This window comes from Amphibalanus amphitrite, unplaced genomic scaffold, assembly GCF_019059575.1.
Source record: "Amphibalanus amphitrite isolate SeventyFive unplaced genomic scaffold, NRLGWU_Aamphi_draft 001685F_arrow, whole genome shotgun sequence".
Classification (NCBI taxonomy): domain Eukaryota; kingdom Metazoa; phylum Arthropoda; class Thecostraca; order Balanomorpha; family Balanidae; genus Amphibalanus; species Amphibalanus amphitrite.
In genome coordinates, this window is record NW_024883178.1 from 56,062 (window position 1) to 126,874 (window position 70,813).

The following is a 70,813-nucleotide window of genomic DNA, read 5'->3' on the forward strand; positions in this document are numbered from 1 at the left end:
ACCCCCCTCTACCCCCCCCCCCCTATTGACATTTTTAAATTTTTATTTTTTAGAAATGTAGATCACGTTGAGCGAAATCGAATGCCGTTTGAATTTTGAAAATCGGCCCGTTAGATCTCGAGATATCAAGGGGGGGGTCGTAAACAGCCCCCCCCCCCCTGCCACTAATAGGGGTAGCCAGGAGCCTGCCACTAATAGGGTTAAATATGATTTACTTCTGTTTGATGAAACATGTCGGGCTCCGCGATGAAAAGACTTAAACACATAGAAGCTCCAAAATGAAAATAAAGTAAATTTTCAAGAACTTTTCAAGGTAGATAAGAATAATGAGACGCTTTTATAGATGGCAGTTTTTTCGTATGGAGACAGCTTTTAGGATTTACAAAAGTGGAAAAAGTTACCCCGGCCGCGCCGGGGTCGGCTGAAAGTTACCCCGGCCACGGCCGGGGTGGCCGGGGCAGGTTCTCCACCCATGGTCGAAACGGCGCTTCCCTGTCACTACACGGGCACAGAAGTTGACTATCTTCTGTACACGGTCGCGCTGGGTGACTCCGCATGAGCCGTAGACGGATAGGCAGTATCGAACCACGGACAGGACGAGTGCCTCAACAATCACCTTCAGCGTCTGTTTTGGCATGACATGGCGCGCATGAGATAACCCTATCAATATGCCTGTACACTTCCTTGTGATGTATGTCACATGTGTCTCAAAGCTGAGGTGGCGATCAATGAACACACCGAGGTTTTTAACCTCTCTCGAGTCGGCTATAACATTGCCACAGAAGCGGACAACAACAGGCGGCAGCGTACGGAGTATCGCGGGTGTTCCCAGCACAACCATCTGTGTCTTCTTGGTGTTCAACTTCATCCCGTTGTGACAGAACCAGTTGTACACATAGCTGAGTGCGTGTTCCATGCTGCTGATGATTCGCTGGATGTCACGCTTGCTGCCGGATACTAATAGCTGCGTATCGTCGGCATATTGTACAGAGTGGTCGAAAAGAAGATGTCAATAGCTAAAGTTGCAGCTGCAAGGGTGACGATACATATAAGCTACATTCAAAGTTTCATTGTAGTCTGGCTAATCGTTCCTAAGCTTCATAAGCAGAACATACCCATGACTGAAACCCCACATAACTTCTGCTGTGGACTGTACACCCACCAAAGGCTGAAGTTCGGTCCTCTGGGTGGGGTGACAGCTGCATAAGCCACACATTCGAGTAGGGGAGAGTGGGGCAAAGCGGCCACCCGGGGCAAAGCGGCCACCCATCGTTTTAGCCCTTCATAGCTGGCGTCAGTTCCAATTTATGGTTTCCAATTATACTTCTCTTCACGGTCGTTCGAATGAGCCAGACCGGGGTTTCAGGCCTATCACCATTGTTCTGTGAAACACGGAAAAGCATTTCTTGCCAGGGTACCAACTATGTTTACAATTTTTAAATGTTATGTTATTCCATAACCGTTTGGAATTTTTATAAGCGTTCTTCTCCATGCATTGCATGGTTATCGTACATGTATTCTACCAATTTTAATGTTTTTTTTACCCCACTTATATCTAAGCTGGAATATTTTTGTCTCGGACGGTATGCGCGGGGCAAAGTGGCCGGGGCAAAGTGGCCACCCCCCCAATTGGCCATAAGTTGCTTCCATCTGGATAAAAAACATTATTTATATTCAAATGTGTCGTCATGCATTCATCTTGGCCACTTTTCAGTTGCATGAGTTACCAAATAATGCAATTAAATGTTTTTTTCATGAAAATCCCTTCTTTGTTTACCTACAGGTGGAAGATGATTAAGTAAACATCCGTCCTCGCTTAACCTTGTCACCATCAAATACCCTAGTCGTACACGAGGCAACTATTTTGTTTCTCATATCGGGACTTGAGAAGACGCCGGTGGCCGCTTTGCCCCAGGGTATGGGGCAAAGTGGCCAATATGCATAGGTTTAAAGTTTTGTCAATATCTTTCATATGTGAACGCCTTTGGAAATAAAACGCAGTTGAAATAAAAGGCAACTTAATAGGGATCACATTGGTATAGAAAGAATCTTTCCAAGTTTAAAAATCAAGCGTTGGCATCGTGAGAAGCGTTAGGGTGGCCACTTTGCCCCACTCTCCCCTATTCACAATCTCAAGCAAGACCCCCACTTCTAAACGGCCATCCTCCCGTGCTAGGCAAAACGACAGCCGAAGGGGCTCACCAGTTCACCATGACCTTAGAGTACCTGATGCTGGTGTGAGAGGTCAGAGGACCTCGCCACGGTCTGGGATTTTTTATTGGGTTAGGACTTTTCGGTCTGACGAGACCATTTCAGAGCCGGAAGGAGATGGGAATTAGGGGGAGGGGGAGGGGGGACATTTGGTCTGGGCGAGCACCCTGGTGAGTCGACGAGGCTGAGCCCGTCCAGAGGGCAGGCCGACCAGCACCCCAAGCACACACCAGTCACCGCACCCGGTTACGGGCGTGCTCTTATCGGGGGTTCCCGCATGGGATAAAGTTGCACGTCCAGCCCGGAACAAGGAGTTGAGGCGTGGAGGAGAGGGATTTGACTGTCCTGAGGATAGAAATGACGGAACGGTGTGTGGTATGAGAGGGTCCAGGAGGTTTGAATACTCAGTGTGGGCCTATATTGGTCTGACCTCTTTACTGATACAACCACCGTCCACCAGTCACAACTGTCAACAGAACCTACAGCTCTTATCCCACCTGCCCACGATCGGCTAAAGCGGCTTCATAAATTTCGACTAACCAGTTAAGAGCAATGAGCATGACTTCAAGCCAGAGAATGTCGACTCTGACTTCGGAGTCGAAGTACAAACGACTTCGGTGACTCCAGCTCCGACTCTGGCCAGAGCTGTCAAGTCAAGCTGACGAGCTGTCAAGCTCCGGCTCCGATCCCGCAGTCCTGCACTTGCACTACACAAAATTTCAAACTTCTAGGAAATAAGTTATACGGTTAAAGGACCACATTTTTTTTAGAGGGCTACTTGACTTTGTGACCAGACCTTAGTTAAGTGTTAAGGAGCGGACCTTAGTTAAGGAGCGGGTTGGATGCCACATTTCGAGTCGGGAGACGTCACTGCAGACTTCGAAACTCCAAAGTGACTTTATTAAGCGGAGTGCGTGGATTTATTAAGCGGATTAATAAACTATGGATATCTATGGAGAAAATCCGGGAACAGCTCAAGCCAGTAGCGGCGGAACACCTTCAATTAAGGGGGGGGGGGGCACTGCCGACTTTTGGTCCCATTCTTTCCATGCATCGCCCATAGGGCTAATGTTAAAATGCCAAAATTAAAAGGGTGCCCAAAATTAAGGGGTGCCCCGGTGCCCTCCCCGTTCCGCCGCCTATGGCTCAAGCGGCCAGAATAAGCGACTGGATTTATTATTCAAGGATTTATTAAGCAGATTCCACTGTACAGCATTAAAAATAAGTCCACTGCAGGCCTACGTTGCTAATGGGTAGGTACATCTAATAGTGCCTATTTGCTTAGTTTTGATATGGCCCGAGTTTTGATATGGCCGTGAGGAAAACAGTGGGGTCTAATACCGCCCGGTCGGTATTAGAACTGCCCTACCGGCCGATTACCTATTGACCGGCCCGAATTTATACGGGCCGGCCATACGGTCATTATTGATACGGGCCGGGCAGCATTAATACGGGCCGAGTTTTCAAACGGACCGTAACGTTAACCCTCGCACGACCAGGCCATTTCTCATAACACGAACGACCAGGGGGGGGGGGGTTGTTACGACCCCCCCCTGGCGTTTCGAAACGGAAGGTCGTAGAGCTTAGCGGAAAAAACCAACGGATTGCTCTCAACGAGATCTCGCGATTGGTGGTATATTTTTTGGTCCTAGGTCAACATTTGACCTACTTATGACCGGTCAAAGGTCAAATTTTCCGAAAAAATCAAACTTTTTCAAATTTCCGCGGCGATTGCGGCAAAACGGTGGGAGATATCGACTTGAAACCTTCACTATCGTGTTCCTTGATCAATTCTCTATCGTTTGGTATGTATTTCGTTTCCCTAGCTCTAAAAATGGCGCGTTGGGAGCGCCGGAAGTCGGCAAGGTCACAGTCGGCGGCAGAAATTCGAAAAATCAAAATTTAAATTTTTGAAATCAGATTGTATTTTTGGATTTGGGAGGTCCATTTGCTCCCTATAGAAGCTAATATTGCTGCATATTCCCATTGAGGTGACAAGAATTAGCAGAATAGTGGTTCGGGCGCTTTTCAAAAATAGTACCGGACGCTGTTCCTCTTGTGACGTCATAGCTCCGTGACCTGACCTGACCCGGTCAATTTTCTTGCACCACACGATAGCCAATGCTTGCCCCAACATGCATGAGAAGTTTCATCATGATCCATCAAACAATGTGGGTATCACCGGCAGAAAACCTAGGGATTCGGCGCACACGTTTGGTAACTGTCGGCCGGAGGCTGTACCTCTTATGACGTCATAACTCCGTGACCTGACATGACCCGATCAATTTTTTTTCGGCAAAAGATGCGCAAAGGTTGCCCCAGAGGGTATTGAAAATTTCAGCCCGCTACGACAAGCCGTTTAGCGTGCACTTCGAAAAAACCTCAGGGGGGGGGGGTTGATACAACCCCCCCCTAGGCGTTCTAGGGTTAAACATACCTAAGTGTTTAGTGTACTATAAAAAGCAAGACTGTAGAGGTTTTGCGTGTAGATCTTTTGCGCTGATGTTGATATTTTATTATACAGAATAATTATATTTTTAAAAACACTTTGGATTATGGGGCTGCGGATTCCGGCGAAGGGGGAGGGGGAGGCAGGGCATGTGCAATTTCAGACGGTGAAAATCCCAAGGTGTGCAAACTGCAAACACTAATTTTTGCACATCCACATTTCATTGCGGGCTCATGCGGGCTAATAAGGGCTCTCACAGGCGCTTGCTTGTCTCAGCCCGATGCTCGAGGGCCCCAGCCCGAGCCTGATGGCCCCGCACCGGAACTTTAAGTCCTAAACAGGTACAGTCCACAGCAGAAGTAATGTGTGGCTTCAGTCATGGGTATGTTCTGCTTCTGAAGCCTAGGAACGATTAGCCAGACTGCAACGAGACTTTAAATGTAGCTTACATGTATCTTCACCATTGCAGCTACAACTTTATCTATTGACGTCTTCTTTTCAATCAGTCCGCATTTAAAAATCGTCGGTCAGAGCCATCCGTTGAGATTGGTAAAACCACACATAACTTTAGCGGTGGGCTGTACGTGCGGGTGTTATCTTGCAGGTTATCTCAGGGCTCCATGGGCCAGTATCGAAAGACTCTCGCCGGCTCTTAAGGGCCCCAGCCCCCTTAGGTCTCTTGGGGCCGAAGTCTGAGGGCCCCGCACCGGTACATACCTAAAAGCCCAGTTATCCCAGCTGGCCCCACGCCAGTTTCTAAGGGCCCTCACCGGCTCTGGAGTGGTGAGGATGACCCGGATACCATTTACTGAAATGGATAGGTCATCTGAGGTCAAATATGGTAAAAAGTAGTTTTTCCACGATATAATGGTGCTTAAAACTAGTAAATAGTGTGGTACCAAACTGTCATGACATGTCGATCGCTAGGTGCAAAAAGACCTGCTTGGGTCAAGACAAGACCTGACCTTGACCTGGGTCGAATAGTGAAAGTGACCTACCGACTACCGAGGTCTATCAAATACATATTTCGAACCATCTCGACGGAAAAAGGATGGTACAAATTTTATGTCTAACGAGTTCAAAACGATTAAGCTAAAACGGTCGGAGCTTGGGCGGGGAAGCTACCCCGCCTGCCCCCCCCCCCCATCCCCGTGGCGACGATAATGATTGAAGCCCAGAGGCTTTGCCTGTAACCGTACCAAGTTGAATTATCGGGCTGCAAATGTAGGTACAGGTAATCGGTCGGCTGCCATTAACCCGCGCTGGGGGTGGGGAGGGGGGGGGGACTCTACAGAGAACTCCCCTCGCTTTTCTGCAACATCTTCTAAACCACTGGGCGTATCCATCCACACGAAACTTGCAGTACCTTGAACCTTCGGCTCCATCACTTTGACACCTCGTGTTCCAATGAAAATTTCTTCGCTTCTCATAGGTCAACCGGAAATAACGTCAGAGTGACGTCATGTTCGGCCAATTTCGATGCAAAACATTCAGCTACGGTAATCGCTCCCAAGAGCTTAGTTTCTTAACTAAATCATTTTTCTTAGATGAGAGAACTCAGAATACATACGGATCCGTAGGGTAAGGTGCCTAATTAGCGACCCCCTTAATTTGAACCGTCATTGCTCACGCTCTATGGGTGCCACTGTATTACTGGCTTGATCTTCGAAGAGATCGTACATTTTGCTATTAAAATCCATTTATTTTCTGCACCAATATCCACTAATTTATTTGCACTGAGCATTTTGGCAAACCATTGCAAAAACATTAATAGGGAACTCGTCCCGATTAGCGACCACGGTGAGGGTCGCTAATAAGTCTGTGGGTTTTCCCATAATAAAAATGGCAAAAAAAAGTGCGACGCATGAAAATTTGCAATATGGTTCCAAACAGGCAACTTATACGCAAAGCACTCAATCATTGGAACAGGAGCGTTTGTCCAACACCTTTATGAAGGTGAAAACTGATCACGTGATGCACCAAAGGCAAAAATAAGGCGAAAACCCATATATTGCGGGCTATCTCGCATGATATTCGAGGCCCGCCCTGGATTCGGCATCGGCACCCCTGCAGTCGGTGACGACAGTTGGTATCACCCGCCACACATCGCAAACTTCAGCAACACCTCATTTTAATTTCTGTCTGTTTCCTTTCTTTCCCTTCTTGAGCTATTTGCGACCGTGTTGGGCGCAAATAGGAAATATGGGTTGCGACACATCTTTGACTACACTACAGTGGCGTATACAGGGGAGGGCCATGGGGGCCATGGCCCCCCCTTTCCGCCCAGCCGCCTAAATGGCGCCCCAATTAGCGCCGACTAGGCTGATGCCGTTTTACAGACAGAACATGAATTAAAAAGTGATGTGCAGGCAGGGATCGTACTCAATATCTCTTTGGGGGTGCCTGGACACCTAAATGTTCTTCAGGGCACCCCCAAATACGACCTGAGCCCCCAAATGTTGAAGGGCGCCCCTCCGGATACCAGAATATTCCGAACCCCAGGGGTCGATGGCGCCCCTGAAGAGCCGCTGGCACCCACCTGAACGGAACAGTCGCCCCATTAAAGCTTGATGGCGCCCCTCTAGAGCACCCAGCGCCCCTCTTAAGTTCACAGCTGCCCCAATCGACCCATCCAAGATCGATGGCGTGCCCTGAAACCACTGGCGCCCCTCTAAAGCACCCGCATTCTTCTCAAGATCACAGTCGCCCTATCCGAGATCAATAGCGCCCTCAAGAGCCACTAGCGCCCCACCCCCCTTGAGACTGAAGTCGTCCCGCTTGAGACTTAAGTCGCCCCATTCAAGCCCAATTCAAGCCCATCCAGAGCGTCCGGCGCGCTTCTGAAGATCGCGCCCATCTGAACGAAGGTTACAGCTGCCCCATCTTAAGATCGTTGGCAACCCTCTGAAACCAATGGCGCCCTTCTAGACTACCCGGCACCCCTCTGAAAATCACATTCGCCCCATCCGAGACAACGCCCCTGGAGACTACAGTCGGCCCACCCAAGCTCAAGCCCCTCCAGGGCCTCCCTCCAGCGCCCTGCTGAAGGCAACAGTGGCCCCATCCATGCCCAATGGCGCTCCTCAACGCCGTTCTAAAGATCACAGTCGCCCCATCAATCCGAGGTCGCTGGCGCCCCTTAAGAGCCACTGGCGCCTACCTGAACCGCGAAACTGAATGGAGACTTCGGTCGCCCCGCCCCATTCAAGATTGATAGGCCCCCCCGAAACCACTGACGCATAGGCAATTATTGGACAATGGGGCTTTCTCATCGACACCAAGGGCCCTTTTCAAGATGCAGCAGCCAGGCTTAGATCATTTGTAAGGTTTGGTCGAACTTGTCGAAGGTCAGGTCACCAGCGACAACCGAAAATCAAATTTCGCCGAGGTTGACATTTTTCGACAAAGCGGCGCATGTCAGGATTCAGAAAGAGATTGAGCTACAGCGCCGCAGCAAAGCGCATATTCGATAGCTCTTTTTATGCTCTCTCTTATTGATTATCTCAGATTTGACATAAGGTAAACGTTTTAGCCTCAAAATATACTTTTCGCGGAGGACGTTTATCTGTAATACCTCTTGGCTCAGACCTGCACGAGATTAGTTTATCCAGCATCGTGTTCCATTTTTCGAGACAGACCAGTTAAATGAACTAGAATTTGACATTAAAAGGGCATTTGAGAATTTGACCTAAGGTAAAGGTCATCACCTAACCGGGAAAGGTCATACTGCATTTTAGTCGATCCATATTTTCGAGAAGGAAAATAAATAATTATATAGGGTGTTTCATTGGTCTATCATATCTCTATCAAAAGTTATTGTCCAAGATCTACTGGAGACCTTTCATGACCTGAGATGACCTCAGTAACATAAAAGTGGTCACATCACGAGTGACATTTATCGATTAAATGTGTCATATTTACCTGAATCCCGATGTTTGAGGTTGTTTTCGTTCAGAAGAAGAGCATTTCAATTGTCTCCCATTTATCTGCGCCGTGCTGGAAGGGTTCCGCCCCTTAGGTTTTTTTCGCGAATATCTCAAAAACGGCGTCGCGCAGCGCCGCTGTTTTTGGTACACCTGTTCATACATCTTTTCTACACAGCTTGTGAAAATTTCAGATCAGGGTCGTTCAAGGTCAGGTCACCAGGGCACGTCAAGTGGCTTTACCTCAAAAAAAGTTTAAAGGCCCGCTATAGCTACAACGACTGAGCGATCACTTTTGAAACTTTCAGAGATTGATAAGACTAACAATATGTATAAAATGCTCATCTCGGACTTTTTATTTCTGTGACCTAAGGTCAGGTCAATTTTGGGACCTCAAGTCAGTGGGAGAAAAGTGAAATGTGCCTCTTTTGGACGAATGTCGTTTAAAACCCTCCAAACATCGGTTCATAGGTAAACATGACACACTGAATCGGAAAAATGCACCTGTTAACCTTTTGTGTGCCCTTAAGGTCATCTCAGGTCATAAACGGTCACCAGCAGTTTTTTTGGCTGACTTTTGATAGAGACGTGCTAGAGCGGTGAAAACACGTCAGATGTGGTCAGCTCGACGATACGGATCGACTGATATGCAGCATGGCCCCATCCGGTCAGGTCATGACCTTGACGTGCGGTCAAATTTTCAAAATGACCTTTCAAGGTCAACGTATAGTTCATTCGACGCGTCTCGACGAGAGGAACACGTTCCGCGGCGCTGTAGCTCTATTGATTCCCGAGTTAGCCGTTGGCAGTTTCCAAAATTGTTGAAATGGACTAAATTTTACCTTTGATGACCTCTGGTGACCTGACCTTTGACCTGACCTAAAAATTGAAACTAAGTCTTTCCGACATTATTTTTGACGCTCTTTCGATTTCCCTTTACTGGGTGTCGCTACGTGGCCCAGGAGCCGAGTTAGAGGGGGGACTTGAAAACGCCCCCCCCCCCCCAGCACGACACGGAAAGCACAGGCCACCAGCACGGCGCGGGTTAACTAATAGATAATAGAGAGGTCGCAAAATTGACCTGGCCATCTCAATGTAGATATTTGGTCTGAGGATTACGCAAGGCGAATGTTCGGTGAGATCAGCAGGTTTCTATGGCGCTTTTAAGGTCGACCATGCACACTCACATCATCAAAAGTCGTCTTCTATACTACGCCGGCCGAAGACATTCTTAACCTTCGTGCCACTATATCCCTCGCCCGCACATGCCATTTTCCCATCCTAGAACGCACATGGGGGGGGGGGGGGGTGGTTGCCACCCCCCCCCGCGCCATTTCGTTCCTGTTGGAGATAGAGCTTAGCGGTAAAGACCAAAAAGATTCTTTGGGAACAGGCGAATCCAATGATACCCAGTTTTACCTTCTCAGGTCAGTCATTGACCTTCCAGGTCAGGTCAAACTAAAAAATGTTGCTGTTTTGGGTCACCGTTGGATATCAAGTGCGCTGCTTATCAAATACCGATGACGATGCTGTTTTCTGGTGCCAAGCCAACTAGAACCTCTTTGTCACACTACCCGACCAGAATTTTGCTGCTGAGGTCATTTCAGGTCAAGTTAGGTCAAGGTCAATTATATGTGTTTGTATGTCTGTGTGTGTCTGTGTGTATACTGATGTGTGCACCGATTGTTTTTGGGTCCATATTACATGAAATCATGATCTGAGAAGCTTTTACCAAAAATGCAGTCAAAAAAATTCACAAAAAGTCAATTCAGCTTGCCTAAAACTAAATTATCTTAGATGACCTAGGTTGACCTTGACCCTGACCTTGACCCCTGTACATCGTCGAACAACATGTTCCATGATAGGTGGGAGGTAAGACTGGCAAAAAAGACCGAAATCAGGGTGTCAAAAGCTCACAAGGCCCATGGCAAACGCAAGATGTTGAGAATTGGCCATTTGGGTCATGACATGACCTGAAAAACAAGGTCATATCTCCGAAACCAAAAATCACAAAAACTTGAAATTTTCAGTGGACATCAAGAAAGGATAGAGGAGCAGCTATACGAAAAATCAGCCTTCTAGCTCTAAAAATGTTGAGTGCAGAGCAGAAAGACTACCTGGGGGGGTGGCAACCACCCCCCCCCCCCATGTGCGGGCGAGGGATATGGGACAGTCTCACGCCTCACCCATCTGGCACTCATGCAGTCATGAGTGTCTGAGATTCTAAGCACGGCCACCCCGGTCGACCAGAGGCTGCAGTCCACATGTCACTTTGGATCAGTGAGTGAACTTGTATGTTTTTTTTGCAAAGATTTAAGATTGTGCCTATCGATCAACGTATATTTTACCGTTTCGAATTCGCATGGGTGTGTGTTTTGAGATAGCATGTCCGTAGCCTGAGCTCGTTTCCTATATCGTGCTAAATATGCATAAAGACCAAGGCTTTTGATAAAAAACACCGGGCTGCACATTGCAATAATTGGATTTTATGAAAAATCAGCGAAACCTGGTTCTTATACTCGTATTTTGCAACACCTAGTAAATCATGCATGAATATATGACGTTACATTTTAGACTGACCCCCTGTCACTAGCTCACAATGGCGCCCCTCTCAAGGGAAAAGTCGCCCCCTCGAGCACCATGGCCCCCCTTTCGCTGATTTCTGGCTACGCCACTGCATGCAGTGCACAGTAACGTGATTCACTACGGGAAAACGGCAATCAATTGGAAAAGGATTGTCGATTTAGAATAAAAAAGGTGCATTATCTTAATGTGCATCGCTTTTCATCAGATAGGGTCCAAATGCACACGTTTTGGATAAGAAACTGGCCATTTTTATCGCAACTCCCCTAAACCTTAAACTCCCCAAAACCTTACCCTACAGTGGGGGAAGCCGGGGGAAGCCCGGCATAATAAGCTCTTTTTGATTTTTATGACATACCTTGCGTGATGTATAAAATGTTGATACCCTGTTAGCTTGATAAGTTAACTGGCCGTGTTGTCCCAAAAACTTGGTTTTGTGGAAATAGTATAAAGCTGCGAAATTCGAGTTTTAAAACAGTATAAATTTTTCTAGGGTAAGCCCGGCATAGGGGTAAAGCCGGCCACATTTCCAGCGCTTTACAACGAGTTGATGAAACCGTTATGTGTCTTCCAAATATTGAAGGAAAGTGAAATATTAAGGTACTGTTTAGCTCTAGACATCTTAGAGTTTATGTCACGACTGGTATTTTAGCTAGCCTCTATCACATATAGAGCACAGGTCGATGAAAATCGTGATGCAAAATTGACAAAAAATGTGTATTTCAAAATTCCTTTGAACCATTTTGTATTTACCTAAATGCATCATATTGCATATCATACGACTCGGCTGATGAAGAAGAACACAACGACACCATTTTTGAAGCTCTAGCTTCATTGTCTGTCGCGTTATCTGCAAAAACGTAGTTTGACCCTAGTTGACCTCAAGTGACATGACTGTTCTTGTAGCATACAAACATAAACTTAGTCACTATTGATATAAACTGATGAAGGGTAACTAAAAACCGTTAAAATGGAGCGGATATCTCCCATATTTTACAGTAAAAACCAGGCAAGCAATCGCCCTTCATCCATACCTGATAGGTAGGTATAGGCACTGGAATAGAGCGACAGGCCGAAGAGCCTTTGTCTATGATAACATGTTTATTTTCGAAGTTTATCTTTGGGCAACCAAACCCAAACCTACTCAGTACATATCATCTCATGGAAAACAGTGGTTTAGTGGCATTGCTCTCGGTTGGGGGTAAGCTCGCCCACTCGCTCGGGGTTACCCCAATGTGCTAATTTTATTTTAGAACAGCGATGTTTGGAAAAAATGTCATACTTAAGCCAGCTTGACTCGTCACCCCTCACTACAAACACTTAAACGATCCTTTCATAACATTCGTATAATATTAGGGTCTAAGGGTTGTATGGTATAACATTAACAGTGCAACATATAGCATCCCAGTTTTTAGCTAGAAACCCTTAAAATATCATTTTTGCTCTATAACTTTAACAATATACAATTTTTGTTAGCGTTAACTTTTACGCTGGCGTTACCTCAGCTGCTACGCTGAAGGGAAAAAGCATTTTATTATGAATAATTTAGCCGGAAACGGGGTGGCCGGGCTTCTCCCGCGCCCGGGGTTACCCCGGCTTCCCCTGTATGTACAGCCCTATGTACAGCCCTCAGCAGACTGCGTGGTAGGTATTCTTTATTCGACAAAACCGATAATAACTCAAAGGCTATGCTATCAGTCGGTCGGAACTCACTGCAAATAGATGCGCCATGCTCCACTCCTTCGATTAGGTCTATCAATAAACAAGGTAAACGCCTTGTGTGGCAACAAAATGCAAAAGTTTGTTTTGTCGGCAAATGTAAACTTTTGGGTTTTGTTGCCGAACTAGATGGAAAATGAATACGGTGATGATGCCAATTTAAGGTGCGGAGTCTCGCGCGTCTTGCTGTCACGATTTCCGAATGACCAATAGCATAGTATTCGCGTTATTGTCGTTTTTGTCGAAAAAAAGAATACCTACCACGCAGTTTGCAGAGGACTGTACGTACCTATTCTCCTAGCCCAATGTACCCCCCCCCCGTCCCCTCAGGCAGTCACGTTATGAAAAGTCAGGAGTGGGTTTAACATGTGATGCAGCGATTTTGAAAAGAAAGCGGAGAGCAGTGTTTATGTTTTTTTTTAGATTTAACCTCTGTCGATCGTCCCCCCCCCCCAGTCAAAAATCCGTGGCGACGCCCCTGCCTGCAGCCTCAACGAATAACTTCTAGTAAAGTTATCAATCAAACCCAAATACCATCGACCTCCTAACCTTTCGGTAATGCCACCAGGCGCCAACAGCTAACAGCTCTGTCCGCAATTCATTGCTTTGTTAAAGGGACAGTATCATCGAAAAAAAATCCATGTATGGAGCTGATTTTTTTTTTACGAGCATTTCTTATTTTTCTGAATCAGAAAAACATAGTTTGAGGACCGAACTCGGTGAAAAATATTGCAACCACATTTCATTTTCATGATTCATTTTCATGAGCGAACCACCACTATACAAGCATGGCCGCCAGTTTGGAAGCATGCAAAATTACTACAGAACTGGCGCAGATAATACATTATTGACGCTACGCTTACGCGGTCGTTCTTCTGATTGAGTTGTCCTTAGGGAGAGGTAGCCTTAGGTATTGCCTATAAAAATATAACGTGACAATTGGAGGGAGTGACAATTGGACGTGACAATTGACAATGGGAGAAAATATCACGTGACAATCACGTGATAAACGTCATACATTGGAGGGAGATTGTGATTCAAGCTGGAGGAATTCCTTTGTTGAGCCGCTAGAATCCGAAGGAAACAGCGGAAATTGCCTACGACTATTTAATGAATTTAACGGTGATGAATAAGTGCGAAAAACGTTTTGGCTTTATAAAATTTGATGAAATGACCAGGGTAAAAGTTTTATTACTGGCGGTCAATTCAAAACGGCGCAAACATTTAAACAGTGAAGATAGTGAAGCACGATTCAAAGTGTGGTACACCTTTCGTACTTTGAGCAGCGATAGCGGGATAACGGTGTGGAGCTTCGAGGATCGGTCTTCAGTTCCCGGACCAGAAAGGTGGGGCCTATGCAATGTCAAATTTCATCAAAATGGTGATACTGTCCCTTTAAGTGCATCTGTACCGGCCGAGCAACGAGTTGCCACGCGGCGCGCAGCCGGCGCCAAGTGCAGCTGCACCTAGCAAACGAAGAGCTAGCACGCGGCGCGCCGATTTGGCGCGCTTTTGGTTCCCGCGCTTTCCTGCTATTTGGCGGGAGACAGAGTGGCGGCGGCGGCGGCGGCGGCGGGAGCACAGAGCAGCCACCGGCAGTCGGCTCTGGTTGTTCATAAATATAATGGGGATCCACTGTAGAATACCTAGTGGCGTCATATTACCTAGTGACGTCATATCGTGAAGATGTGCCGCTAAACACGACGCATTCGCCACCTGTCAAGCAAGCCTAAAACTAATAGTTTATAACACATATGCCAGGTGGCGCTACTGAGTCTCTTGAGTGGCTCCATCTTTTCTGTATTGTTTTGGATGATACGATTCTGGATGTTGCATGCTTGGATGTTTCGCTCTTGGATGAACCGTCCTTGGATGATACGATTCTCATATATTCTCGTGCTGCCATTTTGGATGATACGGTTTTGGATTCTGCATCCTTGGATGTTTCGCTCTTGGATGCTCTGAATGCTCCCAAAAGGGCCGATTTTGGATGTTATTTGGAGGTTTTGATCGCTAGATGCTGCGGTTTTGGTTGTTGCGTATTTTGGATGCTGCGCTCTTGGATGCTTTAATAGTCCCCCCTCGCCCGTTGTACGTCTATCAATTCAGCAGCAACGAATATCAGCCTCACAGCAGCATATTTCGGGGTCTTTCGATTTGGCTGAAAATCGGTATACAGGGCCTCCTCGATGCGCTGATTCCGAAAATGTACCTCTTTGGGGTGGTATTTTGCACCGTTAACGAGTTAACGGCCAGTTAACATTTTAACGGGAAACAGCGGGGTCTTTCGATTTGGCTGAAAATCAGTATACAGGGCCTCCTCGATGCGCTGATTCCGAAAATGTACCTCTTTGGGGTGGTATTTTGCACCGTTAACGAGTTAACGGCCATTTAACATTTTAACGGGAAGCGGCGGGGTCTTTCGATTTGGCTGAAAATCGGTATACAGGGCCTCCTCGATGCGCTGATTCCGAAAATGTACCTCTTTGGGGTGGTATTTTGCCCCCTTAACGAGTTAACGATCAATTAACATTTTAACGGGAAACGGCGGGGTCTTTTGATTTGGCTAAAAATCGGTATACAGGGCCTCCTTGATGCGCTGATTCCGAAAATGTACCTCTTTGGGGTGGTATTTTGCACCGTTAACGAGTTAATGGAAAGTTAACATTTTAACGGGAAACAGCGGGGTCTTTCGATTTGGCTGAAAATCAGTATACAGGGCCTTCTCGAAGTGCTGATTTCGAAAATGCGCCTCTTTGAGGTGGTATTTTGCATCGTTAACGAGTTAACGATCCGTTAACATTTCAGCAGCATATATCGATTTCAGCAGCAAATTTTCGGGGTCTTTCGATTTGGCTTAAAATCGGTGTACAGGGTCTCCTCGATGCGCTGATTCCGAAAATGTACCTCTTTGCGGTGGTATTTTGCACCGTTAACGAGTTAACGACCAATTAACATTTTAACGAGAAACGGCGGGGTCTTTCGATTTGGCTGAAAATCGGTATACAGGGCCTCCTCCATGCGCCGATTCCGAAAATGTACCTCTTTGAAGTGGTATTTTGCACCGTTAACGAGTTAACGACCAATTAACATTTTAACGGGAAACGGCGGGGTCTTTCGATTTGGCTAAAAATCGGAATACAGGGCCTCCTCGATGCGCTGATTCCGAAAATGTACCTCTTTGGGGTGGTATTTTGCACCCTTAACGAGTTAACGACCAATTAACATTTTAACGGGAAACAGCGGGGTCTTTCGATTTGGCTGAAAATCGGTATACAGGGCCTCCTCGATGCGCTGATTCCGAAAATGTACCTCTTTGGGGTGGTATTTTGCACCGTTAACGAGTTAACGGCCAGTTAACATTTTAACGGGAAACAGCAAGGTCTTTCGATTTGGCTGAAAATCGGTGTCCAGGGCCTTCTCGATGCGCTGATTCCGAAAATGTACCTCTTTGAGGTGGTATTTTGCATCGTTAACGAGTTAACGATCCGTTAACATTTCAGCAGCATATATCGATTTCAGCAGCAAATTTTCGGGGTCTTTCGATTTTGCTTAAAATCGGATTACAGGGTCTCCTCGATGCGCTGATTCCGAAAATGTACCCCTTTGGGGTGGTATTTTGCACCGTTAACGAGTTAACGACCAATTAACATTTTAACGGGAAACGGCGGGGTCTTTTGATTTGGCTGAAAATCGGTATACAGGGCCTCCTCGATACGCTGATTCCGAAAATGTACCTCCTTGGGGTGGTATTTTGCACCGTTAACGAGTTAACGACCAATTAACATTTAAACGGGAAACGGCGGGGTCTTTCGATTTGGCTAAAAATCGGTATACAGGGCCTCCTTGATGCGCTGATTCCGAAAATGTACCTCTTTTGGGTGGTATTTTGCACCGTTAACGAGTTAACGGCCAATTAACATTTTAACGTGAAACAGCGGGGTCTTTCGAATTGGCTGAAAATCGGTATACAGGGCCTCCTCGATGCGTTGATTCCGAAAATGTACCTCTTTGGGGTGGTATTTTGCACCGTTAACGAGTTAACGGCCAGTTAACATTTTAACGGGAAACAGCGGGGTCTTTCGATTTGGATGAAAATCGGTGTCCAGGGCCTTCTCGATGCGCTGATTCCGAAAATAAACCTCTTTTGGGTGGTATTTCGCACCGTTAACGAGTTAACGACCAATTAACATTTAAACGGGAAACGGCGCGGTTTTCGATTTGGCTGAAAATGAGTATACAGGGCCTTCTCGATGCGCTCATTTCGAGAATGTGCCACTTTTGGAGTGGTATTTTGCATCGTTAACGAGTTAACGATCCGTTAACATTTCAGCAGCATATATCGATTTCAGCAGCAAATTTTCGGGGTCTTTCGATTTGGCTTAAAATCGGTGTACAGGGTCTCCTCGATGCGCTGATTCCGAAAATGTACCTCTTTGCGGTGGTATTTTGCACCGTTAACGAGTTAACGACCAATTAACATTTTAACGAGAAACGGCGGGGTCTTTCGATTTGGCTGAAAATCGGTATACAGGGCCTCCTCGATGCGCCGATTCCGAAAATGTACCTCTTTGAAGTGGTATTTTGCACCGTTAACGAGTTAACGACCAATTAACATTTTAACGGGAAACGGCGGGGTCTTTCGATTTGGCTAAAAATCGGAATACAGGGCCTCCTCGATGCGCTGATTCCGAAAATGTACCTCTTTGGGGTGGTATTTTGCACCCTTAACGAGTTAACGACCAATTAACAATTTAACGGGAAACAGCGGGGTCTTTCGATTTGGCTGAAAATCGGTATACAGGGCCTCCTCGATGCGCTGATTCCGAAAATGTACCTCTTTGGGGTGGTATTTTGCACCGTTAACGAGTTAACGGCCAGTTAACATTTTAACGGGAAACAGCAAGGTCTTTCGATTTGGCTGAAAATCGGTGTCCAGGGCCTTCTCGATGCGCTGATTCCGAAAATGTACCTCTTTGAGGTGGTATTTTGCATCGTTAACGAGTTAACGATCCGTTAACATTTCAGCAGCATATATCGATTTCAGCAGCAAATTTTCGGGGTCTTTCGATTTTGCTTAAAATCGGATTACAGGGTCTCCTCGATGCGCTGATTCCGAAAATGTACCCCTTTGGGGTGGTATTTTGCACCGTTAACGAGTTAACGACCAATTAACATTTTAACGGGAAACGGCGGGGTCTTTTGATTTGGCTGAAAATCGGTATACAGGGCCTCCTCGATACGCTGATTCCGAAAATGTACCTCCTTGGGGTGGTATTTTGCACCGTTAACGAGTTAACGACCAATTAACATTTAAACGGGAAACGGCGGGGTCTTTCGATTTGGCTAAAAATCGGTATACAGGGCCTCCTTGATGCGCTGATTCCGAAAATGTACCTCTTTTGGGTGGTATTTTGCACCGTTAACGAGTTAACGGCCAATTAACATTTTAACGTGAAACAGCGGGGTCTTTCGAATTGGCTGAAAATCGGTATACAGGGCCTCCTCGATGCGTTGATTCCGAAAATGTACCTCTTTGGGGTGGTATTTTGCACCGTTAACGAGTTAACGGCCAGTTAACATTTTAACGGGAAACAGCGGGGTCTTTCGATTTGGATGAAAATCGGTGTCCAGGGCCTTCTCGATGCGCTGATTCCGAAAATAAACCTCTTTTGGGTGGTATTTCGCACCGTTAACGAGTTAACGACCAATTAACATTTAAACGGGAAACGGCGCGGTTTTCGATTTGGCTGAAAATGAGTATACAGGGCCTTCTCGATGCGCTGATTTCGACAATGTGCCCCTTTCGGGTGGTATTTTGCATCGTTAACGAGTTAACGATCCGTTAACATTTCAGCAGCATATATCGATTTCAGCAGCAAATTTTCGTGGTCTTTCGATTTGGCTTAAAATCAGTGTACAGGATCTCCTCGATGCGCTGATTCCGAAAAGGTACCTCTTTGGGGTGGTATTTTGCACCGTTAATGAGTTAACGACCAATTAACATTTTAACGGGAAACGGCGGGGTCTTTCGATTTGGCTACAAATCAGTATACAGGGCCTCCTTGATGCGCTGATTCCGAAAATGTACCTCTTTGGTGTGGTATTTTGCACCGTTAACGAGTTAACGACCAATTAACATTTTAACGGGAAACGGCGGGATGTTTCGATTTGGCTGAAAATCGGTATACAGGGCCTCCTCGATGCGCTGATTCCGAAAATGTACCTCTTTAAGGTGGTATTTTGCACCGTTAACGAGTTAACGGCCAGTTAACATTTTAACGGGAAACAGCGGGGTCTTTCGATTTGGCTGAAACCAGTATACAGGGCCTTCTCGATGCGCTCATTTCGAGAATGTGCCACTTTTGGAGTGGTATTTTGCATCGTTAACGAGTTAACGATCCGTTAACATTTCAGCAGCATATATCGATTACAGCAGCAAATTTTCGGGGTCTTCGGATTTGGCTTAAAATCGGTGTAGGTACAGGGTCTCCTCGATGCGCTGATTCCGAAAAGGTACAGGGTGACACAAAAAAAAACGGTCATCACCAAATTTCGAATAACTTCGGAAGTTTTATTCAGATCATCACCAAACTTCGGCCACTTAAGGTCACACCTATGTAGCATACATCCACCAAGTTTCAAGTCTTCACTACGAATACTTTAAGTACAGTGTGTGTTTTACTGACGCTCCACAATGTGCTCCAGGTGAGCGCCACGGCGCTGCAGGGCGTAGGCACACTTGCATCCGGCGGGCAAAGTTGTCGATAACCCGATGGCTGTGCACTTTACAGAGTGCAATGGCCTCTGGAGACAGTGCTCAGGGGGTGTGCTACCCCTGAAACGTTATTCTTATCGGGTTATCGACAACTTTGCTCGCCGGATTCAGGTGTGCCTACGCCCTGCAGTGCCGGGGCGCTCACCTGGAGCACATTGTGGAGCGTCCGTAAAACACACACTGTACTAAAAGTATTCGTAGTGAAGACTTGAAACTTGGTGGATGTCTGCTACATAGGTGTGACCTAAAGTGGCCGAAGTTTGGTGATGATCTGAATAAAACTTCCGAAGTTATTCAAATTTTGGTGATGACCGTTTTTTTGTGTCACCCTGTACCTCTTTGGGGTGGTATTTTGCATCGTTAACGAGTTAACGATCCGTTAACATTTCAGCAGCATATATCGATTTCAGCAGCAAATTTTCGGGGTCTTTCGATTTGGCTTAAAATCGGTGTACAGGGTCTCCTCGATGCGCTGATTCCGAAAAGCTACCTCTTTTGGGTGGCATTTTGCACCGTTAACGAGTTAACGACCAATTAACATTTTAACGTAAAACGGTGCGGTCTTTCGATTTGGCTGAAAATCGGTGTACAGGGCCTCCTCGATGCGCTGATTCCGAAAATGTACCTCTTTGGGGTGTTATTTTGCACCGTTAACGAGTTAACGGCCATTTTACATTTTAACGGGAAACGGCGGGGTCTTTCGATTTGGCTGAAAATCGGTATACAGGGCCTCCTCGATGCGCTGATTCCGAAAATGTACCTCTTTGGGGTGGTATTTTGCACCGTTAACGAGTTAACGACCAATTAACATTTTAACGGGAAACGGCGGGGTCTTTCGATTTGGCTAAAAATCGGTATACAGAGCCTCATCCATGCGCTGATTCCGAAAATGTACCTCTTTGGGGTGGTATTTTGCACCGTTAACGAGTTAACGACCAATTAACATTTTAACGGGAAACGGCGGGGTCTTTCGATTTGGCTAAAAATCGTTAAACAGGGCCTCCTCGATGCGCTGATTCCGAAAATATACCTCTTTTGGGTGGTATTTTGCAAAATGCTAATAATTTTTACTTTTACCTGACCTCTGACGTAATCGGTGACCTCGAGGTCAATAAAATTAGGTTTCGCTCGACAGTTTTTCCGGGGCTATCAGACGCCGTTTGAATTTTGACGATCGGCCCAGTAGTTTCGGAGTTAGAAGGGGGGCTATGGAGAGCCCCCCCCCCCCAGTAGGGCGTGTTATACGCAGACCCCAGTGGGGCGCGGGTTAATGCTCGAAGTGAGCACCAAATGGACCCTGTCTACCATTGCTCCCTATATTAAACTTAAACTTAAATGCGAATATGTGGGTCAGGCAACCTTTGGGGACAGTTTAGGTCATGTTCTGGTGAAGGTCAGGTCAAGGTCAGGTCAAATTTGGTCACCTTTTAAAGTTGATATTGTTGCATAAAATGGATAGCGACTCGATGCAGCTCGTCAGGACGAGTCTAACGGTGATCTTCGTTTTGCGCTACTAGGTCGAAAATTGCTAATAATTGAGTTTGAAAATTTGACGCCATCATTTTGAACAGTGTTTTCGCTATCACTTGGCCAAAAAAGAGGCATCAATCTCAAATTTGTTCTCAATTTGTTCTCAAATCTGTTACAACCAGCCTCAGTATCCCCTAACCTCGACGGCGCTGGCGGCTGGTTGCGGGGCAGAACTGGGACTCCCACGCTCTGTCCCACACAGAGCGAGACCACTCTATCGGCGTCTAGCCGCAGGGCTGTGTCTGCGACCCTCGGTGAATCGCGCAGGGGAGGCAGCAGGCCCGTGTTCTGGTGGGGCCTCCGCTGAGCCGGGGATACAATTTTTGCTGATCTTTGCTGGGAACGATCTGCACATCCCGAACAGCGACTTGGCTCTTCAGCCACCCAGGGGGGCCCTGATAAATCGAGCTTTGGTACTGGAGGTTACCCAGGCCACACCTGTGTACCTAACACATTTTAAGGAACCGCTTAGTAGTCAAGTTCGCTAGAGATGGACGCGGATCCTTAAGGGACCAGATCAAAGTAAAAACTGCGTGGGCAGAAAATAGCTGTATAGCTCCAGCCCAGCAGGAGGCTATGAACTTCCTGGTAGAGCTGCGAAAAGAGCGGAAAATCTAACGCATGCAGCTGCAGCTCTAACGAATGGCGGCGAGCTACTAGATGCCATTGGGCGTGATGATAAACTCACAAGGGTCAGGTCAAATCGAAAGACCCCAAAAATTTGCTGCTGAAATCGATATATGCTGCTGAAATGTTAACGGTTCGTTAACTCGTCAACGGTGCAAAATACCACCCCAAATAGGCACATTTTTGAAATCAGCGCATCTAGGAGGCCCTGTATACCGATTTTCAGCGAAATCGAAAGACCCCGCCGTTTCCCGTTAAAATGTTATTTGGTCGTTAACTCGTTAACGGTGCAAAATACCACCCTAAAGAGGTACATTTTCGGAATGAGCGCATCATGGAGGCCCTGTATACCGATTTTCAGCCAAATCGAAAGACCCCGAAAATTTGCTGCTGAAATCGATATATGCTGCTGAAATGTTAACGGTTCGTTAACTCGTTAACGGTGCAAAATACCACCCTAAAGAGGTACATTTTCGGCATTAGCGCATCGAGGAGGCCCTGTATACCGATTTTCAGCCAAATCGATAGACCCCGCCGTTTCCCGTTAAAATGTTAAATGGCCGTTAACTCGTTAACGGTGCAAAATACCACCCCAAAGAGGTACATTTTCGGAATCAGCGCATCGAGGAGGCACTGTATACCGATTTTCAGCCAAATCGAAAGACCCCGAAAATTTGCTGCTGATATCGATATATGCTGCTGAAATGTTAACGGTTCGTTAACTCGTTAACGGTGCAAAATACCACCCGAAAGAGGAAAATTTTCGGCATCAGCGCATCGAGGAGGCCCTGTATACCGATTTTCAGCCAAATCGAAAGACCCCGAAAATTTGCTGCTGATATCGATATATGCTGCTGAAATGTTAACGGTTCGTTAACTCGTTAACGGTGCAAAATACCACCCTAAAGAGGTAAATTTTCGGCATCAGCGCATCGAGGATATAAGTAAAGTAATCTTGCATCGAGGAGGCCCTGTATACCGATTTTCAGCCAAATCGAAAGACCCCAAAAATTTGCTGCTGAAATCGATATATGCTGCTGAAATGTTAACGGTTCGTTAACTCGTTAACGGTGCAAAATACCACCCCAAAGAGGCACATTTTCGAATTCAGCGCATGGAGGAGGCCCTGTATACCGATTTTCAGCGAAATCGAAAGACCCCGCCGTTTCCCGTTAAAATGTTATTTGGTCGTTAACTCGTTAACGGTGCAAAATACCACCCTAAAGAGGTACATTTTCGGAATGAGCGCATCGAGGAGGCCCTGTACACCGATTTTCAGCCAAATCGAAAGACCCCGCCGTTTCCCGTTATAATGTTAAATGGCCGTTAACTCGTTAACGGTGCAAAATACCACCGCAAAGAGGTACATTTTCGGAATCAGCGCATCGAGGAGGCCCTGTATATCGATTTTCAGCCAAATCGAAAGACCCCGCTTTTTCCCGTTTAAATGTTAACTGGCCGTTAACTCGTTAACGGTGCAAAATACCACCCCAAAGAGGTACATTTTCGGAATCAGCGCATCGAGGAGGCCCTGTATACCGATTTTCAGCCAAATCGAAAGACCCCGCCGTTTCCCGTTAAAATGTTAAATGGCCGTTAAATCGTTAACGGTGCAAAATACCACCCCAAAGAGGTACATTTTCTTAATCAGCGCATCGAGGAGGCCCTAAATACCGATTTTCAGCCAAATCGACAGACCCCGCCGTTTCCCGTTAAAATGTTAAATGGCCGTTAACTCGTTAACGGTGCAAAATACCACCCCAAAGAGGTACATTTTCGGAATCAGCGCATCGAGGAGGCACTGTATACCGATTTTCAGCCAAATCGAAAGACCCCGAAAATTTGCTGCTGATATCGATATATGCTGCTGAAATGTTAACGGTTCGTTAACTCGTTAACGGTGCAAAATACCACCCGAAAGAGGAAAATTTTCGGCATCAGCGCATCGAGGAGGCCCTGTATACCGATTTTCAGCCAAATCGAAAGACCCCGAAAATTTGCTGCTGATATCGATATATGCTGCTGAAATGTTAACGGTTCGTTAACTCGTTAACGGTGCAAAATACCACCCTAAAGAGGTAAATTTTCGGCATCAGCGCATCGAGGATATAAGTAAAGTAATCTTGCATCGAGGAGGCCCTGTATACCGATTTTCAGCCAAATCGAAAGACCCCAAAAATTTGCTGCTGAAATCGATATATGCTGCTGAAATGTTAACGGTTCGTTAACTCGTTAACGGTGCAAAATACCACCCCAAAGAGGCACATTTTCGAATTCAGCGCATGGAGGAGGCCCTGTATACCGATTTTCAGCGAAATCGAAAGACCCCGCCGTTTCCCGTTAAAATGTTATTTGGTCGTTAACTCGTTAACGGTGCAAAATACCACCCTAAAGAGGTACATTTTCGGAATGAGCGCATCGAGGAGGCCCTGTACACCGATTTTCAGCCAAATCGAAAGACCCCGCCGTTTCCCGTTATAATGTTAAATGGCCGTTAACTCGTTAACGGTGCAAAATACCACCGCAAAGAGGTACATTTTCGGAATCAGCGCATCGAGGAGGCCCTGTATATCGATTTTCAGCCAAATCGAAAGACCCCGCTTTTTCCCGTTTAAATGTTAACTGGCCGTTAACTCGTTAACGGTGCAAAATACCACCCCAAAGAGGTACATTTTCGGAATCAGCGCATCGAGGAGGCCCTGTATACCGATTTTCAGCCAAATCGAAAGACCCCGCCGTTTCCCGTTAAAATGTTAAATGGCCGTTAAATCGTTAACGGTGCAAAATACCACCCCAAAGAGGTACATTTTCTTAATCAGCGCATCGAGGAGGCCCTAAATACCGATTTTCAGCCAAATCGACAGACCCCGCCGTTTCCCGTTAAAATGTTAAATGGCCGTTAACTCGTTAACGGTGCAAAATACCACCCCAAAGAGGTACATTTTCGGAATCAGCGCATCGAGGAGGCCCTGTATACCGATTTTCAGCCAAATCGAAAGACCCCGAAATATGCTGCTGTGAGGCTGATATTCGTTGCTGCTGAATTGATAGACGTGCCCGTTGTCCCCTCGCCCTGCGGCATATTTACGTCTGGACAACGAGTTGCGGGGAAAAGTGCTGGGCCCTGTTCATGAAGTCTGCGGCCGCTGCGGCCGGCCGCAGGCTCTAAGCTCCGCCCATTTTTGAAACGTCATCACTCACTCGGCCGCAGCAGCGTTCCATGAACAGCGTCTGCTGTCGAAATAGTTTCCGACAATTGTTAACAACTGAAGGACACCGTTAGATAATTTGTTTACAAAATCGTCTCCATGACAACACGGCTTGCGCCTATTTGACTTCAGTGCGCCAAGTTCAGTGCAATTAGTTTTCTTGATGCTCGGCGGTCGCTGGATTGCGGCCGCAGAGATCGCAGCGGCCGCAGCAAGATGACGTCATACATTCGTCATACTACATGAGCCCCGCCCCTTTTTGTGACGTAACAACCCGGCTGGCCGCAGCGACCGCAGCGGCCGCAGCGACCGCCGGGGTTCATGAACAGGGCCCTGATTTTGCCGCAGTTTTAGGAGCCGGTTATTAGGCTGGATTTTTGGGTTACTTTTTCGTTCTGATTCCTGTATTTCATGGTTTTTGGCTTTTGAATATTTAAGTTCTTTCAGAGAAATATTAATTGCCTTACAGATTTTGTGAAAATGTTTCAGTTTTTATGAGCCGACCGCTAGAGTCCTAAAACAATACATCAGCACTACAATTATTGTAAACAAACAAATGGAGCACCACTTGGCTCCGTTCTGCTCAGTTCCAAGGCCTTTTTTAAGCTTATCTGATGGTTTTCGCACTCTTGTATGTCGTTTTGTTGTAAGTTTTGAATCTCTTGTGACTGAATTATATCATATTAAAGAAGGATGTTGACTGAAAACAATCCCAAGTTGAAGTATACAGGAGGCTAAGAGTCCTGAGTTGTTAGTCCTGAGTAATATCAGGTTGAAGTTAGGAAATGTTGGTTGATAAACGCAAGTTGATCTGGCTCACTTATCAGCAAGAAAAAGTAAAATTAAAAGAGCTTATTGGCCGAAAACAAGCTATAATATTGTAGGAGATCAATACTGAAGAGCACGCGCAGTATCAAGCCAGAAAATGTCAGTCGGGCGTACTAGGGTAATTCCGTTCCATATATAGAAACGTTTCTATATTTGGAAACGATGTTCCATATATAGAAACGCTTGTTCCAAATATGGAAACGCTGCGTTTCTATATTTGGAAACGGTAGGTGCACGCTCACCTGTTTGACGATCTTCGCAAGCTCTGGCGAAATTTCGCACAAAACGGTTACCACCAGTGACAAGCCAACATTTGAGTTTATAATCGCAAGGAGGCCCGAAGAAATCCATGGTGGCCCATGGTAATGACGACAATTTGATTTCCGGTTTGTGTAAAATGTAGAAGAAATTGCGAATAAGAGAAAAACTTCCATTAAGGTTTCCCTTCAAACATGACGTCCAGAACCTGATTTGGGCTGATTTTTGGCAGAATATTGGCTAATTTGGGCTAAATAGATGTTTTAAGTTTTGGCGAAATTGACATGTCGTTTTCACCTTAGTGCTTCCTTGTTGCCACTAGATGGCATTCCACCATCTAGAAAGTTATTTAACGCATCTTGCTTTAAAATAAATCGTCCGGAAGGTTGGCGTTTCTATTTATGGAACGAGCGTTTCTATATATGGAACAAAAAACATTTCAAATATAGAAACGTTTCCAAATATAGAAACGTTTCTATATATGGAACGGAATTACCCTAGTGCGGCCGACTGATGTTGGCTGATGAACGCGTATTGATGTATTGGTATGAATATTGAAATATTACTTACAGCAGCAAGATCAATGAGTGCTAAAAGTCAAGTGAAAAAATCTAGAAGGAACAAACCTGGGCAGCTTTACTTTGCTATGCAGATGGTAATGTGCATTACTCAGTGTCTGGCAAATGAAACATGCGATCATTCTATTGCTACTGGAAGAGAAAGCTTGGATCACTAAATCAGCTTTATAATGTTTAATTTGATGTTCATCATTACTTTGCATTTCTTGAAAAAAGGATTTAAGTAAAATTGTCAATGTGACAATCCATGCAACGATGTGATCATATCATGTGTTCCGTGATGGTGATTATTGGTTTAATATACAAAAGCAAAGCTGTCAGCATTTCTTTCTGTGGATGGCCAGAAGGGACTCAGAACTTGAGAAGTATTAGTTTTCTTCACAGGGCTGGGATAAAAAGTACTGCCAGGGTAATCTTCCAGAAAGGAACTTTATTTTGACTTGGTATGAGATGTAGGCACAAGTAGGTAGGTGCTCAGTACCTATAGTTTAGTAGTTATGTAGGTTTAGTTGTGTTAGCTAATATTAGGTCATGTTTTTTTTTTAATTTGCCAAGTGTCCATAAAAATGTGACCTGATCAATTCATACCTGACTAACCTGACCTAACCTCAATCATCACACTTATTTGCAACTTACCCAAGACCTGCATAGCATTAGCACCCAGTTATAGGTACTAGGTACCTAGGTACTCACCCTAACTCAATCTTACCTGCTAACCTTCAACTTGATAACAGTTAGCTCACCTTGCCAAACCACATCCAGGGAAACAGCCAAATGAGGAACTGGCTCATTGGGTGGCTGGTGTGAGTCTGTGCATTTTAAGTGTTTCTTCTCTGAAGCTGCTCTGCACTGCTGTATGCCATGTTAGATGCTCAGAAAAATGTGGGAAATGATAACTAAGCTAGTTTAGTGCTTTGTTCATGCTTGAGACATCAACAAGTGCAGGCTGAAAAAACGTGGCAGGTTTCAACGAGATCTCGTCGGGGCAGCTCTCACAATCGGGGCAGAAATCGGGGCAGCATTGAGAAATCTCGGGGCAGAGATGAGAAAAAGATGGGAAATGGGATGCCCCTGGGACCATTATACCATTTGGGAACCAGAATTGGGCTGCACCGCGTCTCTCAGCACCCTGATTTGGGGCAGAATTTCGTCTGCCCCGAAAATCTCGTCAAGCTCCCTGCCACCTTTTGCAGACTGGAACAAGTGCAAATCCTGCGGGGGTACGGCTATGAGCTAGGTGAGTATGTTATTTGAATATGCTGTTTGACTGTAGTAAATATACAAACAATCACAGGGTCACAGTTATATTCAATCTCCGCATAAACATACAACAAAACGCCCATAGCCTCACTCCGAGCACACAACAAATAACTTAAGCCTTTGCAAGCACAAAAATGTTTTGATTTACAGGATAGGTATACAATATATCCTCTGTCCTTGGGGATCTTGCTGCAAAGTTTGAGTTGAAGTAAGATGACTAAACTTCAGGTATGATTAACTTTTTCTTCTTAGCCACTGCTTATGTACGAGAAACACTAAATGCTTGGTTGATCAACGCCTTGAAAATTTAATGATCCATCTTCAATTCGACATGAAGGCACAAAGAAAATAGTTCCCACTTCTCTCTCCTCTTGGAATACACAAAGCAAAATATTTAATAACTTCTTCTTCTTAGTGGAGGGACATGGACAAGAGCAATTATCATGCTCAAGCTTCCCTTCAAGTTAACCTCTGGCAGTTGGCACTGATCACACCGATATTCACACGGACACCTTTGATCCAAGATAAAATTGAAATGTGTAAATCTGTCTAGTCAATCATGGAAGGAACGGATGAACTTGAGGTCAATATGATATTTTGCGATATACATCATCTTCACCTTGGAACTTTTTTGCAGGTTCGCTTCATATTTTGTAACAAACGCGCAAAAACTGCAATAAAACAGCACTATATGCTTCTGGACAAAATACAATGAAAGTAAAAACTTAGCTCTGATGGTATTCATTCTCGGCCAAAATCTAATTACAAAATATTTTATAGTAAGAACTAAATTTCGGCTAAAAACAACGCACGTTTTAAAAAAGAATCATTCCAATGACGGTCCATTATTGCGGTCCTGAAATCGCCACTATTTCCGGCCTCTCCAACGCAACTCGTTGTCCAGACGTAAATATGCCCTCGCCCTCCCTCCACAGCTTGTTTTCCATTGGAATTTGAATTAGCTTCTATAGAGCCTTGGAGTTAGCGACCTGCTATCATCCAGACAAAATTAAGGTAATGGTTAATCAAAAACATGCAAAAATATTAGGTATTGACCCTGTTCAGCCAATAGGATGTTAACATAAGAAGGAGACTGATTATGTTATCTGATTCTGACTAAGCTCAATGGGTACTTCAAGTTCTTGTTTTGTGCCAGAGGTATTATGTGCTAAGCAGGTGATATGATGGTTCAGGCTAGGCTAGGTTTTCTGGTTAGGACGTAGGGCATTTTTTTTTATAAATTTAGTCCGAATGGTTGAATGGGCGGACTTAGGTAAGGAGTCAGAGCCCGCACTAAGCATAGCTTGTTGTGCTGACCCTGACCCCACCACCCGATCGTGCAATACCAGTTGTATGGCAGGATTTTGATAATGTTTTGTTAAAAAAGAATCATTAGTCCCTTGATGTAATTGTGGCACATGCAGCACAGAGCAACATGTGCCGTAGTCTAACATAATCATGATTTTCCTCCTAAGTTCATGGACAACAAATCACTCTTTGAACGTCAATTCAGCCTTAGTTTGTCTCTTCTGACACTTGAACAGTCTGCTCCATGTGGCCATGCGCGGCTATGTGCCCACGTTAAACTTTTGACTATAAATTCTGCCATGGAACTGGAATTGCGCGATTGGAGGGTAGAGGGCAGGGTCACCTCAACAAGCTTCACTTAGCGGTGGCTCTGTCCTTGTGAATCCTTCCTATCAAAAGGCTCAGACTAAATTTATAAAAGAAAAAAATGAAGCTTTGATTTCTAAATCAATTGTAATTAGCACTGTCAATTTGAATTTGAACTTTGGCATTTTTCTTCAAACACATGTTTTTTCAACTCACCTGTTTAACTCACCTGTTCAAACTTCATTTCAGCTTAGATCCAGAAGGATAAAATAGCAAGATGGGAAATATTCACACTGTTGGACCCAATGAAGCTATGGTGGTGTCAGGTAAGTTTAGTTCAGACTATACTCTGTTCCGTTTCAAGTTTGCAGCTGAAGTGCCCTGCTAAAAGCAGTGCGTGATTTCTGTATATACAGCTCTTACATTTAAAGACATAAATTGTTGAGCGGAAGAGCGAGAGTGTCTTTTAACATAAAAATAGTTTGTCCTTACATGTATACAGTCTCTAACTCTAAATCATGTAATTTATCATAACATTGTATTTTATCAACAAATTAAAATGTAACCTCATCAGAATATGGCAGATGTGGATGTTAGTTTAATGCTGCATTGTCAGAGATGAATAAAAAACCTGTATGAAAGTGACAGTGCTGTGTTAATTTGGACTACCTAGACTCTCTCTTTCTCTCCCCTCCATCCAGCCCTCTCTCCCTCTTCTTCTTCTGCTCTTTAACACCACGCAGGGATCTCCAAGGGGTGTGCTGTGGGCCCTCCTCCCTCTTCCATCAATATTCTGTCTTATCTACATCCATCAATAATCCTCTGTGTGTTTCATTGACCTGCAGGTGGCTGTCCTCTGTGTGTTGAAATCCTCTGTGTGTTTCATTGACCTGCAGGTGGCTGTCTCAGTCCCACTGCAAGGAAGACAGTCATTGGAGGCTGGGCCTGGGCCTGGTGGTGTGTGACAGACGTGAAGAAACTATCCCTTGAGGTGAGCAGTGGGCATCAATGCTTGCTAAAAGCTTCCCTTATCTAGTCGAAACAATTCTAGTACTACATGAAATAATTAGAGCCCAGCTGGTAGTGTCTAATTTCTGCTGGTAGTGTCCTATTTCTGCTGGTAGGTAGTGTCTCAGTTCTGGTGATGATGTATGAGATTCCTGACTGGAATAGTTTGGGTTAGTGAGAGCCAGGGTTGTATACGACTCAAATTTTTGGTGAGTCGATTCAGAAGAGAGTTTCCTATAACCGAATCGACTCGACTCATGATTCCAAAAACGTTAATTGAAATGATTCGATTCAACTCTTGACTCAAACATGACAAGAAATATATGAATCAATTCGACTCATGATTCAAGCACATTTTCAGTTTAACGATTCGATTCAACTCATGACTCAAGGGTTCTGTTAAATAATTTGAATCGACTCATGACTCAATTCTGACTCAACTCATTGGACAGACTCATCAAATTATTCAACATAAAATGTTTGTGCAAACCCAAGAAATACAGGTAGGTAGTCGTAAAGCAGGCGTCACACTTATTTCTGCAACCATGGAGAGGCGCTGTACCCAGAGATGCTTTCTAATCAACACAAACCAAACCAAACCTAATCAAACCTGACCTACCCTAACACAACCTACAACCTAAAACCTACCACCTAAAACCTAAAACCTAAAACCTAACCTACAGCGCCTCTCCTTTGTTGCAAAAAGAAGTGTGACGCTTGCTTTACTAGGTAGTGAAATACATTCATGGGTGCATACTGCATATGTAATTCCTGACAACTAGTGAGCTATATACATGTAGATATTTTTAAAAAAAGTTAACATTAATCATTTTATTTATGTATGAAATAAAAATAAAGAAAAACATGTTGCTATTATTATTGAAACCACATAACACACTTTGCATACCTATAATGTAAATAAAAATGTCAGCAGCAAATCGATAGGTACCTAACTTGAACTACGTGCCAGCTGCAAGCCAGCACAGTATTGATTTCTAAATAAGAATGCAAATATGAGGCCTTTAATATATGACAAATATGAAACCAAATGTAAGGCTAATTAGAATCACAAAATGCAAAGAAAAAACATTTTGTTCATGCCCTGTTGCCTTGTGGCCTTGAGAATTTACCAGGACAAAGTTTAGGGCATAATCCAATAATGTAGTGTGATCCACATTTTAAAGGTATAAACACATGACGTCAATTATCCTAACCTTAGCTTTAGCTTGTCATAACTAATTAAACTCAAAATAAACAAACCAATTTTTATTAAATTTAGCAGAAAAATACAACACCAAGCCTAAAAATGGACGTTTGCGTTTATTATAAATAACAAAGTTAAATAAAACGTCACTTTCCAGTTGATTTGCGTTATGGTAGCGTTTTTTTTTTTAGCTATGGTAGCGCCGCTACGATTTTTTGCTTTTCCTTTACGTTTGAGATATGGCAGTAAATATGATTGTCGACAGAAATTGCTAATAACTTACAAATATTACTCTTATCTTTTCAAACTCGAGAAACATTTGTCCACGTTAATGACGTCATAAAATTTTAATTTGAAACCAAATCATGTTATATTTTTTCTTAACCTTTATCATATTATAATTTTCTGGCTAAAAAGATCAAGTTCTCATATCTTTTTAAATCTGTTCCTATTCATTTATCAGCTTGAATTAAATAAAAACTTCATTTTTCATCTTGTTTACGAATAGTTATTTGTGACGTCATGCGCGACCACGAATTAGCAATTGTGAGCCATCGGAAAAGAAAAATGTGAGGGTTATTGATGGTCTTTCTAGACAACTTTGATAGACAATTATTTAAGGTTTTATTTCAATTGTAAACTGGTATGCATCTCATACTTGTTAGTGCCCCTTACTAGCACTCACAAAGCTAACCCAATGTGAGTATTTCAGTAACAGTCCACAGATGTAGTGATTGCATATAGGTATAAATACAGGCTGAAGCAATTGCAATGCTGACTTGCCAAAGTTGAATATTATAGGTAGCTGATGCCAGCCAAAACATAAAAGGTGCTCACCACCTACTTCACTAGCAGTTTCATAACTTTAAAATAAGTTTATCTTACCTGGTGGCTGGAGCAGACTGTGACAAGTTACCTTGAATCGATTCAAAATGTGACTCGCGTTACCTTGAATCGACTCAAACTCTGACTCAAATGGCCTATACATATGTGAATCGACTCGACTCATGATTCATTAAGCTTTCAAATTATTTGATTCGACTCAACTCATGACTCGAAGAAAAACGACTGATTCTTGAGTCGATTCATGATTCAACTCTGAGTCGTATACAACCCTGGTGAGAGCAGCTGAAGCTGGCTGAAGTCAAACTAGTGGAGCGGGACACTGCTTTAATTTGACAATAAAAAGTGGTCACCTCACGTTCCCACACTCGCCGATAGCACGTCCCCTCCACGCTGGCTGCTGACCGCCGGTCGTCCTGCCCGCCAGGTGATGACGCTGAACCCGGTGTGCGAGCGGGTGGAGACCTCGCAGGGCGTGCCGCTCACCGTCACCGGCGTGGCCCAGTGCAAGTTCATCAAACAGGAGGACCTGCTCAAACAGGCGTTCGAACAGTTCATCAGCAAGTCGGTCAACGATGTCAAGAACACGGTCCTGCAGACGCTCGAGGGCCACCTGAGAGCCATTCTCGGTACGAACTGGTGCACCACGGTCATGCGTTGGGTTCACAGGAGATGCCGATCACCAGAGCCGCCAAATAAGACAGGAAACAGAATTCTCACTCTTCAAATTAATCAGTTTGGATTCATCTTTAATTCTGACATGCTGGTGATTGTGTTCAACGATCTGATGGTTGCTGTTTAAAGTTGTCACGTCTGTTTGCTGCAGTTTCGTTTCATCACCGTAGTACGAAATGAGCTTTTCCTCTCACTCCCGTGTACCAGTCGTTTTTCCATCCTCCCAGCGTCGTGTCTCCACTTGTGTCGCTGACCTCTCACGCTGTGATTCCCGCAGGTACGCTCTCCGTAGAGGAGGTGTTCAAGGACCGGGACCAGTTCGCCGCCCTGGTGCGCGAGGTGGCCGCCCCGGACGTCGGCCGTATGGGTATCGAGATCCTCAGTTTCACCATCAAGGACGTTTACGACGGCGTGGACTACCTGTCCTCGCTGGGCCGGCCGCAGACGGCCGTCGTCAAACGGGACGCCCAGATTGGCGTGGCCATGGCCGTCCGAGACGCCGGCATCCGGGTCAGTCAGGGTCAGGGGCTGATTGGCCGGGGTCAGGGTCAGTCAGGGTCAGAGGCTGATGGGTCGGGGTCAGGGTCAGTCGGGAGTCAGGGGCTGATTGGTCGGAGTCAGGGTCAGTCAGGGTCAGAGGCTGATGGGTCGGGGTCAGGGTCAGTCGGGAGTCAGGGGCTGGCGACGAGCCAAACTCAGGGTCAGTCGCAGGTCAGGCTGGGCTGTTAACGCAGACTTAGTCAAGGTCAGTCGGGGCTAAGGGACTGGTGACTCGGGGTCAAAGTCGGGGTCGTGAGAGTTAGTCTTATCGAAAAGTGCAATGATGATAGAAATGGGTAGAAAGTGATACAAAGGGATGCGTGGAACTGCGCTCTGCATCATATTCCTTGCAGTCTACCTTTATACATGAGGTACCTATGTAGATCAGTGTCACAAAATTATATTAATGCTTGGGTGTTAGAGGGGAAAATTCCTCTCCAAAAAAAGGGATGAGGGTGGTATATTCTTGATAAGGTTAGCCCCCCCCCCCCGAAAATAAAGAACAGAAGAAGGAATGATTGCACACTTTTCTGTACAATGGTAGAATCTGATGCGATCATGCAAGCAGATGCTCTTTCATGAGTGGTAAATTGCTCTTGAAAGTTGGAGGTGGGAGTGGAAAATTATTTTCATTTGGATGTCTTGTTCCACCCAAATTGACAAATTTTGGTAATCCTATGAGGTACCTACATTGTAGGTACCTCATAGGATTTCAAAAAGCACACCGAAACTCTTGTTCCGCCGTACGCGTTTCATACCCGTTGTTTCAAACACCTCTCGGTGTGGTGACTCCGCCGTTCGTACCCCGTACAGGAGGCGGAGTGCGAGCGGGCCGCCATGGACGTCAAGTACGGCACAGACACCAAGGTGGCCGACAGCACCAAGCTGTTCCGACTGCAGAAGGAGGAGTTCGACCGCGAGGTCAACACGGCGGTAAGTACACGCACGGCGGCCGTCGCCTGCTGCCGAACCCCGGCCGATTCGGGTTGGGAACAGTACGGCGGCCTAGTCTCCTGCCGGTGGGTTGGGCTACATTGTGAGGTGCACTATCTTACCGGCACTAACTCCTGTAGAAGTGGTCTATGTGCTGGTGAACGTATTTGATCAATCGCAAGTTCAACTATGGTAAACACTAAACAGCACATATGCACTACCAGTTTGGTGTTTAGAGTACCACCCCTTTTCGCCTTTCACTGGCCGACTGAGCTGACCGTGGTTGTCCTGTCCGCAGAAAGCGGACGCCGAGCTGGCCTACGAGCTGCAGGCCGCCAAGGAGAAGCAGAAGATCCGGTTTGAGGAGATCGCCATCGACGTCATCGAGCGCAGGAAGCAGATCGAGGTGAGCAGCACGCCGCCAGACCGGCGTGCCGGCTATGTCGCGTAGGGTTTGCTCGTTGCAGGTGGCTTGAAAGTTGGGTTCAGCGTGAGTTAAACGCTCAGCGTGTCTGAGGAGCAGGCCTGTGCTGCCACTGCCCTCTCACTGTGCTGCCGCTGTTCTCTGACCTCTCACTGCAGGTCACTACCCGCCTCTGGTTGACCTCTCTCCGTCCTTCGCCGGCCGTTAACCTTTGAACCCTGACCTCTCACTGCTGACCCCTCACCGCTGTCCTTTGAGACCCCGACCTCTGACCTGTCACTGCCGACCTCTGGTCTGACCTCTGCGGCCGGCTTCCCCAGGTGGAGACACAGGAGATCAAGCGGAAGGAGAAGGAGCTCACCGGCACGGTCAAACTGCCCGCCGAAGCGGAGAGCTACAAGGTCGAGGCCATCGCGCAGGGAAAACGGTACGGCTATCTTACATGCAGTCTTTGTCTTGAATCTTGCTCTTAATGTAGCTCCCATAAAGTACAAATCGTGATGAATATTAATTAAACGTATCTGCTTATGACCTGAATTAGTAGGCAGAGGCACTGCTTATTCTCTAGACCCAACACCGGCGTGATCGAGAGACTAAATTTATGGTGTGTGTTCAGAAGCGTGTACTGACCAGTCGTCCCCGTCCCCAAGTCTGACACTGACCGACCGTCGCCGTCCCCGCCCCCAGACGGTGACCGACCGTCGCCGTCCCCAGGTACCAGACGTTGACCGTCCGTGCCCGTCCCCCAGGTACCAGACGGTCGAGGTGGCCAAGGCCGAGTCCGAGAGTACCCGTCTGCTGGGAGAGGCCGAGGCCAGCAGCATCGAGGCCATCGGCCGCGCCGAGGCCGAGCGGATGCGGATGAAGGCGGCTGCCTACCAGCAGTACGGTGACGCCGCGCTCACCTCCATGGTGCTGGAGGCCCTGCCGAAGGTCGGTGTGCCGCCGCGGCGGGACAGAACTCGTGTCTGTCATGTCTGGGTTATTTACGAATTATGTCATGGAAAACGTATGAACGCTTAAGTTATTATGGTGACTGAGATGCACTGGCATTGCTTGATAACTGGTATTCATTGCTTATCTGACATGTGTATATCCTCAGGGTCGCTGTGTACTAGTTTGTGCGCACATGATCTTTGCCTCGTTTTGTCCGTGTGTGTCCGTTGCATCAGACCGTTAGTCTGACACCCGCTCACGCCTGGTCCTCAGGTGGCCGCGGAGATTGCCGCCCCGCTGGCCAAGGTGGAAGAGATCGTGCTGCTCGGCGGCCAGGACAAGATCACCTCTGAGATCACCCGACTGGTGGGCCAGGTGCCGCCCGCCATCAGCGCCCTCACCGGCGTCGACTTGTCAAAGGTCAGTGGTGACAGGGGGCTGCCTACGCCGGCTCACTGAGCAGCTGTATGCGCAGACATGGGTCGGGAGGCTGACGATTATCTAATTTTTGCTTGTTTTAACTTGATGTCCATTTGTACTGTTTGGTATCTCGTGTGTTGGTGCATTATTTGTAGCCGTTCGTTTTACTGGCTGGATTCGGTATAACGTTTTAGTCCTATGTTGAATGTTCAGTATGTGGTGGTGCAGTTGACCTGACCGGGTTTGGTTTGTCCTCTGTGCGACAGGTTCTGGAGAAGGTACCGGGCGCACAGGGGAGCGCCTAGAGCGGCCCTGTGTCGAGCCCCCGCGCGGAGCCGCCTGCTGCCTTTTGCTGCCGTCGCCGCCGCCGCTGCCGCCGCCGCCGCCGCCGCCGCCGCCGCTGCTGCTGCCTGCGCCCAGCCGGTCAGCACTGAGAGGGTCGGTCGGGCCCACCGCTGCTCTATCGGGACCCTCTGACGTTCTTACGAGGTCCCAATGCCGCTCCCAGACGGTTTCGCCGCCGCTTCAACCTGCCTGCACTGGTCCCTAATCACCCGCCTCCGGTCACCTGACACCACTCCGAACCCGCCAGTTCCTCGCCAGTCCAGTTTCCCCCTATACCGCGGCGCTGCCTCTGTCTGCCCGCGGGCCCCGGTCGCCGGGCTGCTCGCCGGGTCCGCTCGCGCAAAACTCTGCACCTGTGCTGGTCCTCCACTGCCCCTACCAGCCGGTCACCTTTGTGATCAGATTTTGGGAAATCATGTGGCCTAGATCGAGTGGATTGCTTGTATTTTCACTGCCTCATTATTAGGGTAGGCTTGCGTAGTGGTAGAAGCCGTTCAGGCCACATCGGTATTAGCTGCCTTAGAGGTCTCATTGGTCTGAAACCTTGTCAAGTGAAGAAAATCGCTTAGAGTTTATTCGGTGGAGACTACGTACCTTATTCTAAATGCTGCAGCTGGCTGCTAGCTTCAATGACATCTTTTTACTCATCATGTTTCGAGACCCCATTTGATTTAATATATTCGTAGGGCTGCCGTTTGGAAAGGGTCAACGATGTACAATGACCGATGAAAATAGCGTCTGTTTTTTTTTTCTCATAACAATGAAGAAGGTAGCAGTTCGCCACCCAAGCTTCATCTCGATGAATTACGAAGGCGTTTTAACATTCGCTCTGCAGTCTGAATTATATTCAATGGTACAGCATGAACATTTTTTTGCTCCCGTTTTCTGATCCGGGCGCGAAATTCCTTGGCTCTCAATATTTCTAAGATTTTCAGAGTTATGTGGAAGTGAAATGGTCAGCTAGAATGTCATTTATATGCAGTGTAAAAGGGCGTGTTCAGGTATTATAATATGACATATCAGGAAGGAAGGAAATTCATATTTTATTGACAAACATATAAATCTCATGCATTTTTTTCAAACAAAACGTGTCAGCTATTCTCATAAATATACAACAAAGAAACCAGCAAATTGGTAGGTGACTAACATTTAACACGCGCGGTGGAAGGGGGGGGGGGGCGGATTTCGCCCACCCCTCCTGTTTTTCGCCAATAACTCGCGCCGCAAACATGATATTAATGGGAAATTTTGGCTACCTGTCCAGAATTGAATTGCGGATCTTCTCGTGCAAGAAATAAGAAAATCGGTTCACAACTTTTCTAGTAACAGCGGTGTAAAGTCAAACATCCTGCCGCCGCGGCGCCCGGCGCTAGCCGTTACGCGCCGCCTGAATTGTAGACTGTGACGGGGCGGGACGGTTCCGTCTTTACATCGCGCTCCTTACCGCTGATTACATTCGATTCGCGCAAAATTTTGTGAGAAGACTAAGAAATGTACAGGCAATCTCATGGTCAAAGAATTTTGAAAATCGGCCGGTAACAACTTGAGTTATGAGTGTGTAAACACAAAATTGTGATTGCCGCGTTTCCCGCGTCGGCCGATCCCGCTTCAGCCGGCGATATCTTACTCTTAGCAGGCTTCTAGCTGCCATATTTATTGTTGGATTAACTAGAAATTCACCATACATACTCACAATCGTATGTTCTTTCGTATAGTGAAAGAAAAAAGAAAATCGGCCAGTAACTTTTGAGTTATCGGCGTGTAAGCGCAAAAAAGTCGCTAATATGGCAGATTTGACCACATTTTACCTCATTTGACCTTGAAGATATTGACCTAGGGTCATGAAATTCACACACAACAGAGTTCCCCAAGGCCTTCACCTACCCTCCAAATTTCGTCTTTCTAGCTCCAGTGGGAGCTGAGATCTTAGGGGGGGGGGGGGCGACATCCGCCCCCCCCCCCTTCCACTGGGCGTAGTACTCGCAACCCTTCCACTGCGCGTGTTAAATCATGCAGCCTATACTCTGTTCCGTTTCAAGCTTGCAGTCGAAGTGCCCTGCTGAAAGCAGTGCGTGATTTCTGACTTCTGTATATATAGCTCTTACATTTTAAAGGGACCCTCCCACCTTAAAGGGAGATAATGAGCTTTCTTTTTTCTTAAATAAAAATTACTCGACATCTATACTATTTCTACTGTAGTTTCTATAAAATATGAAAATTTCCTAGCACATTTTCGTATGTGAAAAAGGTTTTTATTTTTGCAAAAAAGAAGCAGTACTTGAAGTACTTGTAACACCCACCGAAATGCGTTGTCCTTCTCTATAAAAAAGTCGCAGTATATGGCGCTTTTGTTTCAAACAGCGACGCTTGGGTTTTTGTTTATGTTATCGCCTTGTCGTTGCTTGGTTGTAAGGATTCTAATTTGAATTAGAGTTAATTCGGTTTAGAATTAATTAGATTCTAATTCGGGGGTACATAGTGCCTACTCTTCTTTGTTTCTACGCCACAAATGAACGGCATGCGCCAGAAACGCAGCCAAATCTTGCGATTGCGACTACGAAATTCATTATTTTGGCGTCAGAGCCTGAAGCGAAAAATACAAGCATATTTATTTCAAAAAGACTTCAGGTTTGTCGAACGGTGTTATGTGAATTTTGATAACAGTACTGCATAAGTTTTTCAGTGATGCCGCAAAAGTGTTGTATCTATCTTCTTTTATTGTGCAGTCGGCGGGACCGATTCAAAATTGAGTCGTTGCTACTAAAATAGCAGCATATGGCGTCAGATGATGAACAGGAAAAATAGTTGCGTAAATTTAGACATAAACCACCCCCAAACCATGAATATCTTTTGAAGGCACTATAGACGACCATTAACTAACTAGATGTGATGAAGATCAAATGTAAGGAATACGCTCATTTTACAAAATTACATGCAAGTACCAAAAAGTGATGTAAGTACTTATTCAACGGTCATTTTCAGCGCTCCCCGCTAACGTGACTTCAAGTTGAGATATTTGCGGCAAGGTACCGAATTGAGCAAAATGGTTTTAATTTACATTATAACTTGTTGTGTTTTGTCAGAAAATGGTCCTAACTCAGATTTTGTGGAAAAAGGTCATTATCTCCCTTTAACATTAGATTTGAGTTGAGATAGCCAAAATGGGGTCCCTGGCTCACAATTACCGGTTTCGGCACTCACAGCATCGAGAAATGCCTTAAATCGGAAATATTGAATTTCAAAATTGCAGCATTTTGATTCAGAGGGGCTAATGCATAGGAATACCCCTCTGAATGTGCGACGTCAGCGCAGATATCTAACGATTTTTAAAGGGACCCTCCCACCTCCAAAAAAGTTAATGAATTGGCATGAAAGTGATGTCGCTCGATTCAGAAAGAGCAAAAACGAATATCTACCAAATTTTACCGAAAAAAATATTCACCGGTTTTCAAGATATTATACTTTTACTTTTGTTTACTTTTTTGGGATCTCCGCTGTTCCTAGCGACTTCATTTTGGAAGTGCGGCGTTCGCGGCATATGTTGCGCGCAAATAGCATATACCACCACTGTTTTACAAAGATGTTAGTATAAGGTTTTAAAATCGTTAGATCACCGCTGACGTCACAAATTCTAAGGGGGCATCTCAATGCATTAGCCCCTTAGAATTCGAAAACTGCAAGTTTGAAATTCCATATCTCCGAATTAAAGCATTTTTCGATGTTGTGAGTGCCCAAACCGGTATTTGCAGGCCATGGCCACCAATTTGGCTATCTCAACTCAAAACTAATGTTAAGGTGGGATGGTCACTTTAAATGTTTGACTAAAACGTTTTGTAGCACGCGGTGGTATATGCTGCTTTGCGCGCAACAAGTGCCGCACTTTCAGCTGCCAAACTATTGCTTCCAACTAAAGTCGCTAGGAACAGCGGAGATCCCAAAAAGTAAACAAAAGTAAAAATCTAATATCTTGAAAACCGGTGAATATTTTTCGGTGAAATTTGGTAGATATTCGTTTTTGCTCTTTCTGAACCGAGCGACATCACTTTCATGCCAATTCATAAACTTTTTTGAAGGTGGGAGGGTCCCTTTAAGACGCAAATTCTTGAGCGGAGGAGCGATCTGCCGAAGAAACTCATACTGCAAGCTTGGTATGGAACAGACTATAATTATTTTTAACTAAGTCAAACCGTATAATAACGATTTTTCAGTTATTTAGAACCGATTTAGGCGTAAAACCCTGTTGCCTAAATACCGTTCAGTGGAGGGAGCTGCGATGCTTATACCCGTAGAGCGCTAAACGCATTACTCCTGGATGTGCCGTTGTGCTTGCAACAGAATACTCAATTTTTTATCTTCCTACCTTACCGCCTAAGGTGTACTAGATTCATTAGCTGACCGCTACTGAAATTTTATGTAGTGCAATATATTCGACATTCATCATTAAATTGATTTCAAAATTGAACAATTACGCAGAAGCATCAATACCAATACGTAAATACAACACAAGGGATCCATCCACTTTAAGCTCATCTGGTTGTGTTCTTACACCGCCACCTGTCCATCCATCTATGGCCACACCGCACCCGTTTCTCTGTCTCCGTGGGCCGCTGGGCCGCGGTAACCCGTGTGCCAGACGCGTGTAGACTGGGCCGCGGTAACCCGTGTGCCAGACGCGTGTGCCACTGGGCCGCGGTAACCCGTGTGCTAGACGCGTGTGCCGTTGGGGCCTGCGTTCCGTTCACTGAGTGTGAGATGAGTTTGAGTTGAGAATGAGTCGAGCGCCGGCAACGCTATAAAGTCCTATACCCGCCCCACATCCCTGTCCCATGACTGGGTACAGTTGACAATCCTGTCCCGTGTCCGGTTACAGTTCACTTTTCCATTCAATGTCCGGCGGTCCGTCCATGTGACTCTACCGTCCTTACCATGTGGACACATGTATTGGTCATAAAAATAGACATTGGGAAACGGCCATAGACGCAGGCTTGTTTTATGTTTTGTTCTGCCAACGTGTGTTGTGCTGCCTGAATTTTGATCTTCTATCGAGGACGTAAGTAGGTAGACTAAGTTGTGAACTTGGATCGTGCTTTGTTCCGCCATATGTCACAGACAAACGGCTGCATTGAGATAGGCAGTGGAGCAGTGTTCAATGCCGGATGGCCTGCTCTGTACATGCTCTTATATTGTATATGCGTGTTTCGCTGCTTAATTGGGTGTTCCGCATCGCTTGCACATTTGATGTTTTATGCCACGTGAGTACTAGTTTTAAGTCGTGATCTGATGTAATCGAGCAACACGATACTTTTGTGAGCTACATGCGAATTAAATCAGGGCAACAATACAAAATATGCATTTTCTATACCAGCAAGTCTGTTCGATTTATGTTCGATAGGTCCAGAACAGGGACTGGTGCTCAGATATGCTGGGAACAGAGTCCGCTCCTTTTGTGCATTTTTTATTGACCGGGCTCAGATACAATGAAATTTGTTTAGAGAATGTGTGGATTCCGCAATGGGCGATGAGCTCCTTTACCATCTCTGTTCTTTTATCCAACATGCGTTGAAGAGCCGCTCAGGTGGAGTATATTTCGTTGTTGTTGTTTTCCTCCATATCCATGCATTGGCCAGATCAAGTAGGTACATTTGTAATCTTAGTTAGATTTGTACATACATAATAGAGGGTGTACTGTGACAACTTGCATGTTGTATTTTTCCGTTTGATATGTACGGACAGTTTAACACCTTTCACAGTTTGGTGCCGTTTTGGACATAGAGGTCGCCCACAATATGATTAAGTTGGTACTTACGACTACATACCTTTTACGCCATATGCAATACAATATGGACCCGAGCTGCGCTCTACGAGCGGCCTGTGTCCTCTTGTGTCGGTCTGAGTGTCACCTCATCGCAGTGTGTTTGTAGCACCTTGTTGTGCGTACCGTGTGAGTCCGACGGGGAAGCCAGCCGGACTGAATGCCGAACAGCGGTTTGCGAGTACAACGCGATACGAGTGAGCCCAGAGTGCACCGCTGGTGGCTCAGTGGCTACACAGGGTCAGTGCATGGTAGCTTCGTACGATCCTGCAAACACGCGCCGGGAGCGAGCCTTCGTGACGAACTGCGTGCCACCGAGGCCGGGTTCAGATTTGCTGTGGTCCAATACACGGCCACTCATGCCGGAGGCGCTCACTCGTTCTGTTCCATCTCAGCTGTGGCCGCCGGTTTTCGGCCCGGCAGTCCGTCAGTCTTACCCGCTCGGCCGGTCTCTAACATGCCATTGTATTCGATAACTCGTTGTCGACGTGTTTGCATGTAACAGCACGTGTGGCTCCTGCGTGCGCTGTATGCATGCACTCTGTTCGGTGCAGACGGAGGTACAATACATACATACAATACAGCGATGCAAGGCACGGTATTTCTCAGTCGGGTGGTCGGTGTATTGGGCTTTATGTACAGACAGTCGGCATTGGAACCCAACTGGCACCAGCCGCCTCTGGGACGGACACTGGTCGGCCGACGGGGGAACGGGCAGACTCTGTTCAGTGTTCACCGCACGGTATACATGATTATTTAGGGATGCATTTTCACCTATTTATACATTACGTAGTGCGCTCATCGCAAGCGTCGGTGCGCAATATGCATGTCTGTATGCTTTACAAAGAACTCGCGTAACTTACTTACATAGCATTTATACTCACAGGCGTTCACGCATCCATCATTCATGCACACGCATGCAAAGTTCTCCTGCGAATACTCGTACACGGAAACACGCTCGCGTCGCGCACACAAGGGTGGACGCGCCTCTCATTTCGCTCACGATATGATACCTATTCGTTGTCAAAGGCACATGCAGCTCTCTGCCTTCGTGTAAATTTACGCGGCGCTCATCTTTGGTAAATGCACGATGCACATTGCACACGCCACAGTACAAAAAGCTGAATTCGTTACTACATATGTTATAAACGGCCGTTCATTGACCGTCCTATCCGTGAGTTCCCAGAAAGGGGTGGCGGTGCTCCTCACCAGCGTATGAACCAACACTCGAGCAGCCATGCCGTACCTTTCTGATAGCTGCGGATCGCTACATTTTCAGCATCCCTACATGCATCCCACCATATGTTAGGTCACGGCATAATGGCCTACTTCATCCACATCCCGTGGGTTACATCACGAATATATTGTACACTACTCATTGAATTTGTCATTCGCCTGGCCTTTCTGTCGAACTCCGCGATGAGCATCCGCCGGCGTCTCATGCTCCTGTACTCAGGGACTGGCGATTACAGTCGGGAAAACTGCTTGACAGGCATCGCCTTTGTCCTTACATACATCCTCGACACCCTGAGAAGCTCGCTGGTCGTCCTCGGCATCCAGTGCTGCTCAGTAGTCATCGTACTCGTCCTCGTCGTCCTTGATGATGCCGAGCTTCTTTGCAACGCTCTTGACGGAGCTGATGACCTCCTCCTGGACCAGGTTGAAGCTCATCATCAGCAGCGCGATGCCGAAGAGCAGGTAGAGAGACGTGATGGCGATGGCCTCTCCCTCGCGGCCGCTGCGCTTCTGGTCGGGCACGAAGTCGCCGAAGCCGATGGTGGTGAGCGTGATGAAGCAGAAGTAGGCCGAGTCGAGGAAGGTCCAGCCGGCCTCCTGCTCCCGCTCCTTGAACAGGTAGGCGCCGCCGACGATGTAGGAGACGACGAGCAGCACGCAGAGCCAGATGGGCACCGACTTGGTCTCGGAGGTGTCCTCGTCGTCCGAGTCCTCGTAGCCGTCCGAGTCGTCCTCCTCGTCGAACGTCTGGTGCAGCTTGCTGACGCGCTCGGGCGCCGGCCGGCCGGCCGGCACGCCGCGCACCGAGCGCGCGCCGCTGCTCAGCGAGCGGCCGTACGCCGAGTCGGTGCGCGCCGGCGACAGTTTGACAGAGCCGCCGCTGCCCACGCTCGGTTCGTCCCGCAGCGCGTCCGCCTCGCTCAGCGCGTACCGGTTCTGGAAGAAGGGCGTGCGCTGCAGCGCGGCCGGGTCCGGCTCGGCGCGCGTGGCCGGCAACTCGTCGGACGATTTGGAGCGCTCCGAGGGCGCCGAGCGTTTGCCGTCGGCCGGCAGCCGGTGGTTGTGGATGGCCGCGCGGCCGTAGGCGTCTGGTGATGCCGGCTCCACGTCGTCGGGGAGTCTGGAACGGCACGTCGGAGCAGTGTGAGGGACAGTCTGATATCTGTTTGATGGTGTTCGCTCACTGAGGCGAGGCAACGGGGTAGTCAGTGAAGCATTCCCGTGAAGCTCATTTCTCAGTAGAGGTGGCAAAACTGGAAAATTTTGGGACCCGGACCCGGACCCGGTCTGACTGGCACATTTCCGGAACCGGTCAGACCCGGTCTAAGTCAGCGTTTGAACCAGATGGACCCGTTCCCGAAATTCATTATGAAAATTGTATACAGTTGTAGGTATAGCAAGAAGAAAATAGTTTCTTTCCAATTGGGCATACTTGTGTTGCAAAGTAAAAAACTCATGCCATGGTCATTTCACTTCGCTTCACAGTTTGTATTTTAGAACCAGATTCAGGTCACATTTAAGAATATAAGAAGTATGTAGACCAATGAATTTCATGCTAACCTAAGCCACTTTTACTACAGCTGCTAAAAATGATGTATAATGGGGATCATGGGTGGAGCTTTTCCAGGAAAGTTGGTGGGGCAAAAAGTTGTCAAACCTACAATGTCCGATTGTTAAGTTAGATAGAATACAACAATGAATCAATTCTTTTCATTACAGAGTTAATATTTTGCATAAAACAGACAGTTTAAAGCTCCTCAATGCGAAAAGCATTGGTTTGCTAAGCAGTAAAGTCCTGGAAATTGGCTTAAGTTGGTGGGGCAAAGCGCTTATTGGTGGGGCAAAATGGCAAGTTGGTAGGGCAGCCGCCCCACCAAGTGAATAGGAAGCTCCGCCCCTGATGGGGATCCATGGAGCAGTGCCTTCCACTTCACCAGAGTAAGAACCTTACATCAACATGGAACAAGATAACCAGTACTGATACATACCTTTTCTAATATTCTTTGTAAAAGATATTCGTTTTTAGAATTAAATTCATTAGTCCTTACAAATATTATCAACTATCCAAGGCCCCAAACGAGAAAACATTCAAAATCAAAATAGAAACATCAAAACTTTGTGAAGTCCGCCAGAAATGTCGACACGATAGCAATGCAAGGACAAAACAGGCGTTAAATCACTGCAAAATTTTGTTTGGGTTAAAGTACTGCAAAATCGTTATGGCAATAAACTTTTAAGTACTGCAAGGTTGCGATCATGACTTAAGTTCCAATTTATTAACGTAAAAAACAAACTACATTTTGTTGTTACTACCTAGATATAGAATAAATACCAAGGATTCTGAGCCTTAACTGATTTCTTCCCGAACGTGTTCCAAAATTGTAACCTTTATGCAGTAGATTAGCGTGCGTAAGGCATATCATACATGATGCTCATATGCGCCATTTTCACATCAACACGGAATCATTGGCCTTGGAGAAGGGCATTGGTATTGACTCAGTTTTTTGCCAGCTGCTGCCGTATGATGGCGCTAGTAGAGCGCTATATGTATAATACGCTCTGCTAGCGCCACCATGCGGCGCCAGTTGGCTAAAAATCTGGCCAATACTACGGTTTCTGGAGAATGCCTTGGATTCATTTTTAGCTTTATGGATTTATGCAAGGGCATGTTGGTTTTATGAGCTGTCTTCTGGCCGTGATAGAGATAATTTCAAAGCTGTTTGAGTTATGAAATGCATTTGAATATCAAACATGAACTCTGAGTTCCGGTGAGAATAGTGACTTTGGTATGTCAATGTCTTTGAAAAGGCAGGTGAGAATGCCACTGGTCAGCCTTGCTTCAATTGGATTTGTGTCCATTTATAAATGGATTCCAGTCATACCTACTTACCTACATAGGGTAGTGTGGGGTAATTTGAACATATTTTTACGTCTTCTCCGTAGTACCAAATTCCAGCTCAACCCTGGATGAAGAAAAACTGTTTCAGTAGCGCATGTGTCACTTGCTTTCACCATGCAAGCCTCATTTTTGGACGAACCGAGCATACCTTGAATAGCATAGCATCACTTCTCCACCAAGTCACGGTGTGTTCGAATTGCCCCACCGTGGGGTAATTTGAACATACTGCCTTTACCTGCCATAAAAACGATAGTCTCGCCAGCACCGATGTTGTTTGACCCATAAACGAATAGGCAGAGCAATTCTAAACATACCATCATTTGAAAAATCAACACAACAACAAAAATAAGAGTTGCAGAGTATCAATATCTGCACGCTGCACACCGGTCAGTTGACAGAATTCGCCTCTCTTCAATTAACAGAACGTCTATCATCTCCGTTCGATAAAAACTCTACCAAACCTTACTTCATCTGTTATAGTGGTGCCAATCGGAACCTGGACATTCTGAGTTCCGATTCTTTATAATGTCCAATTCGGAATTGATTGCACTAAGGTATAGTAGTCTGGACAACGTTGGACGATGGCCTGCCACACTTAAGCATTTTTATCAAGTAATCGTGCGTAGCATTGATTGGCGAATGGAAAGCTTGTTAAGCTCTCAATATAATGAACACTTTTCGGCTGGTAAAATTACATGATAAGCAATATAAATGACGGTTTTGAGTGTTGATAGCTGCATAATTTTCGGACATATTTGGACAAATAGTTGACTTTAACATTTTTGGACGGAAAATCAACGAAAATGCCGGACATTAAACGGATATTAGACGTAAATTTTCTAAAATTGGCATCACTTATCTGCTACTACTTTGGGTCGAATATATTGGCAAAAAAAAAAACTGGGAGCGTTGTTTTTTTCGGAGCTATCCCTGTCTTCATTGAAATTCTCACACTATGTTCAAATTACCCCACGCTAAAAGTTATTTTGCCATTTTTTAAAACAGGGTTCAAAAGCAAATTTCTTGGATTGAAGGCACTGATTAGGTCATTGTACAACAAAAGCCGTTGCGTATTAGGCGCTAGCAATGCAAGATTTTGCGCTGCAATGAAGTTGCAATGACGTGTTGTTAGGCGTTTATCCTTGCGAGATTGATTTTTTACACTGTGCGTCAACATCTTCATTCCCTGAAACTTAAAACCCCGTTCATATGATAGCCCTTTTAGTTACGATAATTTCTCTCATTGGTCTTATTGTCATCCCACTTATGGATTTTCCGTGATTTTGTGTTATTCACACTATGTTCAAATTGCCCCACATGTTCAAATTACCCCACCCTACCCTATGTTATTGGTATTTGATTTCTACAGCTCAAAATATTGCTAGATGCTGTACAGCAAACTGAATGGAAGTGATCCGTACAAACATTTGGTGAAATGTTTTCTGGATTGCTAGCACTTAGAACTTGTTTATTCTGTTGTAGGTGACAAGCTAAGAAATTGAAGCAAGACTGACCAGTACGCTATAGAATAGGTAGCCCAATCTGCAGGAATATTAATTCAAAAGTGGAATTGGGACTTATGAACTGGAAACTGCATCAACTATGACTAGGTATGTTTGCCAAAGCATAAAAGATATTAATATTTACCATAAAGCACAGGGAAATGATAGGACCCGGTTGGACCCGGCCAAATATTTTGGGGGACCCGGTCTGGACCCATCCGGGTCCAGACCGGTTCCATAGACCGGGTCCCCGGGTCCACATTTTGCCACCTCTATTTCTCAGTCGAGGAGCGGATAGAAACAGGACTAGACCAAAGAGGAAAAGATGGAAAAATATTTAATTTATCATGGTTGGACGCTTGATCTTCATCGTGCCAAATACAAATGATCAAATAAATTACTTAGGTTATACTAAATTAACAATAAATTAATTACAAATAAATAAATAAGGTCTGGGTTATTCATGACATTGAGAAATGCGGCATCGCTGTAGTCTCCCTTTTCCACGTGTTACCAATAGTCGCCCGTCGATCACTGACCTGTACTCTCCCGTCTCGGAGGACGGGTCGCCGTACGAAGCCGAGAAGGCACTCTCGCTGACCGCGCCGTCGGCGTTTTTGGCCGACCTCCGGATCGACCGTGAAGAGGAATATCTGTAAACAGAAAAAGTAATGGTACTTTTCTGTGCAAACACCGGCAAATCCCATGACTTTTAAAGCTAACTATATAGCTATGTAGTGATGGTAAATATCCACACTAAAGCGTAAATGTAGAATACCATATCTAGTTTCATATCATATATCTCTGATATATCTCTGATCTGATATGTCCGACTGACTCTTGTTATCTTATATTGCTTACTATACACAATTTCCTCTATCGGTAGCAAATCACAAACATTTCCACTTCCCAGCTAACCACCGCTGCTCCCAAGCCCATTTGCATTGCGCTGCTCGTCTGTACTCCACTGTGCCGCATTACTTCACTGTGTTGCGGCACAGCCTACCAATCCAGTCGGCTTCTTGCCTGTCGTTAACGCCATATAAACAGCCTCACTGTCGCGGTATCGGTATGCGGCGTGGCGCGGCGAAATGGATGGACTTGGGAAAAAGGTTAATGATTATTGTTTTGGGTGAAATTTCGCGTTTTTTTATGGGAACATTGTCGTACCCAGTTATGACTGGTATGCGTAAATATCATGCACCTACTCCACTCCTTTTTGCTTGTAAGTGCTTATTCAATATCCGTTGCATAACAACCTTACTGAGTCCACCAGCAAACACCACCACTGCGGCCTGGAAACATAACCGAGCCATTCACTATCGACAATGTAACACAATCCCCCGATTGGTGACGTCACGCTCCTTCAGCAAGCGACGTCATCTGTAAACAGCGTCCGGGCCGGTCGGGTTGGGTCGTCAGCCCGGTACGATGGCCCTTCCCCGGGCCAACACACACGATCCCCGCCGCCGCGGCCCGCGGGTAACTCTCCACTTCCGGCGCTGTTCTCCGGCACGGGCTGAGCCCTTTGAACCGGGCTCCCCGTCTGCCAACCATACGAGCGTCTGTCATTACATAATAGGAGCATATCACCGACCGTGACGGGCACTGGCAGTTGCGGCGGGTAGGAGCGCTCGTCAGTGTCTTCCATCTACGCGTGACACTATAAAATCTCACCCCCGTCTTCCCCTGCGCCGGCGCCGTTTCTTCGGCTTCTTGGTGCAGATGTAGCAGCAGCACTTCCAGTAGACGACCTTGAATGAGTGCGCCATGCCCTCGCTGATGTTGGAGAGACAGAGGCACATGAGCGGGATGCCCAGGATGGCGTACAGCATGGTCACCACCTTGCCCCAGTCCGTTTTGGGCGCAATGTGGCCGTATCCTGCGGCACAGAATGAGGGTCGATTAGTCGAGACGAATTATTACCCAAGCACGCTTTACTCACAGTCGGCGACGCTCTTATTCCTGTTTAAGAGTATGGTACTTATAGGTCGTGAAACAGAATGTCTTGATTTTTAATATCATTTCTTGTGATGACGCTGTCGCGCTGTATCTAAAAGCGGCCTGTATCGGTGATCATCCTGCTGTATCTTTTGAATGGACTGCCGGTAGATGTACACTGAAAACAATTTCACCCGAAGCTGGCGAATTAAGCGTTGCTCTGCGGGTGGTATATGTGTATTAACTCGCCATGTCCAGATTCTAGCTAGAGGGTAAGCAGACTTGCCTGCCTTATTACTCGTAAATATGCACTGTACCCACAGTCTGCAGTAAGGTAGCTACCCAGCACCGGATATTGTCCCCGCGGGTGTTGAGTCATTGGCACAGCCCTCACTGAAAGAGTTGGAACTACTCGAGGTATCGTAAACGCGTATCCGTGGATGGCGAACCTTTACATAACCTGCCCTGAAGGAGTTGGATCTACAGTTACAACTAGATGGCGTTGTCTCATACAGTTTTGAATTACAACAGTTTTTTAACTTTTTTTTTAACCAATGATATGTTGGCACATTGTTTGGCGGTTTTCAAGTGGGGGCGAAAGTACAATTGTTAGGGTGCATCTTTAAAACCTCTGCAATATTCATCACGGGACGATTGGCAACGCTTTTTCTTCCGAAACTACCAAGTGAGACCATTTTGATTCTTATATAGGTCACGAAAGCAGCGCCGACACATCTTCTTGATTTCGGGCAGTCTGCATGACTGCCGGTGACTGAGTCATGTCGAAATTTCTTTGGGAATTCGATTTGACCTTTCCCACCGATGTGAAACTTTCTCACCTACGTTTTCTAGGTGTGAGATTGCTATAATATAGATATTTTCCCGCAAATATGGTCAAGCGTGGGAGTTTTTTTGGCCCTCGTGACTTGGTCGGCGAAGGGTAGGCGTGGAGGGTAACCCCATCTCCTAGGGGTTTGTGGGGCGCTGCTGCTAGGTAGGCGTCGATGAATACCTTTCGATGGAGGGGTCGCGAGCCACTGGTGCGCGAATAGTCGTGGAGGGTTACTACTCTCCAGAGTGAATTGCGAAAGTGTTATGTCCTAAATTGACTCCTGGGAGGGTGGTTAAAAATGGTTGCGGATAGGGGTACCCGCGAGGCACCGGTTTACTCGCCAGTTTTGGGTGAAATTGTTTTCAGTGTAGGTTCAAATGTATTTCGCATCACATGCTACATCGTTTAAAGCAAATGTGACCCTGCAAGTTGCAGTACAGTAAATGTCCTTGTAACAACAGTGCAGCGAATGACCTTGCAACAGTGTTTACAACAGGCAAACAATCTACCGTTGCTGACTGGCACTGACATTCTGCACTGGGCCGGGACCGTGCCTCTGGCCGGGTGAACTGGGAGGTGCCCCGCGGCCCGAACCTGACACCGGGCGCCCGGACGCCGGAGCCCGCTGCTGCGCCTGGCCGGGCCGGCTCGGGTGGCGCCGAGGGTCTGAGCACTCACCGATGGCCGCACGGCGCCATCGGATACAATAATGACGCATTGTTTGCCGCGGTGCGTCACGACTGACGCGGCCGGGCGGCGGCGCCCTCACGTCCGGCCGTGCTGCCCGTGGGGCCGTGAGCCGTGAGTGGGGCGTGTTCGGCAGAGTTGGGTGGGTCAGCGGGCGGCCGGCTGCCGGGCAGACTCGACCGAGACGCTGCGCAGGGCGCAGGGCGCCTCTCCGCTGCACACTGCACCCCGAGACACTGAGTGGATATTTGGTGATCGTGAGGAGCTTGGAATACCTGGCGCTGTCACCATCGCTTTGGTCCGTGTTCTCTGACAACGGTCGGAGATCACGACTCCGTGGACTGCGGGGAATGCTCGCCCGGGCTGTCAGCTCGGAGCCCTGCCTACGTCGTTAGCTGGCATGGCCGCTGGCCGCGTCTGCCTCCTGCTGACGGCGGCGGTGATCGTGACGCTGTGTCCGCCAGCCGCAGGCGCGAGGAAAGCGATGCTCAGCCGAACGACCAAACGTGAGTTAACCCTCATGGTAAAAGTGGAAACATGAGGGAGTGTATTTTCTGAGGGTGCATCAAGTGTCATTTTCCTTATTGTTAATATTGTATCTTTAAACAAAGACAGCTTTTTAAACATGCCGTTTCTTACCTACCGGCTATGCGTACGCGCGTAGTATGTCTTTTGTTGTGGATAGCGGTTCTATTCATCGTGAATTTCGTGTACACTCTGCTGACGTTTCGCATTTCCAGGGGGCATCAAAGGCCACTCTCACGATTCTCATGACATTCGCCGGACGCACAAATATGTGATGAGTAAGTTGTCTATTATTTTGTTTTGTTTTATTTTTTATGTAGAACTGTCTTCCGCCATGGTGTGCTTGCATTATAAACATCAGGCATGACTTTTAACAGTGCCCCCAACGTGAAGGAATGCGGCATGTGCAATTTTACAAGGGTGGTGAGGCAGATTTCGGCCCCAAAGTCGCGTGACGCTGTTAGTGGTTCCTCGGATATGGAAGGGGTAATCTAATTTAGGACTCGTCATACCTGGTATAAGGTACAAATTTGCATTCCAATCCTTTTGTGCCCGACATTACGGCTTGATAGCGCAATAGCCTAACATGCTTGTTATCTGCATCAAATCATTCAGGTAGTTAGATTACGTCATTCCACCTAACAATGTTTTCTTTTGCCTGTCCGGCTCGGTGGGTGTCCCTGTCCACTGGCCGACAATCACGGCCCTGGTGTCGGTGTCGGCAGGCCGTTGGCTGGGTGTGATCGTGGTCCGGCCGGCGCCCTGTCCGGTCGGACAGCAGATTGACATGCTGGGCCGCTGCCGGCCAGTGGTGGTGCGCGGCAGGGCGCCGCCCCGGCCCCGTCTGCCAGCCCTCTTCATCAGCGAGTTCGGCCAGAGCTACAGCGACTACGACTCGCACGCGCCGCGCGACCGGCCCACCCGGCTGGCCCGGCTCGACAACAGCGTGGTGGCGGAGCGGGAGACGGACCACGACGAACTGCGCTACCGCTAACGTGTGGAGAGAGAGAGAGAGAGAGAGAGAGAGAGAGAGAGAGAGAGAGAGAGAGAGAGAGAGAGAGAGAGAGAGAGAGAGAGAGAGAGAGAGAGAGAGAGAGAGAGAGAGAGAGAGAGAGTCTTAGGGACTGGGCCAGTAATGTGACAGCAGACGTGCCGGGATGAAGTGATCCTGCCGTCTTATATGTGCAACAGAGCTCCCGTTAGTTGTTGGTGGGGATGAATGTGTATAATTCACTTGTTAATACAAGGGTATTTCAACCTCTAAATGGGCATGTGTTTTGTATTGCTATCGGGGAAAATTTTGATAATGCCTCAAGGTTATGTCTTAAGAATGGGTATATTTTAATGTCTTACTAAATGTATTTTCTATGGTTATTAAAACTTCATAATGTCCGTTTTCCAACGATGGTTCGGTGATCGGGTTGCGCGCTAAACGGTCCATTATCTAATGCAAAAATAAAAGGCTGGAACAGGAAACGAGCGGCAAGGAGCATAACTGAATGAATTAAAGATCTTTTTATTGATAATGAGAACAATTTAATTGCAGTTCATTTATTCTAGGCCAAACTTCACCAGAATTAGAAGCATTTGCCGTTCTACTTAACCCGCGCCCCGTTGGGCTCTGCCGAGCAACGCGCCCCGTTGGGGGGGGGGGGCATTTTGGCCCCCCCCCTAAGATCTCGAGAACCACGCAACCTAGCGACAAGCGGCAAACGGTGTTGGATAGCCCTATCAGGGAACTACCTTGTGACCCAATTTTATTGACCTAGGTCAAACCGATGACGTCACAGGTCAGGTCAAAGGTCCAATTTTCACCGTTTACAGGCATTTCAAGGAATGCGTTGTAAAATCGAGTAAAATGCATTTCATTGAAAATCATCGATGGGGAAATGTTCTTCAAACACATATTTTGCTATTTGAGGTCACTGATACCAGGTAAGGTCACAGAGGTCAGGTCACGGGGGGGGGGGGGTCACAATATGAAAGTGTCGTGTGATACATGTTTTATGGTCCATTTTACATGACAAATGCGGTTATGTGGGTCAGGCAGCCTTTGGGGCCAGCTTAGGTCACGTTTTGGTCAAGGTCAGGTCAAGGTCAGGTCAAGTTCAGGTCAAATTAGGTCAAATTTCAAAGTTAATATTTTTGCATAAAATGGGTATTGAATCGATGCAGCTTGTCACGGGGAGTTCAATGGTGGTCTTTGTTTTGCCGTACGTGGTCTAGAATCGCTAAAAATTGAGTTCAAAAATTTAATGTCATCATTTTTGAACAGTTTTTTCGCTATAACTTGGCCAAAAAACGAGATATCGATCTGAAATTTGGCATGTATATAGAAGAGCGCAGGGACTATCACATGTATTCCGGTTTTTTCGAAATTCGGAAAAATTTTGGATTTTTTTTTAGTTTTTCTAAAAAAATCAATTTTTTGATTTTTTTGGGGTCAAAAACCCAAAATTTCGAAAATCTGAGATAACAGTTTTGTAGCGCCGTTTTTTGTCTACTAGACCATATAAAGAACTTTGAAATTGCTTGATAACTGTAGATTTGGTGAGCGTTTCAAGATTGCATGTTTTTTGCTCATTTTTGCTCGAACATGACCTCAGTTTGACCTCAATAACTCCTGACCTAAGGTGACCTAAGACTTGAAATTTGGTGTGAAGGTGTCAAATTGATGCCCGGGAAGGTACTGAAAATTTGGCGGCGCTGCGCGCCGCCGTTTTCTTGCTATTCAGGAAAAACCACAGGGGGGGGGGCCAAAATGGCCCCCCCAACGGGGCGAGGGTTAAATGAACTAGTTATGGCATTTTAATTTTTTGATTATCATTCATCGAATCTATTTACTCTATTTACAAGTTCTATTTACAAAAATACTGCCGTTCTGCCGACCTTCCCGCTCACCTAACGACGTGGATGAAAGATAAACCGGCGACAGTCGTTAAGCGTGACGCGCGTGCTGGTGACGTATGTACAAATCGTCCTACTATACGAGTTTGGACGTCCCTGGCGCCAGCCGAAACATCAGCCAGCGCTCAGTCGCGTGAGGCCTGTGAGGGGCCATCTGTGCTCATCAGGCCCACCCGCGGCGCGACCGGGGCTGAATGCCCGTCAGAGGCCGCCGATATTTGGAGTGATGGTGGTCATCGCTCTACCCGACTGCTATTATTGCAGCAGTCGACTGGGCCTCGGCTAAAATAGCTCACAGTCCTCTGAAAATATCTCTGATTGATGGTATTCTAAACAAGCCATCATCAAATAGAACTGGCTTATCGCTTTTACGCCAAGCTATTGAAAGAGTTATGAAGGAAGCGTCATGAGGGGGGGGGGGGCTTGCACAACCCCAGTACGTGTGGTGCTTTCACCAGGCTTTATGCCAAATGAAAAGGCAAGGGACGCGCGATGGCTTTGAAGTACTGCATCATGCTACGTTTTCGCACGTTTTTATGGCCTCAATGTCACCTTCTGAGATACTCTGAAGACGGAGACAGTTAACCCACGAGCCTCGGGGGGAGGGGGCATAAAGTTGCAAACCGTAAAGGGGGGCATAAAGTTGCCCCCCCCCCCTTACGTTTTGTGGAATATCTCCGAAATGAGCTACGAATGTGAAGCTTGGCATAGCTTCAAACGAGTAACTAGGCAATGTTTGAGAAAAGTTTGGTGGTTGTAGCACTGAAGATGACGTTACAGTGAGGTCATAAAGTTTTTTCATTTTCCGATATGGACCGCTTCTGATGTCGCTGAGCTGAGCATTCAACTGTAAATGAACTTAACAGCACCTGCTGTCATCCTAAAACATCTAAGCACACTTCCAACCGGTTCCTGACCAATAATAATCGGTCCTTTGTATTCGGTCTCGTATATCGGATATATCGTGAGGAGACTGAAAGTCGCAAATCTATAATTTGACTTCTGACGTCACTGTGACGTCATTTCAAATGTGATCGTTACCAAATTTGGACACAATCTCGGCTAGGTATTCAGGTAGATATGTTAACCCTATTACTGGTGGGCTTTCTGGACTACGTTTGCTGGTGGGGGGGGGGGGGGGAGGCCGATTCGCCCCCCTTGATATCTAAAAAACTAAGCGTCTTATCTTGATGGGACAAACGCCATTCGATTGCTCTCATCGTGAACTTTCAGATTGACTATTAAAGTTCAAAAAAGTTCAAAATTGGGGGTCCTGTAAGCAAAAGTTTTCGAAAAAATGCGTTTTACACATTATCACTAAAAATGCTATAACTTCTTTCTTTTTTGACCGAGCTTGATGAAACTTAAGGGGACCCTTCTTCATTAACTAGGCCTTCATATATATATTCCGGTATTTTGGATATTTCAAAAATCATAGGTGGATTCAGGTAAGCTAACTTGGGATGATGTTTTGAGTTTTTTGTCATGGTATGTCATGTGTCTTATGACACGATGTGTCATATATCATGTAAAATATGCAACGTGGGCACAAAATACACGTTTCGTTAAGCATAGACGGATTCAGGCACGCTAAGACGGGGGGCAGTACACTGATATTACCCCCTTTCTCAGGTACCTGGATCCGCCTATTCCAATATTTTCATTGTAAAATGACGTCTATAAAATGACCTAGTCTATAGGTGCATACATATGACCGGTGGTGCCACTGATCACCAGAACAAACCTAAGTAAGTCGCTGCTTAGCGGCAATTGTCGGAATAGTCAAAGCCAGCAGCGGCGGAACACCTTCAATTATGGTGGGGTACTGCCGACTTTTGGTCCCATTCTTTCCATGCAACGCCCATAGGGCTAATGTTAAAATGCCGAAATCAAGGGGGGCACGGTGCCCCGGTGCCCTCCCCGTTCCGCCGCCTATGGTCAAAGCTGGACCAAAACTACCCTCAGGAAACTGGTCCTGGAGACGCCTCTGCGGAAGCTAGAAACTAAAAAAATTGACACAATGTGCACAATGAATAGCAAGGAAAAGTCGCAAAATTTCGAGCCCTTTGAGATTGAGAATGCCCCCTCTGAATGTGTGACGTCAGCGCAGATCTAACGATTTTAAATCTTTTGCCAAAACGTTTGGTAGCACGCGGTGGTATATGCTGCTTTACGCGCAACAAGTGCCGCACTTTCAAATAAAGTCGCTAGGAACAGCGGAGATCTCAAAAAGTAAACAAAAGTAAAAGTCTAATATCTTGAAAACCGGTGAATATATTTCGATGAAATTTGGTAGATATTCGTTTTCGCTCTTTCTGAACCGAGCGACATCACTTTCATCCCAATTCATTAACTTTTTTGAAGGTGGGCCCCTTTAAGTTTCGCCTCTCTATCTCTTCGCGTTGCGACGATATCGTCGCAGAAGTAAAGGGAGGGGCAACTTTATGCCCCCCTCCCAGCGGTCGGCGGGTTGCGCGGGGGCCCAGACGGGTTAACGAAAGAACAATCACTACGTTCCTTATGGAGCAGACTCTTCAAACAACATCGAGGTTACAGATCTCCTTCACGTTTCGTGAGACCAAGCCTCCCGCTGCTGCCTCACTAGGACGTAGCCTCCTCAGACGTAGCTACCTTACCAAGACGAGGGCGTGGCCGCCTTACCAAGATGGAGCCGCGACTTACCTATGGTGGTGATGACCACGATGGAGTAGAAGAGTGCGCCGGCGAACGTCCACTGCTGGTGCTCGTCGTCCTCGCTGCCGTCCCAGCCCTTGGTCTTCATCGCCTCGATGAGCTGCTTCTCGAACTCCTTGAGCTGCCTGCCGACCATGGCCGTCCAGTTGTACTCGTGCAGCAGGTCCTGCTCCTGCGTCAGCGACCAGATGGACGAGGTGACGTTGCGCCGGATCTGCGACACGTTCCGCTTCACCTGCAGCTCATTGGTCGCCTCCAGCGCCTCGAAGGCGAAGGCGCCGATCACGCAGTAGCCCACCACCAGCGAGACGAGTCCGATGTGCGACACCAGGAACACCAGAATGTTCTTGGTGTAGTAGCCGCAGGTGCTCCACTTGGACGAGTTGCCGCGGCCCGTGGTCGACGGCGGCATGGTGGCTGTGGGACGCTGCCGCTAAACTCTATATACTGCACGTGGGAGCGTTCACTGGCAGCTCAGCGCGTGCGGAGAGCAGCCGCGCCGGCCGTCACTGAGTGCCTCTGGGGCGCCACTGATCGGGCATCGCACAGCTCTGCGCCGCCAATCGCCAGACGTCCCGGCCGCGCCGCGCCAGACTCGCCTGCGTCACCTCGCCGTCCACCCACCGCCACCGCAGCACTTAACCGGGAGAGCACGCGGCGTGTGCTACCGCTCACATGCTGTGCTCTTCACCGAAACCGTATCCACCGTTCAACCCGCAGAAAACCATTGCCTTTGCCAAGAGCAAACAGGCCCAAAAATACTCGTCTGCCGCGCGCTGGCGGCGGCGGCGCGGGCCCACTTGGCCTCGTGCCGCGCCGGGCGGGCGTGCTGCCGCGCCGGGTCGCCTATTTTGGGATTGGTGCCGGCTTCGTAGCCACTTAGCACCTGGCCTGGTGGTGCTGCGCATCACTGGTGACAGTGCGACGGCACCATTCGGGGACTGGGGACAGCTGGTGCACAATGGGCCCCACCAGGTCACCACCATCGGCCGCGGCACCGGACGGCCGGACGCGACCGAGACCCGCCGCGCTGCGCTGATGACTTTTCTCGGGTTTCAACACCAGAGCAGCGGGAAACGTTTGAGATGTGTTTTGACAAACAGCTGATGTGTGTCATGTCAAACAGAACACGAGAGAGATATTTCCTCGCCGCTCGGCATGAAAGCAGTAGGAGCAAAAACACTATATTTCACAAACCTCACACCATTCTTTCCTCCTTTTCGGCCAAACTTTAATATTTTTACTTGATGTTTCCTTGACGACAATTACGTAAACATACGAGGTTGTTTAACATCTTCAACGGAGCTTCATGAAGAGTTGTGTGACATAACCGTCACACTTTGGTTTGACCTCGTCACATGAATCAGAGCGCATTTGACACGTCCAGCAGTGAGCGTCCATAAATGAGAGGTAGGGAGGAGATAGAGGGGTGGCTGTGCGACAGGGGTGGGGTGAGGCAGTCGTTCCATATATTATGTACAGTTCAGTTGCTTCTATAAGGGTCGGTTAGCTGTCAGGATCATGCTCCCTTTGACGCATTTGATGTGGAATGTTGAGATTAAAGTTGGTCTATCGGGTCTGCCCGATATTGAACGCCCATTCTGATGGTTCGCTTTCATCTTCGTCAGCTTCTCCCTTCCCAGAGCTCTTACTTCTTACTTCTTAGGAAGTTTTTTTCTTTTTTTTTGGGTTGCGAACAACCTTTATTGTTCGGCTCGAGCACTACAACTCTCGGCAGTCCTGAAGAAGCGTTTGCATTGTCCCACTTCCCAATTTTCTTGCCTGTAGCTGCCGTCAGCAGTTAGGTCTCGACCTGAAAATGAAACCGAGTACGCGGTAAAACATTAATTAAGTCATCATTTTTCTTTAATCGAGGGAAAGCCGAATTAAGTTGCAGCTTGATATGCGATGTCTTAACCCGGCAGGCGGTGGGCCTACCAGCCACCTTCCGCGCGGTGGGGGGGGGGGGCATTTTTTTGCCCCCCCCCCCGTATCTCCGAAACAACTGGACGGATCCAGAAAATTCAAACGGCGTTCGATAGCCCTGTCAAATTTGTCGAAGGAAACCAAATTTCATTGACCTCGGGGTCACCGATGACGTCACAGGTCAGGTCAAAGATAAAATGTTTCACCGTTCACGGGGCTTCTAGGGAAAGCGCTATAACACCGAGTAAAACGCATTTTGTCGAAAATCAGCGATAAGGCGTCAGTTGTCCAGTACATATGTTGCTATTAGAGGTCACTGGTCATACCAGGTCAGGTCACAGGTCAGGTCACCAAAGGTCACCAAGGGTCACCACATGAGCCCAACTTTACTAAGGTTATGCGATGCATGTTTTATGGCCAGTTTTTCATTTCCAACTCAATGTTGTTGGTTATAAGACCATCAGGTACGGTTTATGTCACTTTCTGGTGGAGGTCAGGTCAAGGTCAGGTCAAAAAAGGTCAAATTTCAAAGTTGATGAAAAATTGATTTTGAAAACTTGACGTCATCAATTTTGAACAGTTTTTTCGCTATAACTTGGCCAAAAAAAGAGGTATCGATCTCAAATTTGGTATGTAGATAGAAGGCGGTAGGGACTATCACATTTATTCCGGTTTTTTCGAAATTCAAAAAACTTTTTGGATTTTTTGGCTATTATATTCAAAAAATCTTCATTTTTGGGGGTCAAAATCCAAAAAATTCGAAAAACCGAAATAGCAGTTTTCTAGCCCTCTTGATTCCACACCTTTTATGTCTGAAACATTTTTCTGTATCTCTAAAGCTGTAGGCCTGACAGCTCTTCCCGCGAAACCTTTTTTTGGGTCGAAAATGGCAAAAATGACGTCACTCTGACGTCATTAGCGGCCAACCCATCATAGCCTTTGGAAAAATTTTGGGTCACCATGTGCGCTAGCTGCTCCCGGGAGGGTACTAAAAGTTTGGTGACGATCGGCGCAGCGGTTCTCGAGATATATTGAAAAAACTAAAGGGGGGGCAAAAAAATGCCCCCCCCCCACCGCCTGGAAGGTTAACACTTTTCGAATATTTGAAAGCCACTCACAGCAGACCCGTAGCAGGTGTAGCATTCAACATGTGTCTGACTACCTGTATAGCAAAGCTACGGGAAATGTAGCGAAATCCAATCGCCAGTTAGGACGTTACCGATTGATTATTCAAACTCAACACTGATCTCTTGTGTTGCCTGTGATATGAAAGCAAATGCAATACGAATACAAGCATCGGAAAATACATGCACGTAGTTGCATGCATTCCTATTATAGGCACCTATCTGCAGTAAAAGTTCGGTATTTCTTAAAGAAAAGTTCCTATTTAGCATCGACATGGTAACTGGTAAGTAGGGGAGAGTGGAGCAGAATGGTCGACCCGGGGCAAAGCGGCCACTCTTCTTTTTTAATCCTCCACAACTGTTGTCAGCTCCAGTTTACGGTTGCCAATTACACTTCTCTTCGCGCTCGTTCAAATGAGCCAGACCGGGGTTTACGACCCGTCGCCATTTTTCTGTGACGGACGGAAAGGCATATTTTCCCAGTTTATTCTTATTATCCCAATACTCTTACGCTTTTTAAATATTATTTCATACAATAACCGTTTGGAAGTTTATTTAAGTGTTCTCATTCCTGCATTGATTGGCTATCGTACATGTCCTCTGCCAATGTTAATGCATTTTACACCACTAATAACAGTAGGCGGAACTATGGTCAAGCGTACCCATTTTCGGGAACGCATTTTCGTTCCCATGTTTGGGAACGATAAACCCAAATATGGGAACGCCATGTAGGCATTATTTATAACAAGAAAAAGAACCGTTAAATGACGTCCAAAAAATATAAAACGATCGTGAACCGCCTGGTATTTGTCTCAATATTGTTGGGAAAGAGTTTGATATTGTAAGGCCCATCGTAGTTTCAAATCGTTCTCCTATTTCTAAAGCAGTCCATCATCCGGGCCGCGAGCCCAAATTTAGGAACGCTCTCGTACACTGGCGCTGCAAGCGTTCCTTATTATGGGAACGGCGTACCCAAAATTGGGAACGATTCCACCGACGCCTTTCAGGGGCTCTTTTCATTAACAAGCATCACGTCCAACGCCGCAAATTATTGTTAACGCAACAATCATCAGATGACCTTTCCGGCAAGACCGTCGCATGTTTCGCCCGGTCTTCTGCGCTTTTATTCCCGTCGATCTCGCAGCGGGCACGGCCCCCTCTGCAGGATTACGTAATTCACAACGCTCAGCGTCAGCGATGTTCAACAAGGTCTTCCATACCTATATCCACCGTCCGCGCCAAGGGTGGAGACATGTCAAGCACCTGTCGGTTTATCACCGATAGTTGACGAGCACAAGGAAGTATCCAAAAATGGGAACGCTGAATATGTTACACCCTCAAAACACCTAGTCCCAATGAAAATCTAGTTTTTTCCTTTCTTGATGAGTGTAAGTGGCAAAAGGCCTGGTAGGATGGGCACGAGGAATGATCGAAATCAGCATAAAAATTATAAATAAGCCACACAGAGCGACCTATATAAGAGAAATTCCCCCAAAACGATCATGCTTAGAAACACGGAAGACAAAAACCACGCTAATGACGCTCCTTATAAAACAACGCTCAACAGCTAGCATCCAAATAAAATATGTCTTTCCGGGATGATAAAATACAGCTGAATAATTTTAAACCACTGAAACTGAGTTTACAACAGTAGTTCGGTAAAATCACTGACGTTCCATGCGGTCGTGCGCCCCGACACCAAATGTCAACAATATTACCCCGGGACTGTCCGCGTGTTCGCTTGCATATGTCAGCATCTGGTGTCGCTAGTATGAAACTTCATAACCAGGCGAAAATTATTATACTTGACCTCAAATTGTAAAAAAACGCTTCATTTTCCTTAAAATTGCAAGTTAAATGTAGTATAACCCATGTTTTCACCATTCCGTCATTTCAAAAAATCATTAAAAATATCATTGGACGGTCAATTTCCTTGTTCAACGGTCAGATTAAAGATAATTTTATAGAGACTTAGTAGATACTTAAATTAGCGTGCACTTTTTTGAGACGTGATGCACTAATGAGTTTTAGTGGGCGAACGGCCGAAAAATTACCTTCCGTTCTCATAAATGGGAACGCCCGTTCCCTCCGTTCCCAAAAATGGGAACGTTCCTATATTTGGGTACTCATGACCATAGTTCCACCTACTGATAACAGAGGCGAAATCTTTTTCTTTTCTTTTTGTCTCGGATGGTAGGCGCGGGGCAAAGTGGACGGGACAAACTGCACAGCTCCTAAATCCATAAGTTGCTTCAACTTGGACAGCAAACGCTAGTGATATTGCAATGCATCGTCATGCGTTCATTTCGGCGAAATTTTCGGTTATTTGAGTTACCAAAAATGCAATTAAATGTTTTGCATGAATGTCCTTTCTTTGTTTACCTAAATGTGGAGAGATAACAAACTAAACATCTATCCTCGTTTAAACCTTGCCACCATCAAATACTCTAGTCGTAAGTATATGAGGCACCTATTCTGTTTCTCATATCGGGGCTTTAGAAGTCGCCGGTGACTGGGACAAAGTGGTCAAAATGCTTAGGTTGAAAATTTTACCAATAGCCGTTTTCACGACGCGATATCTGGCGAATGCACCAAATTCTGACCAAGTGTGCACCTAATCTCTTTTATAACAAATAGCTTCATACAATGAGTTTATTTCAGTATTTCAATCGATGATAATGTCTGATGATATGACAAGGCAAGTATACAAGCAATAAGTAGAACCCTAGCTGACTGCTTCTAAGAAATACACAAAACCTAATTTCACCAAATCTGCACCTTAAGGCCGCCCCACACTGGACCTCGCATGCGGGTTGTGAGTTTTTGGGTTTTAGGGTTTCTTCAAAATCAAATCATACAATCTAAGCTGAGTGATCCACACTACCATCTAACAAGCGAGTCTGCATGTTTTTAGCTTGCGAGTGACCTTGCATCGCATTCCAAAAGTTGATTTTGAGTCAACTTTCGATTTTCCTCGCTGCGAGGTCTGCGAATTCTGCGAGGTTTGCGGGTTTTTCGTTGGAGTCGAATTTTGGTTCCTTGCGCTGGTATTGCGACTATATGTAAGTTTCTGAAGGTGTACCGGCTTCACTGCATTCATGGAATTACCATAAGTGAGCGGTCTAATCACTCTATGAATTAGTATTATGCCTGCAAACTCAAAACCCGTAAACTCGCAACCCGCATGCGAGTTCCAGTGTGGGGTGGCCTTTATCTTCACCAAATGCGAACCAAATGTCCTTCGTGAAAACAGCTTATATCTCCTACACCTACGTGAACGCATTTAACAGGTCCCGATTTTCCCGACTTTTGGGTCATTGACCTGACCTGGAAGGTCCCTAGGACCTCAAAATTGGGTATCATCGGCTTCCTCTCGCCAGTCAACACGCTCGTTTTTTTCCGCGAAGCTCTAGCTCGATCAGGGGCGAAACGGCAAGGGGGGCCCGTTGGACCCCCCCCCCCCCTTATACGTTCACGGCTAGAAAAACACCAATACGGGCGAGGGTTAAGAAGCGAAGAGGTGGTTGCTTTGCCCCACTCTCCCCTACGCGTACCATACGCTGCTGACGAGTGGCATCAAATGGACGCCTGATAGGCGTACTGTGCCGTCGAGCGCAGCTGTAATACGGCACAGCCTACCATTCAGCGGAGCGGCGGCGGCTCGTTTAGCAGAGCCTTAGAGTAGTCTATTTTACTGTCCATTTTACTGTCCGCTTACTGTCCGTCAGCTGGGCGCGTCGAGAGCGGTCGGGGCCGATGGGATCCCACTCCACGCCATCCTAAGCTGTTTTCCTGTCATAGCCCCGCATATCCTTCATCTCATCAACTCATCCATATCCACCCTTACCTTTCCTACCGATTGGAAAGTTGCCATCGTTACACCTATCCATAAGTCTGGCAACACCGACAATCCTGGAAACTTTCGTCCCATATCGATCCTACCCGCCCTCTCAAAAATCCTTGAAAAGATCGTGTGCTCCCAGCTCAGCTCTTACCTTATCAACAACCACATCCTATCACCCTTCCAATACGCCTACCGTCCTTCCCATTCCACTGAAGATGCCCTGCTCGACATTGTCGAGTGGGCGGCCGGGAAGATTGACGTCGGTCACCTCGTGTCGCTGACGTCCATTGACCTGAGCAAGGCGTTCGACAGTGTCGACCACTCCATGCTGCTGAACAAGCTGGAGTGGTATGGCATCTCTTCCCGCTGGTTCAGCAGCTACCTATCCTGCCGTTCTCAGATCGTCCGCGGCGGCACTCTTCAACTTCCTCTAACCCATGGTGTTCCTCAGGGGTCCATAGTCGGCCCAATCCTCTTCCTCACCTTCGTTAACGACCTGTCATGTTTCCTTCCCCACGGCCGACTCCTATCCTATGCAGACGATACCCAGATCCTTGACTCAACACCCTCTAAACCTAGTGAACTCCAATCCATGAAGTCCTGGGTCGAGGAGAACATCAGGATTTTGCAGGTTTGGTTCAGTTCTAACGGTCTAAAAATGAACACCGAAAAAAACATGTTTCACTATTTTTGGTTCGCCTAACTCCGTCTCCAAATCATCAGACTTCATCTTACATGTGGATGGAGTGGACATTCGGCCTCAAAAGCACATCAAAATCCTAGGTGTTCTCTTCGACCAAACACTGAGCTGGGAAGCGCACATCTCATCCTTGGTCCGACGCCTGAACACAATCCTCATATCCCTATACAAAATCCGTCATTTCCTCTCCCCCAACATTCTCAAACTCCTTGTCCTTGCCCACGTTTTCCCCCACCTCCATTACTGCTCGTCAGTGTGGGGTGGTGCTCCTAACTCCCGTCTTGACCGGCTGCAAAAAGTCCTCCATTTCGCAGCTAGGCTGGTCACAGGTCTCCGCCGATACGACCATGTCGGCCCCGCTCTCGCCGCGCTCGGCTGGCTGGACATTCGGGAGATGATCGCGCTTCGTGACGCGCTGAACGTATATCGCGCTCTCCACGTTGTTTCCGCGCCCGGCCCCCTGCGTGCGATGTTTCGCCCTCGTGCCGCCGTATCGGAGCGCGAGACGCGCAGCGCTGCCGCGGGGGTGTCGGTGCTGGAGCTGCCCCGCTACCGGCTCACCATGGCGAGGCGGCTCTTCCCATACAGGGCCGCGGTATCGTGGAATGAGCTTCCACGAGATGTGACCTCATGTCCGACCAGGCGCTCCTTGTGTGGTCATTTTAATACGATTTGATATTTATGACAGGTGCATGTCTCAAGTTTTTACCCTTTTTAATGTGTTTTACTTCATTGAATTTGTATTGGCTGGGCCCTAAGAGCCACTTTGTGGAACGGCCTTTGAATACACAATGCACAATTTTAACCCTCGCCGGACCTATTGGTTTTCTACATACGCGCCGGCCGAGGGGGGGGGGGGGGCGGGTACGACCCCCCCCTCGCCGTTTCGCCCCTGGTGGAGCTAGCGCGTCGCGGAAAAAAACGAGCGTGTGCGCCGTTACGAGACGCAAAGATTGGTACCCGATTTTAAGGTCCTAGGTCAACCGGTGACCTCTGAGGTCAGGTCAAGTGCCCCAGGGTACGGTTCAGTTTTTGGTGAATAACTTCGCAAAAAACGGCCGCAGAGCCGCGATTTTGGCAGCATCGTGTTCGCCTCGCTCAGGCGCGTCGAATGATATACTTTTTGTTCGGGTCAGGTCAACTTAGGGTGTTGACCTCAGGTCAAGGTCAGGTCAGCACCTCCAGGTCACGAAGTTGGTCGAAAGAGGTCATGTCGCATATCATTCGATTCGGCAGGTCTTCCTGAGTCCAATGGTGGCTTTCTCGACTCGCTAGCTCAATTTGATCGGGAGTTATTGACGAAAAACTAATATGACCTTGATGACGTCATAAATGACGTCACAGAAGGTCAACATTGCAAAAGTGACGCATCTAACCTTGCAAGGAGTGCATCAAATCACGATTCTGTGTGCTTGAGATAGTTGGAGATCGTTCCCGGCGCCAGAATAGCAGTTTTCATTTTTCCCCATTGACTTATAATGGTGAGGTCACGAAAATGACCTGACCTCATATGACCTTTAGGAAAAATCCGAGATATACAAGTTGTGAGACTCATAATGGATACTAGCTCCTGCAAGTTTCATTTCCCTGTGATATCTCCTCTGGCAGTGAGGGCGTTGCGAAGTTGCGACATCTGAAGACCGTGCAGAGGTTCACTTATGACGTCATAGGTCAGTGACCTGACCTGACCAAAAAATGCGGTTGGTGTCAAAAGATGCGGCTTGGATCAAAGGTCAGGTATGCCAAGTTTCAGCTCTCTATCGCCAGCGTGTTCGGAGCTATCGCGAAATAACCCTATGGAGGGGGGGCGGCACCCGCCCCCCCCCCTCGGCCGGCGAGGGTTAATGGCAGTTTCCTTTGAAGTAGGAGCACGAAGCCCTTTCACTTTTTTTAACCATAACCTATTATAACGGGCTAACCGAACCGTGGCACTCGATGAAATCACTTCCATGAATTGCTATTCATGTGGCAAGCAAGCTACCACGTGTGATGTAAAAAAAGAGTGTTTTGGTTGACAAACAGTGCTAATGTTATAGTAAATAACGTCTATTGGTACCACTACCATGTCGAAAGCTAGCCGAACAGTGCCGTAACTTAACGTGAACTCCAAACACGCTATAACATTAACAACGGGATCGGAGTAATCTAGTTTTGCTTCGATACATGAGTATAAAGCATAAACAGCACATACTCGTATGTTTGGCTTATCGTGAAGACGCTTTTTGGATTAGCGGAAGACGACCCCTCATTTACCTTGACCGAAAGACGTCTATCATTCGTTCATTCATTATATCATCTGGAAGGCTATTGTGATTGTTTTTCCTCGTTTCAGCGTGTCCATTCTGGCAGGCTGCCAGGAAGTCGTTCGGCATTCGCCGGCGGCGGGTCCGAGATTCCCCTCCCGGCGCCTGGCACAGGGCACATTCACCGCACTGGAATTCGGATGTGGCTGCGCGGCAGTCCCCCGCACTGAATTGGTGGAGAGTCGGGGCCCTGGGGGCTGGGGTGGCTCGCAAAGAGCGCTCACGGGGACTGAGAGCCCGAGCTGGTGAAAGATAAGGGCACGCTGGGCTGTGTTTGTGAAATAAGAGGGTTCACGCGGTGCTGAAACCGGACGGCAGGACTCTGGAGGCCTATGTAGAGGCCTATGTACAGGGTGTCTCACAAAAAGTGTACATATTTGTTTTGTAAATAGCTCCGTAAGTTAAAAACATACGTAAAAAACACAAATATCGCTGGAAAGCACAAAGCTTGCAAATTTATTCGCATATCATTTGCACGTCCTTATATTCACATACCGAATCAGTTTCCCATACTCTAGCTATGCGCTCATTTTTTTAGATGCTCAAAATGACAGCCTTTGCGCTCAGCGCACGTGGTGGCGCGCCTCATGGTCTCCTGAGCTACACGGGCGCATGTCTCCATGGTTATCCCGCGTATGGCTCCTCTGATGGCCTTTTTGAGCTCGTCTAGCGTGTGTGGCGCCTTCACGTACACGACATCCTTCAGATACCCCCATAGATAGAAATCCATGGGGGTGAGGTCGGGTGAGTGGGGTGGCCAGCTGTGGGGGGCCCGCCTGGAGATCAGCCGGCTTCCCAGGCGCTCGGTCAGCCAGGCCAGCGTGGCTCTTGACGTGTGCGCTGGAGCGCCGTCCTGCTGGAACTATTGCAGGCAAATGGTGTCCGCGCACTTGCTGTTGAGAGACCGCCAAAAGCGCTTCAACACTGCCAGATAACGGTCTGAAGTCACCGTCACTGGTTCTCCGTCACCGTCTTCAAAGAAGATCGGTCCGATTATGCCCTGGGCGCTAAGCGCGCACCAGACCGACACTTTTGGAGAATGTAATGGGACTTCCAAAGTCTTCTCTGGCGGGTGTTTGCCCCAGTGTCTGTGGTTTTGACGATTAGGTAAGCCGTGAAGGTAAAAGTGTGCCTCGTCGGACCACCAAATGTTGCCGATGAAACTGGGGCAAGACGAGCACTTTCCTAAAAACCAACGGCAAAACTCCAACCGTTGTAGGCAATCAGACTTGGAAAGCTCTTGAGATGTTGATAACCTGTATGCCTTAAGCTTCAGGTCCTTCCTAAGAATCCGATGCGTGGAACAGCGGCTGAGTCCAACTTGCTGCGCAAGGTGCCGCACGGACACTCCAGGCTTTTCCTCAACTCGCCGAATGACTTGTCCGATTTTCAAAGGTGTTTGGGCAGTTATCTTGCGGCCGCTGTTTCCAGTGTTTTGATTTCCGACTGTTCCGTGAACCAAGAAATGTTCAGCAAGCCGTTTTATTGTGTTTGCCGGCGGTTTCTCTCTTATTGTAGGGAAATGAGCCCTAAATTTCCTCTGAGTCAATACCAGGGAACCGGTTTGAAGGTAAAATTTCACGATTATTTTCCTTTCCTCTTCACTTAACTGTCTCATGACTCTCACTAACAAATTGTATGTCAAATAAATTTGCACGAGGTAAGCTTCAATTTAAGCCTGAATTTGACGTGAGCGCGTGCTTATATGCTGAAATATCTTCATTTTCAATGTGTACACTTTTTGTGAGACACCCTGTATAATGTAGTGCCGGAGGGTGGCTAGATAACAACCGATACATTTGGGAGCTACCAAACTGACTTGCAAGGATAAATAAGCTTTGATAATGCTGCCAATGATACTTAAAGCACCTGTGTTCAATCTGGAAAGTACGAAACGACGGCCGGTGAAGTTGCCAATCCTGAATACAGACCAAGACGAGTAAGAACGCGGCTCCGATGAAATTAAAGGCATTCTTTTGCAAAAATTGAATCTTTTTCAACATATCAGGGCTCGCACAATATAAGCATACGTCAGCACATGAGTTCATGGTCGTTACTAAGAGACCGAACCGAGGGCGGGGGTGCCGGCCCTCTCAGGATACGCCCGGGATTCGTCCCGCGGTCGGCGGCGGGCGGCCGGCCAGGGGGCCGCGACGGTGCCGCCGAGGGCCGCCAGGGGCGCCGCGGTCGGCCGGCCGCACCGGCGCCCCGGCAGCGACATCTAGTGGTCGCGCCGACGCCGCGAGGACAGCACTATTTATAGGTGCCCCGGTAGGATTTTTGAGCGTTGCCCCAGTGGAAAGTCGGGCAGGTGCGGGTGAGGCAAGTGGCGTGGGCGGTTGCGTTGCGGCACGTGGCCCGAGCTCGGAGCGTGCACAGCTGGGAGCAGCAGCGGAGCCGTTCGGAGTTGCTCCCGGAACAGGATCCCGGGAGCGAGCCGAGGTGAGCGACGGACGGCGGTCTGACCGCCGAGGGCCGGCGGACGGCTGAGGCGGCCCGCAGCCGCCGGTGACCACCGCACACGCTCCCACGCCCCTAGCCGCACTGTTTGCTTACCGAGACCGTCTGTTTGTGTGGAAAAAGCCGCAGCGGAGTTGCCAGCTGGAGTAACCGCAGCGCGACCGGCGGCCGGTCCACCACGCGGTGGGACCGGTGTTTGCCCCTGCCAGGCTCATGTTACCACTGCTGTGGCTTTCGTAAGCAAACCTGTCTCATAGTCTTATGCATATGTGTAAGTTGTAACACGATGGGACAATGGGCGCCGGGCGGGATTATATGACGAACCAATAGTGCAAAAGAATTTTCAACAATTGAAATTATTTAGCTTTTATCTTGACTTGTAAGCATATCAAGGTACTCCTGTAAATAGAGTTATCCCGCACCGTAGACACTAGACAGTGTTTACAATTGCTTCACGTGCAAAGAGAGAAAATTATCAGATGTTGTTTAACTGATTTGTTAAACGTCTAGACGTTTAAAAACTGTT

At 47.0% G+C, this 70,813-nt stretch overlaps 3 protein-coding genes across 6 annotated transcripts; 2 read left to right on the forward strand and 1 right to left on the reverse strand.

Moving 5' to 3' along the window:
- The first annotated feature begins 27,885 nt into the window (after positions 1–27,885).
- LOC122374627 (flotillin-2-like) lies at positions 27,886–38,038 on the forward strand. Of its 3 annotated transcripts, none has more exons than XM_043353468.1 (11): positions 27,886–27,930; positions 29,817–29,893; positions 30,464–30,558; positions 33,050–33,251; positions 33,575–33,807; positions 34,651–34,770; positions 35,069–35,176; positions 35,515–35,621; positions 35,944–36,127; positions 36,404–36,550; positions 36,817–38,038. In XM_043353468.1, the coding sequence occupies exons 2-11, from the start codon at positions 29,845–29,847 to the stop codon at positions 36,853–36,855; spliced, it is 1,284 nt and encodes a 427-aa protein (XP_043209403.1). In that variant the 5' UTR covers positions 27,886–27,930; positions 29,817–29,844; the 3' UTR covers positions 36,856–38,038. The 3 variants fall into 3 exon arrangements, with proteins under 3 accessions (XP_043209403.1, XP_043209405.1, XP_043209406.1); XM_043353470.1 differs by lacking the exon at positions 27,886–27,930 and adding an exon at positions 28,852–28,967; XM_043353471.1 differs by lacking the exons at positions 27,886–27,930; positions 29,817–29,893; positions 30,464–30,558 and adding exons at positions 32,092–32,106; positions 32,243–32,348.
- A 5,268-nt stretch (positions 38,039–43,306) lies between these two features.
- Positions 43,307–59,743, reverse strand: LOC122374626 (potassium channel subfamily K member 18-like). Its single transcript, XM_043353467.1, has 4 exons — positions 57,919–59,743; positions 50,022–50,226; positions 48,884–48,997; positions 43,307–45,063 (listed from the first exon to the last, which is right to left on the reverse strand). Exons 1-4 carry the CDS (start codon positions 58,340–58,342, stop codon positions 44,274–44,276), a joined length of 1,533 nt encoding a protein of 510 aa, XP_043209402.1. The 5' UTR covers positions 58,343–59,743; the 3' UTR covers positions 43,307–44,273.
- LOC122374629 lies at positions 51,903–53,800 on the forward strand. Of its 2 annotated transcripts, none has more exons than XM_043353473.1 (4): positions 51,903–52,310; positions 52,545–52,607; positions 53,055–53,329; positions 53,432–53,800. In XM_043353473.1, exons 1-3 carry the CDS (start codon positions 52,205–52,207, stop codon positions 53,321–53,323), a joined length of 438 nt encoding a protein of 145 aa, XP_043209408.1. In that variant the 5' UTR covers positions 51,903–52,204; the 3' UTR covers positions 53,324–53,329; positions 53,432–53,800. The 2 variants fall into 2 exon arrangements, with proteins under 2 accessions (XP_043209408.1, XP_043209409.1); XM_043353474.1 differs by having other exon boundaries at positions 51,933–52,310; positions 53,139–53,329.
- Positions 59,744–70,813: the final 11,070 nt, after the last annotated feature.

Coding starts and splice junctions, on each gene's coding strand:
- LOC122374626 (XM_043353467.1), bottom strand. CDS start 58,342: ATGCCGCCGTCGACCACGGGCCGCGGCAACTCGTCCAAGTGGAGCACC. Junction 50,227..57,918: donor CGTGGTCATCACCACCATAG/GTAAGTCGCGGC, acceptor TCTGTGCCGCAG/GATACGGCCACATTGCGCCC. Junction 48,998..50,021: donor CGGCGCAGGGGAAGACGGGG/GTGAGATTTTAT, acceptor TTCTGTTTACAG/ATATTCCTCTTCACGGTCGA.
- LOC122374629 (XM_043353473.1), top strand. CDS start 52,205: ATGGCCGCTGGCCGCGTCTGCCTCCTGCTGACGGCGGCGGTGATCGTG. Junction 52,311..52,544: donor GCTCAGCCGAACGACCAAAC/GTGAGTTAACCC, acceptor TCGCATTTCCAG/GGGGCATCAAAGGCCACTCT. Junction 52,608..53,054: donor GACGCACAAATATGTGATGA/GTAAGTTGTCTA, acceptor CGGTGTCGGCAG/GCCGTTGGCTGGGTGTGATC.
- LOC122374627 (XM_043353468.1), top strand. CDS start 29,845: ATGGGAAATATTCACACTGTTGGACCCAATGAAGCTATGGTGGTGTCA. Junction 30,559..33,049: donor TGAAGAAACTATCCCTTGAG/GTGAGCAGTGGG, acceptor CCTGCCCGCCAG/GTGATGACGCTGAACCCGGT. Junction 34,771..35,068: donor ACCGCGAGGTCAACACGGCG/GTAAGTACACGC, acceptor TCCTGTCCGCAG/AAAGCGGACGCCGAGCTGGC.